A 72,089-nucleotide genomic window follows, 5' to 3' on the forward strand; every position below is an offset into this window, starting at 1 on the left:
ATGTTCTTTTTAATATATTATCTTTTACGTTCCATCTTTATACTATCTTTTTATATTATCTTTTACATTATTTTGTGTTCTTTAATCTTTCTGACATTATTTTATATGTTCTTTTAATTCGCTTTATGTGTTTTGCTTATAATCTATCTTTTGTGGCTTATAATTATTCTTTCTTATCGTTCTTATTGTTAAAGATTGCTAAGCCGCAATTGATCGACTCTATTTATCCTATTGGTTCCTTGTCAATCATTCAATAAATATTACATCATGTAGATCATTACTCTTCCTAAATGTTTATCCTTTTCGGCTAATTATTTATCCATCTACGCCAATCCACGATTAATTTGTTCGTTCTTAATATTTAATAATTACATTTGGTGGTTGAATTTTATCATCTTTTCATGCTTGATATTTGACCGTTTACAATGCCATATAAATAATCTAAAAAATAATTTTACAAATTGGACCAGTGGAAATGAAAAAATTGATAATTTAATTCAGGAAATGCAATTAAAAATATTTTATCCCTCTGATATAATTGAATGGATGCCATATGATCGAAGGGGACAAAATTATCATATACAGTGCCCACCAATAAGTCACCGGTCACCTTTAAATTCGTACAACTATTGCGCAAATATGATCATATGTAAACTTTTTTTTTTAATAATAAAACTACTTTTTATCGTATAATTAAAGTTAATCATCAAGTTGAATTACATTTACTCTAAAAATTATATGTAATTTTAATAAGAATTGGCCATTATATTCTAAATTTTATTAGAAAATTTAAGATTTCAATAGAGGTTTTTAGGTATTAATAAAAAATTAAAAAATTTGTTCATCGATACTTTAATTTTTTAATAAAATTGTTTGCTATAATTTATGGCATATTATTGTTAAAGTATCATCAAAATTAATGAAATGATTAGAAAATTGTGCACATTTAGCTGGCATTTGCTGATCATTTGTAGATCATCACCAAATTATTTACCAAATTTTAGCGTTAACTAATGCATTGAATTTGGCCAAATTTTTTTTCCAAAAATATTTGAAGTTACAGCTATTTATCTTAAATTTTTTTATCATAATAAAATTCAAGATTATAATTTACTCTTTAACTTGATAATTTATTAATAATAGATAGGTGTAAAATATGTTTGTAAAATATATGTAACTTATCAATTATTTTATTGATTTTAATAATACTTTATAATAATGTACTAAAAATCATGGTAGACGATTTTATTCAAAAAAAAAACTATGATAAAACAAATTATTTTAATGCTATGATAATACCTAAAGATTTCTGTTGAAATCTTAAATTTTCTGATAAAATTTAAAATATAATGGCCAATTCTTATTAAAATTACACATAATTTTTAGAGTAAATGTAATTCAACTTGATGACCAACTTTACTTATATGATAAAAGGCAGGTTCATTATTTAAAAAAAAGTTTACATATAACCATATTTGCGCAATAGTTATACAAATTTAAAGGTGACCGGTGACTTATTGGAGGGCACTGTACTTTATTGATAAATGTAAAATTTGACAACGATTCCTCCAGATCAAAATATATACGACCTTCATTTTTTTTATATGACATTCTTACTCTATCTTGCTCAAAAGTATACGAATCAATTTTTTTATCCGTTTTTGTCCAAACAAGAGAAAGTGCTGTTGAAATTAAGCTTTCATCGTCGTCAGGTAAATAAACTTTTTTCCCGTGAATTTTTGAATTGAGAACTGAACAGGGTGTTTTTGACATTTCTAATATATTTATTCAATATTTTAAAAGCCGATACTTTATTTTTTATTTTTAAAATGAAGAGGGAAGAAAGCAATTGGGGTACTAAAAACTGTAAAAACTGATATTTATTTAATTGATCAAATAATAACATTTGATAACACGATTGTTTTGATACGTAATTGTATATTGTGATACGTTTGATAGAATGAGTTTTGATACAATAATATATATAATTGTTAAAATAATGTATTGATTATGGCTGAATAATCTGATATATTATTATTATTTTAATTGGATTTTGGAAATAATATTCCCGTATTCTGGCGAGAAAATTTTTTTTTCACTTCGGTGGGAATATTTTACAAAAAAAAATGATCATGTGAAGATGATCTACAGTCAATCATAATTTTTGAGATTATTTGCGGATTTGCGGATTATTTGCGGATTATTTGCGAGTTTGCGGCTTATTTGCGGATTTGCAGATTATTTGCGATTGCAGATTTGCGAATAATTATTCTTCAAAATCTGCAATGTTCCGCAATATCGCAAATTGCAATTAATCCGCAATTAGGGTATTGCGGACACATCTTTATATGCAACTATTTTCTGAAACTGTGAAGCAGAATCTGTCTCATAAAGCTAAATATAATGAGGTTTTGGGTATGCAAAAAAAGCAATTGGAATGTCTCTTGAATTGGGTTGTGAAAACGAAATAAATGAGATTTTGCAAAGCTGGATAAGAAAAAAAGAAAGAGAAATTCGTGATAAGCAGCAGGGATGTACAATTGGGTTTAAAGAGAATCTTCCAAATATTAGCAGCCCTCATCAGGCGCGTACAAAAGGTGCTCCAAAGAAGCGTGTAAAGAACGCATTGGAAAACACTACTATTAAATACAATAATAATAAGAATAGACAAGATATGATGAAGTAAGTAAAAACTTATCTAATAAGTATTAATTTATTGAACTTAAGTAATCAATTAATTATTATGTAGATTGAATGTTAAAGCGCCAAACAAGCAATCTAGAAGCGAATTACAACCTGAAATTCCTATTCGTCAAACTAAATACATATGTAGTTATTGTAAAGGTAACGGACATAATGCCCGTAGTTGTGAACTTAAAAAGAAAGGTGTTAGAGCAAGAACTAAATAACCGAATGTTCTTAGTTTATGCTTACAAATATGCAACTAATTTGTAAATTTTGAAATAATTAAAGACTTAAATTTTGCATTTATTCAATTTTTTTGTTTATAATTCGATACTTTTTGCACATTATTTTGTTAAATCATTTAAGTATATTAATTCTGGCCGAAGTTATAATTCGGTGAAAATCACCGCCGGTGAGCTTTAGCAATACTCAATTATTAATAGCGAGGTTATTGGTGATAAAGCACGCAAAATCAAATTGAAGCATGTGTTGATACAAATAGAGGTCAAACCAAATATTTATCAAATAATAAAATATATGTATTTTTGACCCTTCTACTCGAAAATAAAAAAAGATTTCATAGCTTCATTATAAAATTTATGTGCTATATTAAAAAAACTGACCGCCATTACTTTTGCTGGGGTCTGTATACTCCATCTTTGCCCTAAAGCCAGTGTGAGTCAATTTAGTGCCAATTTTTGTAAAAATCTTTAAGATAGTAAATTGAAAAATCCGATTGATGGTAAAAAATTTATAATCATTTTCCATTATTTTGAGATTGTCATCTGTCCGAGTAAGAGTGTTGTTAATAATAAAAAAAGAGAGAAATTCGAATTTTTTATCCGATCGGATGGATTTTCAATCTGAGTTGAATTTCTTCTCCATTTTATAATTGAACTGGATTTTAATTTTACTATATTGCGCATTGGAGTAGAATCTGAAGATATCTCAAAAAAATTCTAGACTTTAATTAATTAAATCTATGTATAATCGTCAAAATGTGTCCATCCGTCGATCCTCGGATTGGAACTCTGACAAAAACGTGGGTGTGATCAGTGAAAATCACCACCAATAATAAAATTATAATAAATCCATAATACGTAAAAGAAAAATAGTCTAAAAATCATACAATAATTTTAAATACTATAATATGAATTCGAATGAATTATATTCATCTAAACGCAAATATTACAATTAGTGTAATTTTTTATAATTTAAAATATATTCAATCGGAAGTCCGTGTTTCCATTTTTTTTTGTCCCTTAATAAATTTATCCGAATTTTCCGTAATAGTACAAATGAAATAAATTTATCCTTCGTAATAAAATCGCTGATCAATAATAGCTTAATTTATCTTAACTATAGAGAGGTAGATTAGGATTTAGGACCCACGAGCTATATAGTATATATAGGTCAGGGGAGATCGGCACACATTTACTATTAGCTCTACGAATTTCTTCAGGGCCGGCACCATGTAATGCTGGTCGGCATTATCCACAAATGGAAGTGATCTACTTGATTTTGGCTCATTCTAAGCAAATAACCAGGACCTATGCATAGCTCTGGGTTCTGGTAGATTGTTCTTATTTTGGAAGTAAACCGTCATCATTTGCAGTTGGCGTACGTACTGCTTAACCATATATGATATCTGAAATAACTATAAATAATTCTTTTTTTTTTTAAAAAAAAAAGAAAAAATGGTTACTCAATTTTTTTCGAAATTAAGTCAAAATTATATTGAATTATTAAAAGACGATGAATATTATGATGTCACAATTGAAGTTGGTGAAGACCCTAACGTAAAAATATTTTGTGCTCATATGAATATTTTGTGTTACCGTTCTCCATATTTACGACGAATATTAAAGTCTAACAAAAAGAACAATGATAACGTTTTAACCCATATTAAATTATCAAACACATCACCGGAAATCTTTCAAATTGTATTAGAGTAAGTTAATTATCATGTTATATATAACTTTGAATATTCAAATTATAACTTTTATTTTTATAATTAGGTATATTTATGGAGGTATTCTTTCATTGGATGAAAAAGACACTTCAGACCTTCTTAAAGTTTTGGCTACTGCAGATAAACTTAGTCTTCAAGAGCTAGTTGATTATTTACAAGGATATTTAATTGAAAATAAGTCTGAACAGCTAGAACAATATTTTGAATTTGCTCAACAAATTAGCTCAAATTCTAATAATTTATTAAAACTTCAAGAATTTTGTACAAATTTAATGGTTCAGTCTCCCGAGAAAGTTCTTAAATCATTAAATTTCACTTCATTTCCTGAAAAATCTTTAATTTCACTTATTAAAAGTGATGATTTACAAATGAAAGAAATTGAAATATGGGAACATGTATTAAAATGGGGACTTGCACAAAATCCAACTCTCATTCCAGATCCTAAAACTTGGTCTGATGATGATTTTAAAACAATGAAGAATACTCTACAACATTGTTTACCCTTCGTTAGATTTTTTTGTTTATCACCAAAAGAATTTTCACAAAAAGTTCGTCCATATCAAAAACTCCTAAATCAACAACTTTATGAAGATTTATTAAACTTTTATTTAGATCCTGAAAGTGTATCATCTCATAACATTCAACTTCCTAGAAAAATTAAAATTAATGAAAACATTGAAGTTATTTGTTCACTAATCGTTAATTCTGGTATTGTTTCAACAATTTCAAGATGGATAGATAAAATAGTTATTAATGATAATAATTTTAATGAATCATATTTACCATATAAATTTGAATTATTGTTAAGAGGAAGTCGAGATGGATTTACTCCTAAAAAATTTCATGAATTGTGTGATAATAAACCTAATACTGTTACATTCATTAAAATAAAAGGAACAGAAGAAATTATTGGTGGGTATAATCCAGTAATATGGGAAACCCCCCAAACGAGTTCTTGGGGTAAAACCGAAGATAGTTTTATTTTTTCTTTTAAAAATAAGAATAATTTTAAAGATGCAATTTTGAGCAAAGTAATAAATTCTAATTATGCACTATTATTTGGTTCTATATCTGGTCCATATTTTGGTGGTGATATTAATATAAATGCTTCAAATGAATTTGTAAATTATGACACCACTGAATATTATAATAGTTTTTATGAAAAAAAGATAAGAGATATTGAAGGTAAATTTATTGTAGAAGATTACGAAGTGTTTCAAATAATAAAAAAATAAATGTATTTTAAAGGATGAATTTTATTTAAGACAAAAATATAATAAATATTGTATTGATACGCATTATATGTAACAAAGAAATAAATAAATTATTGCTATATTTACGTTACAAACTTTCAGTTATTAAATAGATTCCGTTTGAAATTATGATATTCAAATGTTCATTTATAAATCAAGTAAATTAGAATATTCGATCATAGAATTTTGAGATCGAAATATACTATGAGATTTGAATATAAATTGCAATCTTAAGATATAATGCAAAATGCTTTTGTTAATTTTTGAACTATTACTTTGATTTTTATAATAATTGAGATCCTAATAAAGTTCATAACACGTAAAAGGAAAAAATACTAGTCTAAAACGCACATACTGTATCCATTGAGATATTATACGAATTATATTAGAATTTACATCTCACATATTTTCAAATATTCGAATTTCAAGACTTTAAGTGGAAGATCTACCATAAAAAATATATCTAAATGTAACTTTGCTATGCAATGTCAAAAATTTACATATAAATTGTAAGGGAATTAACTAAACGCAAACGTTACAATCAGTGTAATTTGTTAAAATTAATGCATTAAATTGGAAGTCAGTGTTTCAGTAGTGTTTCTATCTTAAAACTGTGTTATCAATGCCAACGTTTTTTTGCCCTTAATAATTTATCAGAATATTCTGTAAATGAAATAGTTTATTTCCACTCGTTTAATTTGCATAAAAAAGTCCTTCGTAATAAATTTATCACCGATCAATAATTAATTGCAATAGCTTATGAACAATGGTCTGTCTTAATCTTATGATTGTAAGAAAAACTTATTGTTCATTAAATTCATTATAATATTATAATTCACAATATAAATATCGTCATTAGAATTTATTAATATGAAAATTAATTACTGCATATTAAAAAATTGAGAAAAATCAATTTTCAAAACTAAGAAATTTTGAATTTAATTTATATAAATTTATGATTTTACTTTAAATAAAAAGCTTTGCAATTAGTATAATTAAGAATTCATTAGATTAATTGAAGTAAGCAAGATTTGTGATAGGATGATTAAAAGCATAATTTCATAGTTAACTTTCCAAGTTAGAGGCGATATTATTATAGTAACAGGTAATACTTATAGTAATTGTTAATTTAATTATATTAAATTGATAGTTGCTCAAGTAATTAGTATGTTTATTAAATTATCCAATTTTTATCGGAATCTTGAACAAAATTTGAATTTTGTATAAGATCCCATTTAATACATGCTTCCATTCAGATTTTAATTTCTTTCGTCTGTAAATCATCTCTTTTAATTAATTTAACTAAAGATTTTTCAGTAAGTGAAATAAAATATTTTCTTTGGAGATTTAGCCTTTAAATTGGTAAAAATTATTGAATTCCTAATAAATGTTATTCTAATATTACCGATTTATAAACAATCAACTAGTTCTTGAAGATGAAGCCATCTGCGACAACCAAAACTCTAAAAATTTCTGAAATATCTTGCTTATTCAATAAAAGACTGCCACCATAAATTATAAAGATTTATTAACTGAAAAGTAATTTTAAACATTTAATCATTTTTGCATAACTTTAAGGTAAACTGAAATATCTCTGGTAGAAATTTGGTAACCTGATTTGGGCCAAAGCATCATTTTGATTAGAAGCAAAAGTTCGTCTTAAATATGGAGAACGTTAACAAGAAAATATTCATATATGTGCGCACTAATATTTTTACATTATGGTCTTTTATTACCAACATCAATAGCAATATTAATCATCCTTTAATATTTCACTATAACGTTGATTTAGTGCTGAAAACAATTTTGTTGACATAATATAAAATAATTTTTTTTTTGAAATCAAATATGTTCGTAGTTCAAATGGAAATGAATTTACAATATTTATGTGTTGATGTAGATTTAAAATACGTACTGTACATTGGATTACGTATACAGTTTGATTACTATAAAACATTTAAAATAAAAACAATGTATAATCTCTAAGAATATTTATGTCCAATAAATAAATATGGCTACGATACAATATTTTATATAGTATTAAATTATTTTTTGAAAAATTCAATAAAGGTCACTAGTATACTCGTCCGGCGATTCATTTCGGAATTACCGAATTGAAATTGTAACGAATCACTCATTCGACAAAATTTTGAGTATTATTTATTATGACACGATATCGAGCTACTAAGTTAAAAACTTTTTACTTTTATAATTACGCTTAAAACAGAAAAAAAAGAAAAATTTGGTTTATTTAATATTATCTTTGTGAAGTAACTTGCTAATTTAAATTATTGGGTGCATCGTACTAGATTATTAACATTAGGATAAGGTCTTGTATTATAATTCAGTAACAAAATATCATACAAATTACATTGAATACTAAATATTTTATTTTATTTTATTTTAATTTTTTTTTTTAAAAAAAAAAATTAGCCACATACAAATAAAATATAACCCAAAAAAAATCAAATTCAGCTCGGATTCCCAAGTTAATCTATGATTGACCCTTTAATACAGGATATTCGGGTCGAGTTAAACGTTTCGTAAACCCGACCTGATTCGTCTCGTGAGGAATCTTCGTGTTGAAATATTAATATTTACAGAGTGATATTAGTCTAACATTACTTCATAAACTGTGCATATAATTCATAATATTACAGAATTTATTAACGCTTACCCTATTTTCTAATAATACGAAATATTTCATAATCTTTAATAGCAAATTTACCATTTTTTCTTATATTTTTTTCATAATGTTTACATTGATGATAACTTTCATCATAATTTGCGAATTCATTGGAAGAATATACGACAATGTCATCTCCAAAACATGGTCCACCTAAATAGTCAAACCATACTGCACGATCACTATGATCTACATTACTAATAATTGCATCTTTAAAAAAGATATCATTATCATTGAAAGAAAAAATAAAACTATCTCTTGCGAATCCCCATTTACTAGAAGATTCCCATTTTAATGGATTATATCCACCAATAATTTCATTCGTTCCCTGTATTTTAATAAATGTTATAGTATTAGCCTTACCGTCACATAATTCATGAAATTTTCTAGGTGTAAATCCATCCTGGCTTCCTCTTAACAATAATTCAAATTCATAAGGTAAATATAAATCTCTAATATAAGCGAATTTATTATCGATAACCTTATTATCGATCCATCTTGAAATAGCTGAAACAATTCTCAAATCCACAATCTCTGAATCGATTTTGACATTTCTCGGGAGTAAGATGTTTTCATTTGGTTCATTATCGGGATCCATATAAGAATTTACTAAATCTTCATAAAGTTGATGATTTAATAGTTGTTTATATGGACGAACTTTTTGTACAAATTCTTTGGACGATAAACAATAAAATCTGATTAAAGGTAAACAATTTTGTAAAGTATTTTTCATTGTATCGAAATCATTATCTGCCCAAGTATCAGGATCTGGAATAAGAGTTGGATTTTGCGCAAGACCCCATTTTAATACATGTTCCCATACTTCAACTTCTTTCATTTGTAAATTATCCCTTTTAAGAAGTTTAATTAAAGATTGTTCAGGAAGTGAAGTAAAATCAAATGACCCAAATATTTTTTCTGGAGATTTAGCCATTAAATTTGTACAAAATTTCTGAATTCCTAATAAATTATTAGATTGAAAACTTATTCGATGAGCAAGTTCAAAATTTTGAACTATCCATTCCGATTTATTTTCAATTAAATAACTTTGTAAATAATAAACTAACTCTTGAAGACAGAGTTCATCAGCAGCAACCAATACTTTAAGGATGTCTGAAGTAACTTGCTCATTAAACGAAAGAATGCCACCATAAATATACCTAAATTATAAAAAAATTATAAAATTAAATCGAAAAGTAATTTAAACGTTTAATTTATTTCTTCATAACTTACATTAAAATAATCTCAAATGTATCTGGTGAAATATTTGGAAATTTAATATGAGACAAGGTACCATCATTCTTTTTTTTATTAGAAGCCAAAACTTTTCGAAAATATGGAGAACGATAACATAAAATATTCATGTGGGTACGGAATATTTTTACATAAGGATCTTCACCAACTTCAATCGTAGTATCGTAATATTCATCGTCTTCTAACAGTTCAATATAATTTTGACTGAGTGTCGCAAAAAAATGTGCTGCCATGATATATAAATTTTTTTTTTCTTGAAAAAGAAAAGGTATAATTTAGAAACAATGGGACAATGAATCTATTTTTATAATTGATGTAGATAGTAGATACCTTCTAAAAAGAAAAATGATGATCATTTTCAATGCGGGGCGAACGGGGACCTTATATTCACATGATCAACAATAATATTTAACGTCATAATTTGATATAATAGTCAATTAGTCATACACCCGAATAGACATGGTCTTGAGTGTCTTCCGCTGCGCTTACATAATATGATAAAAGATGTTCGTTAAAAATATCTTGGGGAGTAGGGGCTTATAATAAAAAAAGAATATTCCCCTAAAGATAACAAAGTTAAGTTTTTTAATATCAACTTTGTTTTTCTAAATATTATTTATCAAGTTATATCTATGAAATTGATTTTCAAACTTTAAAAATGACAAATAGTGTAAAAAGTAAATTGTTATTCTTACAATAACTTGATAAGCATTTTTCACATTTCCACTTTTGGCAATTGATTATGAAATAAAATCATGTGCACATAACTAATAGATCGAAATTTCGTATAATCATCTATTTTATCATAAAAAATGCGGCATGAATAATTTATAACAATACGAACACTACTTTTTTAATTTATTTTTGAAAAAAATTTGCTTTATTTCATTAAACTTTGTCATTTAAAATTTTCAAAAAAATTAATTTCAAAGCTTTATACTCGCTTTTTTTCTTACCAATATTCTACTTCAAAGAGCAAAATATATAAATGAAAACCCTCCAAGCTATTCATTGATGCTATTTTAACAACTACTATATAAATCATTTAAATGACACGCCAACTGATCATATTAGTAAATAACCCGATCCAATTTATCATCACACTACTATTATGGCACTACCAAAAAATTAATAATCCAATCCGCTCAATAAAGTTTAAAATTAATCTAACCAGTTAAATCAACGAACTTTAAATTATAATAATTTTGGCTAAAATTTTTTTAATTCTAGCCAAAATCGTAGTTCTACTAAATTTGGTTAAAATTGACCATTTTCATCGGAAAAAGTATGGTCCGAAAAAAAATTATAGAACAAAGTAATTCTACTTTTGGTTAAAGTAAATTAACTATTGGTTAGAAGATATAAATAACGTCAAAAAAATAAAAAAATAAAAAAAATATTCTAGTATGTTTCGAAAATAATCAAAATAATCTAAAATGGGAACCAAATTTAGTAAATTAAAAATCTCAAGTAGTAGAAAATTTTATAGTAGCGTTTATTGTACTCCATCACTGTCTTTATTGCCAATTTCTCGAATTTACAAGAACTTAAATTATCATTTGGTCTTGAAGAATGCTTTGTTGATTTTGAAAAGTTACAATATGTTTTTTTTCACAATTACAAGTTTTAAAAATTTGGAATGAATTTCCAAGTGATGGGTTGCAAATAAAATTCTTGGAAGATAATAGGAAAAATCTAAAAGAAATTTATAGGTGGGATTGAATGTTGTAATGATAATTCATTAAATTTAGCTATTTCTAAGTTTTGTCTAATACTTAGAAAACTTTCCACTGGAATTAAAAATAATGAATCGGAAACATTAAAAATAATTTTTAATAGTTGCAAATATTTAGGAAGTATTAAAATTTGGTGTGGAGGTAAATTTTTGAGCATTAGAAATGATTGTGAAATATTCACAAAATATTAATGAACTAATATTATATAATTTATTTGCCGTATGATTTAATTTATTTTACTTCTGGAAAAATTAGAGTCCTTTTTCGTAAATTGGACAAATTGTGTACCACAAAAATCACTTTCTTTAGTAATTGTTATATGTGATGAAGAAAATAGCTTAGATAAAAATAATGAAAATATTGAAATAATTAATAAATATACAATTAAGCATTATTAAGAAATTTGAAGTTACAGATTTTGATGATGATGAATATGTACTCGTAAAAAAATTTTTTTAATTTTATTAATAAGAATATATGTTCATATAATTGTTTAATTTGCAGTTTTTTGTTGATGTAATCTATTTGAGATATTAGCTCTTTATCAAACATGTAAATACAGGAAATAAAAATCAAATTTAAAAATTTTCCTAGCGTTGCAATAAATTTTTGTAGTTAAACGCATGGGTAATGATAAGAATCTTATTATGATGATAAAGATAGGGGTAACAATAATGAATCTGATTATGATGATGAGAATTGAGATAATATAATCAAGAGAATTATTTGCTGGAATTTAATTACGGTGATATCTTTTGAATTCAAAATAATTATGACAGATTTCAAAATACAACTTCTTAACTTGGCGAAAAGAACTATTATCAATTATAATTGTTTTTGCAAAATTAATTAATGAAAGAAATATAGAAAATTAGAAATTTTGCTGTAAAATTGATGATTAATTCAAAAGTACTATATTTACTATGTAAATTACAAAATTCAAATAATGACAGGATGAACAAGTATCCAGCATGCAGAGATGCAACCTGTTTCCTCACATAGTTATTAGCTTATTTAATAATTTATTTTCATCTTTAAATATCATTTAAATACATACTATCACTTATGATTTTAATGTATGATAATTTACTTCATCAGGAATAATCATATTTAGTGCAAAAAGTGATTTATAGCTTTATTATCATGAATTGGTTCGCATTAGAGAAAAGCTATGTACATTCACGTGTACAGGTTTGGTATATAAATAGTTTTATCTGCAAAGTTGCCATTATTTCCATAGCTACATATGCATTTTTTTATGTGATAAATGTAAATAAATAATATGATGTTAAAATTATAGCAAATAGTGAGAATTTAAGATTTACAATTTAGACGTAATTACAATATTTATTTCAACAAATAGTAATTGTAATAATAAATAAATAAAGAAAAATAAATAAATAACTTAATAAAAGCAGAACATGATTACAAAAGTTTCTATTCATAAGATTCTGTGTTAACATTGTTACTAACTTTAATACGCTTAAAAAAAAAAGAAAAAAGTAAAATAGAATAGAATAAAATGATTTAGTAAAATCTTTAGTTGCATCTTGTTTTCTTGGATTTATTGGATTACTTCTCTTGATACTGAATTGGCCAAAACAATTATTAAAAGCAATAATAGAAAACTTTAAATTGTACCTTTAAATTTCATTTATATCAAACTCATATTCTTTTGTAATATATTCTAAAGAAAAAGAACCAAGTAATTAATAAACTCCTTTACATACTGATTAAAAAAAATAACTTAATACCTTTATTGTTGATTGATTCTTCAACGAGTTTATTATCTAAGATAATAATAATTATTAAATATGTTAAAATGTAGTAATTATTGTCCAAATTTATATAAAAATAATGTTTACATACTTGGTTTCGTATTAAACGTTATTGATCTGCTTGTATAAATTGCATTTGGATGAGGTTTTTCATTAAAATCTGGTCCAAGCATTTTTAATTTTATTAATTCTAATCTTATTTCTTCAGCTTGATTAAAATATTTGGCATCCATTCCCATATTTGACCACGAATTAAAAATTTCACAAACATCCGTTGCCAAAGGTCTCTTTTTAGGATCAGGATTCCAACATTTTTTCATTAAATTAACAAAATCTTCAGGAGTGTCGTAAGTAATATTAGGTCGTTTTCCATCAATAATTTTGTAAATCAAATCAACATCATGTTCAACATCAGCAAAAGGTTTACAACCAGTTGTTAATTCCCACATAATCATGCCCATACAATAAATATCAGATGATTTAGAAAATTTGGCGCCTTTAAATATTTCTGGTGCAATATAAGGTATAACTCCATATATACTGCTATCGTGTGGAATGTCATTTGCGGGCTGTGATAATCCTAAATCTCCAATTAAATATTGATCTATTTTACATGAATCATTTTCAATTATTTCAACCAATATATTTCCACTATGAAAATCTCGATGTACGAAATCTTTTTCATGAATAGTTTGAAGTCTAAAATAAAAAATTGGTTATTAATAAAATTTTATTTAAATAATTTTAAAATCATTATTAATTAACGTAAAGTTATAAATACCCATCTGAAATTCGCCACAAAATGTGCAATTTTTTCTTCCATGTAATCTCTGCAAAATTCTTTTGTAAATAATTATGTAAATCTCCTCCATTTGCATATTTCATTATAAACATAAATTCTTTTGTTATAGGATCTTTTGCGATACCATGGCATTTAATAATATATTCAAATTTACTATCATAACATTGATAAAGTGATTTTAACTAAAATTTTATAGTTTAAGTTAGTATATTAAATGTTTTTAAAAAAAACAAATTTTGAAAATTAATTACCTCATTTAAAAAATATTTATTTGGTTCTTGAGAATTTAAAACTTTTTTTATAGCAACAACGTTTCCATTAATTAAAGCTTTATAAATAATACCAAATCCTCCTTCTGCTATTTTTTTAAAAATTTTAATTTGTGAATATGAAACCCATTTTATTTTCGGTTTTGTAGAATGATAATCAAACTCATTTTGAGAACTTTGATATTTTTGTTTCAAAGATTTAAGAAATCCTTGAGAATCTTCTAGAATTTCATTTAATTCATCACTGGTAAAAACAAGTAAATGACTTGTATAACATGCTTTTGGATGAGATTTTACAATAAGATTATTATGCTCAATTGGTGCATTTATAAATTCCATAATATTACTTTTTAATTCTTCATTAATATCTTCAATTTTCTTATTCTCAGGGCGAAAAATCCAATTTTCAATGATATTTAAAACTTCTTTAGAAGATGGCCTTTTTAATGAATCTTGATCCCAGCATTTTTTCATTAAATTTATATAACATTGTGGAGTATTTTCAATAATTTCAGGACGTTCACCTTTACAAATACTTAAAGCAAGTTGAAGATCATGTGCTTTATCATTAAATGGTGGAATTTTAGATATAAATTCCCACATAATTATAGAAAAACTATATATATCACTAGCTTGAGTATAAGGCTGACCTCTTAAAATTTCGGGTGCTATAAATGGTAAAACTCCATAGATATCATTTTCTTTTAAAAAAGATTTTGCAAGTTGATATAATCCTAAATAATCACTAATAAAAATTCCATATATATCTTCATATTTGCTACATAAAATATTACCATTATGAAAGTTATAATGAATAAGATCTTTTTCATGAATATCATTAAGACCCTTAATAATTTGATATAAATGAAATAATTTTTGTTCCCAATTTTTTGTTATTTCTATTAAACAACTTTTTAAACTATCCTTATTTGTATACTCCATTATTAATGCATAATTCAAAGTATCTGGATCTTTTGTAAATCCATATATTTTAATAATTTCACATGAATTAATAATTTTCAACTATAAAAAAAAATAATATTTAATTAATTACATAAATAAATTATAATATTAAAAAATAATAATAATATTATTATATCATACTTCATTTAAAAATTCATTTAAACTTTCATCTGAATTTTTAAGATAATCAAAATATTTAAAAATTACTTCAACACTATTATATTTAGCTTTATATATAGAACCAAATCCTCCTTTATCAAGATATTCAATATTTTCAAATTTATCATAAGGAACCCATTTTAATTTATTTTTAGAAATAAATTGATCCACAATTTCACTTCCACTATTACCAAATCTTTAAATACAAAAATGAAATTATATTAAAAATTAAATTTAAAATCAAATTTACAATTAAAAATTTAAATATTAAATAATAATAATTATACTTACTCTAAATAAATTATAAAATTTTAATATAATAAATAATTAATTAATTTAAATTTTAAATAAATAGTATATAATAACTTATAACTTACCAACTAAAATAAATTATCAAAATTTTTAAAAAAATTATATATTATAATAAATTAAATATAAAAAAGGATTATTATAATAAAAAAAATGCAATACTTACAGGCTAAATTATTTTAAATTATTTTAAATGATTTTAGTTTAAATAATTTAGTTAGTTTAAATTATATGTAAATATTATATAAATATAATAGTATTACTTACGATCTAAAATATTTGAATAATTTTTTAAATAAAGAATTTAGTTAGTTTAAATTATATGTAAATACAATAGAATTAAATAAATAACTTTTAACTTACCAACTAAAAGAAAAAAAGAAATTAAAAACAATTTTTTAAATAAAGAATTTAGTTAGTTTAAATTATATGTAAATACAATAGAATTAAATAAATAACTTATAACTTACTAACTAAAAGAAATTACAAAATAATTTTTAAATAAAGAATTTAGTTAGTTTAAATTATATGTAAATATTATATAAATATAATAGAATTACTTACATTCTAAAATATTTGAATAATTTTTTAAATAAAGAATTTAGTTAGTTTAAATTATATGTAAATACAATAGAATTAAATAAATAACTTTTAACTTGCCAACTAAAAGAAATTAAAAACAATTTTTTAAATAAAGAATTTAGTTAGTTTAAATTATATGTAAATATTATTAAATATAATAGTAGAATTACTTACAATCTAGAATATTTGGATAATTTTTTAAATAAAGAAATTAGTTAGTTTAAATTATATGTAAATATTATATAAATATAATAGAATTAAATAAATAAATAACATACTCCCTATATTATTAAGTAAATAATTAAATAAAGAATTTAGTTAGTTTAAATTATATGTATATAAATATAATAGAATTACTTACATTCTAAAATATTTGGATAATTTTTTAAATAAAGAATTTAGTTAGTTTAAATTATATGTAAATATTATATAAATATAATAAGATTACTTACGATCTAAAATATTTGAATATTTTTTTAAATAAAGAAATTAGTTAGTTTAAATTATATGTAAATATTATATAAATATAATAGAATTACTTACGATCTAAAATATTTAAATATTTTTTTAAATAAAGAAATTAGTTAGTTTAAATTATATGTAAATATTATATAAATATAATAGAATTACTTACGATCTAAAATATTTAAATATTTTTTTAAATAAAGAATTTAGTTAGTTTAAATTATATGTATATAAATATAATAGAATTACTTACGATCTAAAATATTTGGATAATTTTTTAAATAAAGAATTTAGTTAGTTTAAATTATATGTAAATACAATAGAATTAAATAAATAACTTTTAACTTGCCAACTAAAATAAATTAAAAACAATTTTTTAAATAAAGAATTTAGTTAGTTTAAATTATATGTAAATATTATTAAATATAATAGTAGAATTACTTACAATCTAAAATATTTGGATAATTTTTTAAATAAAGAATTTAGTTAGTTTAAATTATATGTAAATATTATATAAATATAATAGAATTACTTACTATCTAAAATATTTGGGTAATTTTTTAAATAAAAAAATTAGTTAGTTTAAATTAGTATATGTAAATATTATATAAATATAATAGAATTAAATAAATAAAAAGTAAATAATTAAATAAAGAATTTAGTTAGTTTAAATTATATGTAAATATTATATAAATATAATAGAATTAAATAAATAAATAACATACTCCCTATATTATTAAGTAAATAATTAAATAAAGAATTTAGTTAGTTTAAATTATATGTAAATATTATATAAATATAATAGAATTAAATAAATAAATAACATACTCCCTATATTATTAAGTAAATAATTAAATAAAGAATTTAGTTAGTAAATTATATGTAAATATTATATAAATATAATAGAATTACTTACGATCTAAAATATTTGGATAATTTTTTAAATAAAGAATTTAGTTAGTTTAAATTATATGTAAATATTATATAAATATAATAGAATTACTTACTATCTAAAATATTTGGGTAATTTTTTAAATAAAAAAATTAGTTAGTTTAAATTAGTATATGTAAATATTATATAAATATAATAGAATTAAATAAATAAAAAGTAAATAATTAAATAAAGAATTTAGTTAGTTTAAATTATATGTAAATATTATATAAATATAATAGAATTAAATAAATAAATAACATACTCCCTATATTATTAAGTAAATAATTAAATAAAGAATTTAGTTAGTTTAAATTATATGTATATAAATATAATAGAATTACTTACATTCTAAAACATTTGGATAATTTTTTAAATAAAGAATTTAGTTAGTTTAATTATATGTAAATATTATATAAATATAATAGAATTACTTACGATCTAAAATATTTGAATAATTTTTTAAATAAAGAATTTAGTTAGTTTAAATTATATGTAAATATTATATAAATATAATAGAATTACTTACGATCTAAAATATTTGGGTAATTTTTTAAATAAAAAAATTATTTAGTTTAAATTAGTATATGTAAATATTATATAAATATAATAGAATTAAATAAATAAAAAGTAAATAATTAAATAAAGAATTTAGTTAGTTTAAATTATATGTAAATATTATATAAATATAATAGAATTAAATAAATAAATAACATACTCCCTATATTATTAAGTAAATAATTAAATAAAAAATTTAGTTAGTTTAAATTATATGTAAATATTATATAAATATAATAGAATTACTTACAATCTAAAATATTTGGATAATTTTTTAAATAAAGAAATTAGTTAGTTTAAATTATATGTAAATATTATATAAATATAATAGAATTAAATAAATAAATAACATACTCCCTATATTATTAAGTAAATAATTAAATAAAGAATTTAGTTAGTTTAAATTATATGTAAATATTATATAAATATAATAGAATTACTTACAATCTAAAATATTTGGATAATTTTTTAAATAAAAAAATTAGTTAGTTTAAATTACATGTAAATATTATATAAATATAATAGAATTAAATAAATAAATAACATACTCCCTATATTATTAAGTAAATAATTAAATAAAGAATTTAGTTAGTTTAAATTATATGTAAATATTATATAAATATAATAGAATTAAATAAATAAATAACATACTCCCTATATTATTAAGTAAATAATTTAGTTAGTTTAAATTATATGTAAATATTATATAAATATAATAGAATTACTTACAATCTAAAATATTTGGATAATTTTTTAAATAAAGAAATTAGTTAGTTTAAATTATATGTAAATATTATATAAATATAATAGAATTAAATAAATAAATAACATACTCCCTATATTATTAAGTAAATAATTAAATAAAGAATTTAGTTAGTAAATTATATGTAAATATTATATAAATATAATAGAATTAAATAACATACTCCCTATATTATTAAGTAAATAATTAAATAAAGAATTTAGTTAGTTTAAATTATATGTAAATATTATATAAATATAATAAAATTAAATAAATAAATAACATACTCCCTATATTATTAAGTAAATAATTAAATAAAGAATTTAGTTAGTTTAAATTATATGTATATAAATATAATAGAATTACTTACATTCTAAAACATTTGGATAATTTTTTAAATAAAGAATTTAGTTAGTTTAATTATATGTAAATATTATATAAATACAATAGAATTAAATAAATAACATACTCCCTATATTATTAAATAAATAATTTTAATTAAAGAATTTAGTTAGTTTAAATTATATGTAAATATTATATAAATATAATAGAATTACTTACGATCTAAAATATTTGGATAATTTTTTAAATAACGAATTTAGTTAGTTTAAATTATATGTAAATATTATATAAATATAATAGAATTACTTACGATCTAAAATATTTAAATAATTTTTTAAATAAAGAATTTAGTTAGTTTAAATTATATGTAAATATCATACAATAGAGTTAAATAAATAACTTACAACTTACCAACTAAAAGAAATTACAAAATAATTTTTTGAATAATGAATTTAGTTAGTTTAAATTATATGTAAATATTATATAAATACAATAGAATTAAATAAATAACATACTCCCTATATTATTAAATAAATAATTTTAATTAAAGAATTTAGTTAGTTTAAATTATATGTAAATATTATATAAATATAATAGAATTACTTACGATCTAAAATATTTGAATAATTTTTTAAATAAAGAATTTAGTTAGTTTAAATTAAATGTAAATATTATATAAATATAATAGATTAAATAAATAACTTACACCCTGTAGCATTATTAATTAATAATAATTATAAAGTAAAGTAATTATAATCAATAATTGTATTTAAAATTAAGTATATACAGTAACTTACAATCTAATTATTTAAATAAATATTATTAGTTTAAATTATATATAAATACTTTTAAATTAATATAAAATTAAATACTTACTTTCTATAATATTAGTACCATAATTATTAAACAATTATATTAATAGTAAATTTGGTTATTTAAAATCTCAGGCAAAATACAATGAAAAAAAATTAGCTATTAACTTACCAACTATAATAATAAAATAAATTATTTGGTTATATAAAATAATAGAAATAAGTAATTTAATTATCATTCCGATTATAAGATAACCTATTACTTACGAGCTAATATAGTAAATAATTTTTAGAAATAGTTTAAAAATTTAAATTATACGCTTATAATTTACAAGCTGTTAAATAATTTTCTTACCTTTATCTTTTTCTATTTTTGAAACTAGTTTCATTATGTTGCAAATTTGGTTTGAAAAAAATTTTAGAGCAATTTCAATTTGTATTAGATATCTATACTCATATTATATGCTTTTACCTTCGTCGTTACTTTGAGCCATTACTAAATAATTTTATTGGAATTCTTCCTAAAAATAGGGTAAATACAATTAAACGCCTTTATTCGAATATATATAGTTGTTTGTGTAATATTATCTATGCAAAATGCAGATACCAATTTTCAGCCAGATATATTTAATTAGGTAACAAGAACCGTTAGAGTATCCGAAATGTTGATGACATCACTAAATTAAAAACGCAACTTTCTTGTCGATCATTAGCTACAAAAGAGTTAAAAGTCAAAACTAATATAGTAATTAGTGCTCTTTGAAAATTTTGTTGTGAAGTAAGAAGGTGGGCATATCAAAAGTCTGAGTAATTTGTGACTTTGAAGACGGCTGAGGGTGGCGGCGTGGCACAAGAAATAAATAGTTTTTAGTTTCTGTATTTTTTTTTAGTTATTAGATTTTTTTGATTTTTTATCGATACAAGCATACAGTTTAGTCTAGCATCATATCTGATATGTATTTTGGTAGTTAGCAGTTAGGTTTAGAGTTTTGTTTTGTCTTCTAGTTTAACAAAAATTCAGTAGTTAAACGAAAAATAGAACATGTATTAGGTCATGTGACGCGGTGTTTTGTTGTAAGATGTACAGTACATTCTAGTCCTCGATGATTGAAAAGAAAAAGAGATTCTATTTATTTTTTGTGAACCATTTTTTTTTAAAAAAAAATTATAATTATCTGTACTATACTCCAGAGCGAAGAGTGGAGACTATATGTGATTTATAAATCATTTATTGTCCGGAGGACTATATATGTTTGTGAACTTTAATTGCATATTGGATCACGTGGCGAAGTCTGTTTGAAATGGATTATCAAAATCGATATATAACCTTAAGCTTATATAAGGTTTGTATACTGTCCACCTCGAAGGATTTGGAAAATAGTTCGTCTGTTCGTACTAATTAAGTACTTGTTAGTTTATTTTATTTTTTAGTTATATAGATTTATATATATAGTTTCTATTTGTACATGCTTATTAGCATTTTGGTTCTTTTATTTTTTCGTTCAATTTTAACAACTTAAAATAGTGTAAATCATTCCACCTCTTACAGTATTTACAGGTGGCAGCCCTATGGGTTGAAAGAAAAATACGGATTAAAGCTTGTCATTTAATTGTTTTTTCTCGTAACGCTCTTATGTTGTTCGTAGCACAGGAGACCTCTGGTTACCAAGAAGTTCGGGTCTGTTCTAGAATAGATGATAGTAAGAAGTAGGATCAATTTCCCTTTCGAGGGTATATATCCTGATTAATTGTCTATCCAGACTTCACATAAAATAAAATAATAAATAACCTTAAGCTTATATCTATTATTAAGCCTATTTTTCTAGGAAAATTCTTTAAATAAAAGAATAATATAAAGAACAATATACTTAAAAAGGTAGAAGTATAGAATAATTATGTACCGGGCTTGGCGAAAACTACACCTAATTTTATAATTTACGAAAAAGATATATTAAATGCAAAACACATTTATGACTTACAGATGGAAATGCTATGTAAGAATTTGCTGTATCAGGCGAACGGCAATAATAAATTGAAAACATTATTTGCGATAAAAAATGTCACAAGAACAGAAAAATATTTGGACGTCAAAATGCCCAGGAGAGATAAAAATAGAAAGTAAATATCATCATAATTGGATATTAGCAGCAATTAAGATGTTAAACAAAGAAAATATAAAATTATATAACCATGAGAGCAGAAATAATAACGATAAACACAGAATAAAAGAAGGGAAAATCGATATTTTAGAATTAATAGACAAAAAGAGATTGTAGAAGACATTCTTGAAGCAGATGGAGTTAAATTGTTAAAATGGAAACACTTATGTAAGGAAAAAGGATTAAATACGAAAGGAAAGACACCGAAATGGTTTAAAGATATAGAAAAAAAGGTTTTAGAAGATGAAAATGGAAATTTAAGAAAAATAAAAAGAGAATATATAGGACAAGTAGATAAAATAAAATACATATTAATTATTTCGATGAAAATGAAAAACAAGGGAAAAATTGTATGAACGACGAACATGATTTCCCAATTTTTGGCGAAGATAAAAAAAGATCACAAAGTAAAAATCACAAAAGAATAGGAATACATTTAGAATTGGTAGGAGAGGAATATGATTTAAACAATTCATCTTATCTGAAAAAATGCGAAGGATGTAGTAGAAATATTAGTAAGAAAAAAGGAAATAAAGAATGTTTGATATATTTAGAAAATGAATACAGTAGGAAAATTGAAAGACGAAAAGATGATGGTTTAATTAAACCATATGAGACTTTAAACAATATAATTAAGAAAAATAATTGGTTAAGAAAATTTACGCAAGAAGAAAGAAGAGATGAAATTTACAACGAAAGAATAGGAAAAATAGATAGCATAATTAAAGCCGATGAAGAATTTATTATGTTAATTAAAAATAGTATTTTCGAAAATGATGAAAACTTTTCGAGAGAAAAAAGAAGATTTTTCCTAATAATTGATGCAGTCAAAACAAGATCTACAGTTAACGAAAAAGGGAAAAGAATTTATAAATACAATATTATATGGAAAATTATAAATTTTAATGAAGAAGGAAATAAAGAATCGGAAATAATTTTCTTAGCCAAACACATGTAATAACGAGAACGAATAAAATGAAAAAATTCAAAGACTAATATTCGAATTTAATAATAAAATTAGTAATAGAAGGAAGATAGATAGCGATTATAATTTAGAATTATTATTTATAGAAAATTTTTTAGAATATAATGAAATTAGGATCATAGATAGTAATGAAAAAGAATATAGATTATTAAAAGGGTTAAGGAAAGAATTGAGAAATATGTTAAAGGATAAAAATTTAATTCAAACGATAAAATATAATTTTGAAATAGTAGACGAAGGCTTACTGACGAATGAATACAATTTGATTTAGAATGATAGGATAATTACAGGAGGTTACAGGGGTTGGAAAAAAAAGTTACGAACGCAATTTGGAAAAACGAAATACTTAATAGCGAAAAGCTAAATGATTTATTTATGTACAATCACAAAAAAGAATTCGATTGGCAAACTACTTTAGAATTTGTGAGTAATAGAATTAATTTTTCACAAAGACAATGCAGCAACAAGGATACGAAAGAAAGATCCTACAGAATTAAAATTTATTGAAAGAACAATCGACCTATAAAATTTTACATAAAAGAAATGCTAATAAAATAGAAGACGACAAATGTATAAGATGTGGAAAAAATGAAATAGAAAGTTGGGAACACATCTGGATATGTGAAGTTAACGAATTCTCGATCGATGAAATTGTACAAGAACCGATATATCGTTTTGAACAACAATTAAAGAACTGTAACCAAGACGAAGATATAAATATTCTGAGGAACTACAATATCGAATTTATAAGTATATTAGAAAGTCCTTCGATAATTTTGAGAGGAAAAAGTAAAAAATGGGAATTAATTAGAGGTGTATATAACGAACATTTCAATAGTCTATCAAATAAGAAAGAAGAGAAAATGCTGATAAAAAGACTTTGGATGTTTGTTTATGACGAAATTAAAAATCGTTTATGGATACCAAGATGCGAGGAAATTAAACGATTAGAAGAAAAAGCTAATATTCAAAAATTGGATTTAAGGAAAAAAAGAGAAAGTAGAAGAAAATTCGGAGGAAGGCAAGGAAGAAAAAATAAAAAATAATAGAAAAAAAATAAAAACAGAAGAAAAATTAGAAAAAGCAAATAAAAATAAATTTAACAAAAAAATTAGTATAGTAAACGTTAGAAAGATTAACAGGTTCAATTGTGGACGGGAATAGTGTTGCAAAAACTTGGGATACATCGGTAAAAATGACAAATTATTTAGATTAGACATAATTTAGCATAGTTTTCAGTAATAGAATTTTGTTCAAATATTACTTAGTTATAGAGTTTTGAGAATTTTATTTCGAAAAGCTCTAAGTATTTTTATAATTAATTATGTAATCTGTATCAAATTTAAATAATTAATAAAATGCGTCACTATTTAAAAAAAAAAAAAAAAGAATAATTATGTACAAATATAAAAGAATATAAGAAAGAAAGGTAATATAAAAGAATGTTTGATATACTTAGAAAAGGAAGTTAAAAGAAGAACAGAGGAATCATGTATAAAGCCACACGAGACGTTAAGAAATATAATTGTTAAAAATAATTGCGTGAAAAATTATAATGAAGAAGAGGAAAGAGATAAAATTTATAATGAAAGGATAGAATTAATAGACAATTTAATTAAAATAGAAATAGATTTTATAGAAATATTAAAGTATAGTATAATATAAAGGGAAAAGAATGATAAAAAGGCGATTTTTGATTATAGATTGTATAAAAGTTAAAAGTAAAATAACGAATAATGGGAAGAGAAACTTTGAATATATAGTAATGTGGTTAATTAGAGAAAATGAATATAAAGTTGAACATAATAATGAGTTGAGATTTAGCGTGAAATATAATTCTATTAATGAAAATGAGTATAAAATTCTTATTAGAAGTTTAATTATAGGAATTTTACTTTTAGGGAAATAAGTGATATAATTCTAGGAATTAATGATAATGTCTTAAAACTATTACACGAATTTATGGGAAATTTAAGTAATAATTATTGTTTATAGAAAATTTTTTAGAAAAGAACAAGATGGAAATAATTGAATATGCTCATAATGAAATGAAAATGATAGATGAAATGAAAAAGAGATTAGGTTGATGTTAAAAGAGCGAAAAGATAAAAATGAAGAAAAGTATAATTTAGAATTAATAGACGAGGCTTTATTCAATAGTTCACTCTTCCAAATCGCCTCTGTATAATCTCCTAATATCATTTTCTTTTTCCAAAACATATTAAATTCATTAATTATTAGTGTTAAATTAGTAGATTTATTTTTTCTATAATTTTGGAACGAGTTTGATTGGAATGCAACGTTAAAATTTATAAGTAATCGCAACAATTTCTCTTTTTGGCAATGTAATCAAAATGATACAAAGGATAGATTTTACAAAATTAAAAATCTAATCAAAGAATTGCAAGTCCTTTATAAAAGAGAAGTAAATGGAACTATAGAAGATAATGTCCGAGATGTAAAAAGTTTAGTGAGGATTGAGAACATGTTTGGATTTGTGAAGCAAATGATATAGAAGTAAATGTTTTGATAAAAAATTCCGTTTACGATTACGAGTTAAAATTGCTAGAAGAAAAGAAAAATGAATAAGCTGAAATAGTAAGAGATATTAATTTTGAGTTTATTAGAACAACCAGCAAAAATACTTTGGGAAAATAAAAAAATTAATTAGAAATATTAGGATAGTAACGAATGATCGGCGAAATAACAGAAGGGAATTGGATGATAGTTAAAGTGATTTAATAATTTAGTCTAAAATAGATTATATTTATCTTTATTAGATTTAGATTGAACTTAGTTATAGAGAATATTATAATGTAAATTATTATATTTTCTAGGCGTTTAAATAATTATGTAAACAATTGTATAATTGTTCTTAATTAATAAACGCGTTACTATTTTAAAAAAAAAATTATATATAATTATATTTTCATATCAGAGTTTTAATAATTTGGCGTAATCGAAATATATTGCTCGCCACATTACTAGAGTCTCGCCCGTGGAATTACTACACCATATTATCACTTTTCATTGGTTCGTCTATTATAATCGTGGATTAATTTAATTTTTTATGCATGTCAAAAAATAAAATAATCGATATTATCCGGCCTAACCTTGTCAAACCCATTTACTTAAATCATTTTTTAAGCTTTTTAATAAATTGTTTCAAAATAAAATGTTTAGGTGAAATTATTTTTTTCATTGTACAAATGAAATTTAACAAGCAATATAACCCATATACAGTACGTAACAGTAATTCTTTCAACAAGCAATATTTATACTTATTAATTTAAAAAACGATAAATATTAAACTTTAACGAAATATATCCTATTATTTTCTATATATAACTTGAACGGTGTATTTATAAATAAAAGATCGTATGTACTAAAAACGTGAATATAAAAAGATCTTTATAATATATTCATTTTACAAGAAACTCCCACGCAGACAACATCCAATCATATTTATAATAAAGTATAATCAAGGTAAATTGATTTTTAAGTTCTAAATTTTAATTATACTTCCTTAGAACTCCCAAGTCGCTTCAGAATTGACGAATCAACTTGAAAGGTATTTAAAAAGATGGTGTGTTTTTTTAATTAAAGATGTTAATTAACTTCATTAACATTCCATTTATTTTCTTTGTAGAAAATTGGCTTTCGTGGGAACGCAGTGTAAAACGTTGACGGCTGACGACTTATAAATATAAATGTACAAGTGAAAAATAAATAATCAGTTGTAAATATATTACACGATAACAGAAAATTTTTCATAGCTCATTCAAACTAAGTTCTACAAAATTCTATTAATTGATTTATATTTATTATATCTTTTATTTATTTTTTTTTTCTACTGTATAATTAATAAATAATTAAATTGAGGCGGCCAAAACCTAAAAATTATATAAATTGTGTACTTTTGGGTTAAGCGATATAAATTATTTTATGTCATACTTAACATTTTTAAAATTAATATAATCAACAACTATTTTTTGTGGGTTACGTCGAATTTGCGTAATTTACTAATCCTTTTTTGGTAAAGATTTATTTTGAAATCATTTAATAGCTGTGATCCAGTCTCACATTCTCACGTTTAGATCTTTCCTTTTTTGATTTATCATACGATCATACGATGAATTTATTACGTAAATATTGTAAATATTGTATAATTTGATAAACGTCACATAACTATATAAAGTATAGAGTAGATCATTCCAGTACCACACAAAATACCTATCAGCTTGAATAAAATCACTCCGCAACCTTTTTCACTTTTTCCAATATTCAAAATAAAAATAAAAATGTCCAAATTAAATAGAGATATTCTTTATTTAATATTCAAAGAGTTACGTAATGATAAAAAAACTTTTTATTCTTGTCTATCAGTTAATAAAACTTGGTGTGAAATAATTATTCCAATTCTATGGAATAATCCATGGAAATATTTAAATGATGATAATAATACAAATGAGAAAATTCTATTGGATAAAATCATTTCACATTTATCAGATGAATCAAGAAATAATATAAAGAAATTAGGTATTGATTTACCAACAAACTTATATAAAAAACCTTTATTTAATTATATTAGTTTTTGTAGACATTTAAATTTAAATGCAATTAAAAGGATAATTATAAATTCTAGAAAAAAAATTATTTTAAAAGAAATTATTCATCTTTTTATTAATGAAAATACAAAATTTACACATCTTTATATACCTCAACAATTTAATCATCAAATACATCTTATTCCAGGGGCTGAAATTTGTTTCTCAGAAATTGAATTTCTTAGTTGTAATACAAGTATTAATGATAATGTTTTAATTGGTTTAATTAAAATGTGTAAACCAATTAAAGAATTGGAACTTTATATTAATATAATTAATAATAATTATAAAATTTCTGAATTAATTGAAACTCCTAAAAAATTATTTAATGTTCGATTATTAAATAATTATGCTCTTTATTTAAATCATGATGAATCATTTTGTAAAATTATTGAAAATTCTTTAATTAAACATTCAAATACTATAAAATATTTTAAGATAACTAAACAACCTATCACAGGAATTTTATCATATTTTATTAATTTAAAATGTTTAGAATTGAATGGTAATTATCATAAATTAGCATGGGATTGTTTAGAAAATGTTTCTTTACCTTTTTTACAAATTTTAAAAACCATTTATGTTTCAACTAAACCTTTAACAAGTTTAATTGAAAATACTAATGGTTATCTTAATGAAATAATTATTAATGATATACCTCATGATGATATTGATAATAAAAGAATTATTCAAGTTATTTATAAAAAATGTCCAAAACTTAAATATCTTAAATTAGAATTTAAAAATAGTAATATTTTAGAATTAAATAATTTATTAATTAATTGTCATTATTTAAATGGTTTATTTTTTATTAATTCAAAATTTGATTGGAATAATTTATTTGAAATTTTAATTAAATCTTCTCCAATTAATTTATTTAAATTTAAATTTGATACTATTTATGATAATATTGAAAAAGATTCTTTAAAATACTTTTTTAATAATTGGAAAGGTAAACATCCTTTATTATTACAATTTAATCAAAAAAATTTGGAACAATATAGTGATCTGATAGAAAAATATAAAGAAGAAGGAATAATTAAAAAATTTGATTATAATTTATGTAATGAAGATTTTAAGTGGATTTGATTTTTTTCGTTAGTATACAAGGCTTGATTTTTAGCTATTTTATTATAGTAAGGTAGTAGTAAAGGTACCAAAATTAACAAAGTAACAATTTAAGATTTATCATTGTAATAATTATTCCGTATTATTTTTTTATTTACATAATAAATTTATTTAAAGGCAATTATATCTTATTTTTTATTAGAACAGTTGTACACATACCAGATAGTGATCATTAAATTACTTGTTCGCTCGATAGTCAAAATTACATGATGCTCTTTAAAATTAATGGAGGAAAATTATTTTATTAAAATTACGCGATTACGCGATTGAAGCTGATTGTGGAAAGATCAGACATCTAAATATCTATCTTTTTGAGTTACCATCTCATCTGCCGTCCTCATACCTACCAACATGTACAGTAAATAACATCAAAATGATACTAAAACTCCTCTTCTTAATGTTTGTACGAAAATCTTTGTAAAATTTGGGTAATTTGATAATACGACCAACGTCCACCCGAGAATATAGACGATCACTTGACCAAATCAATCATTGGAGTGAGTGACAAAGTTCATCATATTACGCATGGTTCGGAAAATTTTTACAATACTGTATTATAGTCATAGTCACAAAAAGAAATATCCCTGTCCAAAAAAAAAGTATTAGATTGAACCATTTTTATCAGTAATACACCTGTGATACCCTAATAATTTCAGCCATTTTCAATGTGGTAACAAGTTTGTTAATTTATTAATTCAAAATATTATCGTCAAATCTTTACCTTTATCGTATCAAGCGCAGAAAATAAACGCTAATCAACATGGTTAATTATATTAATATGGCGCGCACAAAAACTTTAATAAATGGAATTACCACATATATATGTATATATTTTTATAACCCACATATAAAATAAAAAGCAATATTTTATTCCCTAATAATTTGGTATACTTCATAATCTTCCATAAAAAATTCACCATCATCTCTTATTCTTTTTTCATAATAATATCTCTTTTGATAATGAATTTCATCATAATTTGTAAATTCATAGGAAGCGTATATATTGATATCATCTCCAAAGCATGGGCCAGCTGTAGTACTAAACCATAATGCACAATCCGCAACTTCTATATTACTAATAATTCCATCTTTAAAAAAGATATCATTACTTTTAAGAGAAAAAATAAAACTATCTTTAGCTTCACCCCAATCATAATTAGACTCCCATTTTATAGGATTATATCCACCAATAATCTCATCCGTTCCTCTTACTTTAATAAAAGTAACAGTATTTGATTTACCATCACATAATTCATGGAATTTTTTAGGAGTTAACCCATCTCGACTTCCTCTTAATAATAATTTAAATTTATAAGGTAAATATAAATCTCTAATATAAGCGAATTTGTTATCGGTAACATTATTATCAATCCATCTTGAAATAATTGAAATAATTCTTAAATCTACAATCCTTGAATTAATTTTGATATTTCTAGGGAATAAGATGTTTTCATTTTGTCCATTATCAGGATCCATATAAGAATTTACTAAATTTTCATAAAGTTGATGTTTTAAAAGTTTCTTATATGGACGAACTTTTCGTACAAATTCTTGAGATGATAAACAATAAAATCTGATTAAAGGTAAACAATTTTGTAAAGTATTTTTCATTGTATTGAAATCATCATCTGTCCAAGTATCAGGATCTGGAATAAAAGTTGAATTTTTTGCGAGACCCCATTCTAATACATGTTCCCAAACCTCAACTTCTTTCATTTGTAAATCATCTCTTTCAATGAGCTTAATCAAAGATGTTTCAGGAAGTGAAGTAAAATCAAATGAATCGAATATTTTTTCAGGAGATTTAGCCATTAAATTTGTACAAAATTGTTGAATTACTAATAAATTAGTAGATTGAAAACTTATTCGATGAGTAAGTTCAAAATTTTGTTCTATCCATTCCGATTTATTTTCAATTAAATACCCTTGTAAATAATCAATTAATTCTTGAAGACAAAGTTCATCTGCAGCGGCTAAAATTTTAAGGATATCGGAAGTATCTTGTTCATTTAATGAAAGAAAACCACCATAAATATATCTAAATTATGAAATTCATAAATTAAATTAGAAATTTAATCATGTATTAAAATTATTTCTTTATATATCAGATATAACTTACTTTAAGATAATCTGAAATATTTCTGGTGATATATTTGGTAATCTGATATGAACTAAATTATTAGTATTATTGCTCCTGTTATTGGAAGCTATAATTCGTCGTAAATTTGGAGAACGGTAACATAAAATATTCTTGTGAGCACGGAATATTCTTACATAAGGATCTTCACCAGCTTCTATCTTAATATCGTAATATTCGTCATCTTCTAATAGTTTAATATAATTTTGACTTAATTTTGAAAAAAACTTTTTTAACATAGTATATTATTTTTTCCTTGAGAAAAAAAATTTTTATTTTCGAATAATTTAAACGGGACAATGTGCTTATTTATTAGTCCTTCGTTACACTTCTGACTAATAATTATTCGTATAGGTTTCACAAGTGTCCTGTTGTCCGTCCGGCACGTGATGATGCGCAATGATAATGTGCTTCGGACTTGATAACGGTTTCCGCTTCCTAGTTTACCTAGTTTATATTAGGCCTGTTCAATTTTGATCGTTCGAATTTTTGATCGGGGTTTTGAGTTGATGATTATTGGCTAACAGGATTGTGTAACTTGATCAGTGACTCGATTTTCATGAACTACTGTAACCTATGCGGCTACGCCCGTAGTAAACTACGTTGCCACCGCAGTCTTAACAAAAATGTAATAATATAATATAGTACTAAAAATTATAAAAGTAAAAATCAAAATAAACCCCTTTTTCCTAAGTCAAATTATCTTGCCTTTTATAATAAAATGATTTCATCAAAATAAATTCTAAGTCCTCCTAAGATTTTTCCCTTGTTCCTTTCTGATGTTTTTCAATTTTGACATTTAACCTTTTTCCTGTCATCATTAGAATTTCAAAAATATCGTTTCCCCCCTTTTCATTAATATTCAACTTTTCAAAATTTCCTTTTTTTGATCTTCATTTCTATTTCCTTATTCAGTAATTCTCTGACCCTAGTTTCCATTCTCAAATAATAGTTTTTTATCACCTGGCTACTAATTGGTATTTAGGATTTTTCCGCCAGTTATAAACTGGCGGACCAATTAGTATATCTAGGATGATAAAAAAGTTATTTACTGATCTAGTTTAGTATATAAATGGGCCATCATCCTTCGGATGATAACCCATTTATGTACTACTAGATTAGTAAATAACTAATACTTATCGTTGCGGATGCTACATTTGTAACATTCCACAATTATAATACTTTGTACACTTAAATTAAATATAATACTGCGCCCACAATTAATAAATTACTCGGTAATTTCTGGCATTACACTATTAAAAAGTAGATTTTTTTTTATCGTTTTAACAGAAAATTAAAAACGCGCTTTTGAACGAATCCAAAAAAAAAGAAAAATTTACATGAAACAAGTACAAATTAGCGGAAAAAACTACTAACTGACTCAAGAAAAATATGAAAAAAAAATTTATTAATTTTTGAATAAAAAAATTTCGATCAATACGACCTTTGATTCTGATCACATGTTGTGATCAAAAATCCGAACAATCAAAATCAAAATTGAACAAATTGAACAGGCCTATTGATATATTGTAGATTCCTTCTAAAAAAATTTACGTACATTAAAATGATTAGATTATTAGATTACGTATACTGGTGTACAGTTTGAATGTTGATCAAAACATTGTGAGCAACATACTATACTTTGCTTCGCTATAAAATTCGATATGATCATAAACTGAATATTGGATTTTATTTTTTTAAAAAAACAATTCAGAGACAATTTAATACTAAAGAATATAAAAATAAAATAAGAAATACAGTAACCATGCACTACAAATAAAATAAAAAATAATACTCTTAATTTTTCACAATTTGAAATATTTCATAATCTTCCATAGAAAATTTGCCTTCTTGATCTCTTATCTTTTTTTCATAAGAAGTATTTATACAAAAGAACTTACAAAAATTTTCATTTTCATTTAATGAACCTATTGCAAGATCACGATTAAAACATGGTCCATTTCTTGGGTGATTTGCCATTGCGCAATTAATATTTTTTACATTACTAATGATTGCGGTTTTAAAATTACTTTTAAATGAAAAAATAAAACTATCTTTAGTTTTAATCCAATTATTAGAAGTTGACCATGTTAAAGGATTATATCCACCAATGATTTCTTCCGCTCCTTCGATTTTAATAAAAGTGACAGTAATGAGTTTATCATCACATAATGTATGAAACTGTTTAGCAGTAAAACCATCTCGACTTCCTCTTAGTAATAATTTAAATTTATATGGTAAATATAATTCTCTCAAATAAGAAAATTTACGATTAACATCCACTTTATCAATCCATCTTGAAATAATTGAAACAATATTTAAACTAACAATTGTTGAATCAATTACTTCGTCAATATGAATATTTCTAGGAAGTGAAATATTATCATTTGGTATACTATCAGGATTCATGTAAGAATTTAATAAATCTTTATAAAGTTGAGAGTTTAAAAGTTTTTTATATGGATCAATATTTTGTAAAAATTCTTTAGATGATAAACTAAAGAATCTGATTAAAGGTAAACAACGTTGTAAAGTATTTTCCATCATTCTATAATCATCATCAGTCCAAGTATCAGGATCTGAAATAAGAGTTGAATTTTGCGCGAGACCCCATTCTAATACACGGTCCCAAACCTCAACTTCTTTCATTTGTAAATCATCTCTTTCAATGAGCTTAATCAAAGATGTTTCAGGAAGTGAAGTAAAATCAAATGAATCGAATATTATTTCAGGAGATTTAGCCATTAAATTTGTACAAAATTGTTGAATTTCTAATAAATTATTAGATTGAAAACTTATTCGATGAGTAAGTTCAAAATTTTGTTCTATCCATTCCGATTTATTTTCAATTAAATACCCTTGTAAATAATCAATTAATTCTTGAAGACAAAGTTCATCTGCAGCGGCTAAAATTTTAAGGATATCGGAAGTATCTTGTTCATTTAATGAAAGAATACCACCATAAATATATCTAAATTATGAAATGCATAAATTAAATTAGAAATTTAATCATTTTTTAAAATTATTTCCTCACAACCCACCTTAAGATAATTTGAAATATTTCTGGTGATATATTTGGTAATCTAATATGAACTAAATCATTAGTATTACTGCTCCTGTTATTGGAAGCTAAAATTCGTCGTAAATATGGAGAACGGTAACACAAAATATTCGTGTGAGCACGGAATATTCTTACATAAGGATCTTCACCAACTTCAATTGTAATATCGTAATAATTTTCGTCATTATCCAATAATTCTAAAAAATTTTGGCTTAATTTTGAAAAAAATTTTACTGACATTTTATAGAATTTTTCCTTTTTTTAAAAAAAAAGAGAGAAAGAGAGGTAAATTTTTAATGCGTGTTTATATATCTGGTATGTAGATCTCTAAACAAACTTTAAACCAGTTTTAATCTAGTTTGATATTTTTTATGATCATGTGATTATATTATAAATAATGTATTTTGCATGTATGAAATGCGAAATAACAATATATTGTTTTTACAGGAAAATATAATGATAATAACTCAGGAGAGGATTGTGAAACTGACACGTAGTTAGTATCACATTAACAAAGGCATAAAAATTTGAGATCTATAATTTTTTTATTAAAATAATATTTTATAAATTATTTACACAATTTAGAATAATCATAAGTGCAAACTTACTAGTATATTTATAGTTTGATCAACAACTAAAAGTATAAAAGTTTACTAATTAATAATATTAGGAATGTAAATAAATCTGAAGTTAACTGTTCAATTACAAAACTGATTTTATTTATGTAAAAAAAAAAATTTTACATGTACTCTACAATCAGTGTTGAACATAGATATGTATATATGATAAAATAAAAATAATTAACTAATATAATGTTATAAAATAATAACTTAAACTAAAAATAAAATTTGATTCATTTTATTCATTTGTATCATCTTCGATTGATAATCTGTAAGAATTGATTTTGGATTAGATAACTGAAATTCAATTATAATATTTATTAAAAATAAAAAATTATAAGACTTAATTTCTACTGTATTATTATCAATATTATCAAATTTTGGGATATTTTTTGTAAAAGGATTTAGTAACCGAGATTTATAAATAGCTTGTGTGGATGAGCCAGAGCAGTACTTTCATCAAAAGAAGTAGGATGTGATCTTCTGTATTTTTCTGCTTTCTCAATTTGTTTTTGAATTTCAAAATGTATTTGTTCTTTTTCAAACCCATATTTACTTTCAAGGCATGATTAGAATCACTTGCCGAATATAAGAACATAAATAAATTAAAAATTTCAGCTGCTTTTGGTCTATTATTCGGATTTGAATCCCAACACTGTTTCATTAAGTCAATGTAACATTTTGGTGCTTCTGGCTCATTAATTTCAGGTCTAATTCCACTGCAGATATTTAATACTAATAACTCATCATGTGCACAATTGAAAAAGGGGTTGTCTTCCAGTTGCCACAAAATACATAATCATGCCAAAACTATATATATCTGCTGCTTGAGTATAAATTTCCCCTTTTAATACTTCAGGAGCTACATAAGGCATAACTCCATAAATATTATTATGATCATTATTACTAACATCTCCACATAATCCCATAAGGACCCCGAGCAATATATAAATAGGTAACAAGAGATCGGCACAAATTTACTAATAGCTCTACGCATCTCTTCAGGGCCGGCACTATGTAATTCTGGTCAGAATTATCCAAAAAAGGAAATGATCTACATACTTTTGGGCTCATTCTACGCAAACTCTCTATTTTTACCTTTTCATGTATTGTTCGGGGTCCTATCCCATATCTGAAATATAAAATATACTACTACTATTAGTTGCACCAGCAATATTTGATAATATATTCCTGTATGAAAATCATGGTGAACCATCTTTTTTTGATGAATTTCTTTAAGACCCGTACTAATATTAAGTAGCATTGATATTTTATTGTACCAGTTAAGGTTTCTATAATTTTTGTTCATCCAATTCTTTAAATTTCCGCCCTTTGCATATTCAAGAACTATAATGTAATCCTTTGTATCTGGATTTTGAGATATTCCATATATTTTAAGTATTCCTCCATTATCAATTGAATATGATTTAACCTATTAAATATAAAAGAAATTTATTATTAAAATATATAACTAAATTAAATTTACAGAAAAATCCTGTACCTCATTAAGAAATTCACTTGTGATATGTTGGGAATTATATAAACATTTTAATGCAACTTTTTTATTCTGATTGATTTATTACATTATATTGTAATGGGCCATCTTTCCATATTGCTAAATACACTTTAGCAAATCCACCTTCACCTATTTCTTTAATATTGATAAACTGATTATATGGTATCCATTCAAATACTATATCATTATAAGTATTAATTTTTGACTGCATTTCCTGAATTAAATTATTAATTCTTTCATATTTACTGGTCCAGTTCATAGAACTTTTTCTTGATAAAGCATTTTTTTGACATGGTTTGCACCATTTATAGAAATAGAAATATCTGTAAGTCTTTTACATTTTTCACAATAATATTTATTTGGAAAAACTATAATATAATCTCTTGTATTAGGATTTTGAGATATACCATATATTCTATGTTCATTACTAGTACTATTAACCTATAAAATAAAGAAGTTTTTTATTATATTAAAGTATTTAATTTAAAAAGAAAATCTTATACCTCATTCAGAAATTCATCGGTAGTAGTATTTTGCGAATTATATAATTTTAGAATGACTTTTGTATTCTTTCTTCTTATATATTTGTTGTCACAATAATTAACATAATTATAAAACAATCGATCATCATTCCATATTGCTGAATAAATCATAGTAAATTCATCTTTTTCTAACTCTTTAATATTATTAAACTGATTATATGGTATCCATTCAACTATAATATCATTAAACCCATTAATATTTAATTGTTTTTCCTGAACTAAATTATCAATTTTTTCATTTCCGCTGGTCCAATTTTTTTCTAAATCATTAATTTGACATGATTTACACCATTTATAAGTTTTCTTTGTAAATTTCTTACCACACTTATTACAATATAAATTTCGGAGAATTAAAATATAATCTTTTGTTTCTGGATTTTGAGATATTCCGTATAAATACTTCCCATCAAAAAATTTAACCTGTAAAATATAAGAAAATTATTATTATTACACTTTACTAAATATTTATTAATAGTGAAAATATATACGTACCTCATTTAGAAATTCATTGGTAATACTTTGAGAGTTGTGTAGATATTTACAATTGGCTTTTATATTCTGTTTTCTCGTATATTCATATTTATTTGTATCATATTTTAATAGACCATTCTTCAATATTGCTGAATATATTGTAGAAAATTCATCTTTTCCTAATTCTTTGATATAATTGAACTGATTATATGTTATCCATTCAACTATAATATCATTAGAGTTATTAATTTCTAATTGCATTTCCTGAATTAAATTATCAATTTTTTCATTTCCACTGGTCCAATTTGTAAAATTATTTTTTAGATTATTTATCTGGCACGGTTTGATAATGGTGTAGTTAGCCGAAAAATTCAGCCGAAGGCGCAGTAAATTTTCGGATAACAACACCCAGCCGAAAAAAATTCATGTTGATCTAGAATATTTTATTGAATGTTTTATTGGTTCAACATCTACTATTTTCGGCTGAATATTTTCGTCTAACTACACTTTTTTTAAATAATAGTGTAGTTAGCCGAAAATATCCAACCAGAGGCGCAAGAAACGCCAATATATAATATTCCAGGAGACCAAAGCGAACCAGCAAGACAAGGAGGCAACATCAAAATGTGATGATTTTATATATATTTAATATATTTAACTTATTTAATTATAAAATATATAAAATTTTATAATCATTTATATTTTATTAAGCTATAATAAATGTTCAAACAAAATTTATTTTAATTATATTATTATTCAATTTAATCATACCACAAATGCCTTACTTTCAGTTTGTTTCTCAATCCATAATTTAATAGCATTTCTCATCAATGCATTAGCAGATAATTCAGATCTTTTAACAATTTTAGAAACAGCTGATTGTCCAAATCCAATTTGTGATTTAGCTAATTCACAAATTTCATCAGCAGCAATTTGTTGTGTAATACCTTTAAAAGAATTTTACACTTTTGAAATGCTTCAACAAATCCATTTGCTATTATTTGATCCTCTAGTGATACTTTTGTTTATTTCCATTGTTCAATGGGATCATCATCTTTAATTTTGTTTAACCTTTTTTTTTATTTGGCTGAGAGCTTTTTACATATTTTCGTGATCTAATATTTAACTGAGGCTAAACCATATAGAGCACCTAATGGACTCCATGCTCCTATACGACACATTTCCATAATCTCAGCAACAAATGGTGCAATATTTCTATATTCTATTTGCTAATATTTCTTATTATTTGCTTTTAAAAATGCTCTATCTAAATACAAATAATCTTTTTCAAAGACTTCTAAGACAAGATATTCATCAGCATATGCCATCAACTCTAATATTGTAAATAGACGAAGTTGTGTTGATAAAGAGTTTTTGTGAATAAAAAAATAGGATACTGCATTATATAAGCAATTTCCATCAGCAGTTGTATCAGCATATATATAACCATTAAATTCATCTGGTAATAATAAACATGCACCTTCATCTATAACTATACCCTCAGATATACAAACATCTACATATGAAAGATCACAAGATAAAATTTGAATTTTTTTATGCTTTTGTCCATAAGACATTATTTCACTTAAACTTGGTAATTTGGCAAGGAATTTTCTAGTTTTAATTAAAAGTTGTTTAAATAGAATCCATAATTAAGTGAAGTATTTCAGTAAATTTAGCAAATTTTATAACAAAGAAAAAAAGTTTATTAAAAAAAAAATTATCTTTGATTATATTTAAATCCATTTTATTGAATATTTTCCAAGAATTTAAAAATTATTTACAAGCAAATATTAAAATTAAACATTTTAAAGAAACAATTTTACACCAAACAATACCATTTAATAATTAACGATTCTGTATTACATAGATTAATATTATCAAGAAAAGTATATAATTATTATTATTGTAATAATTACATAATATTTACCATTAAATAATAATGGTAAATATTATAATATGAACAATCAGGATTTTCATTACCTGTTACCACTTAAATTATTGTATTGCATTTGATATTTACGGCTAACTACACTTTTTTAAAATAATAATGTAGTTAGCCGTAAATATCTAGCCGAAAATAGTAGATGTTGAACCAATAAAATATTCAAAAAATATTCAAGATCAACATGAATTTTTTTCGGCTGGGTGTTGTTAGCCGAAAATTTACTGCGCCTTCGGCTGAATTTTTCGGCTAACTACACCATTATCACGGTATGCACCATTTAGAATATGTATCTAAATATTTGCTAACACATTTATCACAATATATATCTTGAAGAATTATAATATAATCCTTATCAGGATTTTGAGATATTCCATATAGGTGATCATTCTCAAAATATGGCTTAACCTATTGAAACATAAAATTTTATTATAAAATAATTTATAAATTAAATTAAAGGCATACATAACTTATTCAGAAATTCACTGGTAATATTTTGTGAGTTATATAATTTTAAATTGACTTTTGTACTCTGATAGAAATAAATATGAATATATAAGAAAACATACTTTAATGGACCATCCTTCCATATTGCTGAATATATTGTAGCAAATTCATCTTTTCCTAACTCTTTAATATCATCGAACTGATCATATGGCATCCATTCAACTATAATATCACGATCATCAATTATTAATTGCATTTCCTGAATTGAATTATCAATTTTTTCATTTCCGCTGGTCCAATTTGTAAAATTTTTTTCAAAATCATTTATCTGGCATGATTTACACCATAAACTAAATTCATCTATAAAACATTTGCTACATTCATTACAATATTTATTTCGAAGAACTAAAATATAATCTTTTGTGTCTGAATTTTGCGATATACCATATAGATCATCACGCGCCTATCAAAACAAGAGAAATTTATTATTATTAGGATCATGCCGATCTTGATGGACCGTTATTTTTATCAGTAAAAAGGGTGGGATAAAAATATTGGTTATGTATAAAAATAACACGTTAATTAATTAAAAAACTAGGCTTTTATATAAAAACTGCTAAAATTAGGCATGATCTTGGGTGGCATGCATAATAATACAGCTATTGAATGGGAGGGTAACATATAAAATCACCCCTATAGAGTGACCAATATTTTTACCCATCCAATAACTATATTTAAAGTATTTAAATTAAATAGTATAATTCATACCTCATTTAGAAATTCATCAGTAATATTTCGGGGGTTGTGTAAACATTTTAAATTAACTCTTGTATCCTGGTTTCTTGAATATTTTCGTTATATTTTAATGGACCATCCTTCCATATTGCCGAATAAATTGTAGAACATTCATCTTTATCTAACTCTTTAATATCATTAAACTGATCATATGGTATCCATTCAGTTATATTATCAGAACTTCGAAGGATTTCTAATTGCATTTCCTGAATTAAATTGTCAATTTTTTCATTTCCACTAGTCCAATTTGTAAAATTATTTTGTAGATTATTTATCTGACATGATTTGCACCATTCAAAACGTAAATACTTTCCACATCTTTCACATTTCATTGTAATAATAATATGGTTTATACTATTTTAAAATTTTTCAACGTTTACAAGAAATGAAAATCTTGGAACGTCCAACAAGTTTCTTATCTATTGATTTGTTGGCGTAACGTCACATTTGCCACAAGTCCCATTAATTGATTAAATATTGTTGTGAATAATCATTTGGGTGACACGTGTGACGATTAATTCCATAAATGTTTATTATGTATTTTATAAAATATATTAATAAAAATAAATTCAGTTCAAAACTAGCAGTTACCCGCTGCTACCAATGAGTTTGTTTAAGAATTAAGTAGAACAATTTAGTATTATAATGTAAATCATATCGACAATTAGTAGATTGATATAAATTATATTTACAGTATTAGAATAATATAAATTAGTATATTTAGAATACAATATTAGAATTATATGAATTATATTTACAATAATGTCAATAATGTAAATGATATAAATTACAGTGCATTAGGGTAATTTAAATTATATTTACCATTAATAGGTATATGTAATATGAGAATTTAATACGTTGATATGATTAATGATTATATGGCGTTTATGCAATTATGATCTATAAAATTTATGCCTGCTCTATACTTGGTTTTTGTTCTCTACACTTGGCTTTTGATTTTTTCTGTGACGGGCTTGACTTTCATTATTTAATCTTTTTTTACGTTGTTCAGATATTTCACTTTCAAATAATTAAGCCATATGGATTTAGTATTAACAAAATATTACATATTATATTGATGGAAATTTTTGATACTTAATATATCATTTATGAAATATAAAAAAAAAATTCTCAATAATATATACAATACATGTGGTTCATCGTTCAACAATATATTTGTACAGTATATTATTTAAAAAAAAAATATTTAAAAAAATTTCTTACTGCTTTTTATTATATATTAAAAAAACCTACAATAAAAAAGAAATTAACAATTATGTCTGCAATTTATTATTGTTAAAAAAAAATTCTCAAAAAAGAGATATTATCTTAACACGTCCATTTATTATTATCTTTGGTAAAATAAATCAAATTATTCTACAGCCAAATAGGATCATGCTTTTTTCATCATGCTGATATTTTTTTATTAAGCTATAAATAAACTACCATTGCATAATTATTATTGATATTTTTGACGTTGATTAATCAATAGTTTATTGTATTTATAAGATGATCATTGGCGGCTGCAGAATAACACAGTTATTTGATAGGGGGGTTAAAATATCATCCGAACTGCTTCGCAGTTCGGTGATATTCTAACCCCCCTATCAAATAACTAATATTTAAAAAAAAATCTCTAAAAAAAATATCTAACCAAAAAAAAATTCTCGGTAAATCTAACCAAAAAAATTTAACAAAATTAACAACATGTACCGGTCAAATACATCACATGTTAAACAATTCGAAATGAGGGTAATCTAAATATCTAAATATGACATGTTACACAGATTCCGCTAATTAGAAAATCAAACAATCAAACTATCCTTAAAATTGATAGATCTGAATGATATTCTTTTTATTAAAAAAAATATTACATCTTTTTTACGTATTTTTATTATTATTATTATTCATTTGATCATAATGTAATGCTGCACATTACATTTTCTTATTTGAATTACTACTAACCAACCCATTTATCTATTTTAAGTAAGGAACTGATCAAAATGGAATATTTTTTTTCATTTTATTTTATTTTTCCATAAATTACTAATCGACCCATTTTTTTCTTCATTGCTATTTTAGAGCTTCGGAACGGAAGGTAGAAACAATGTAATTTTTTTAATTTTTTTTTTCATTTCTAATTCCCCTGTCTTTTGCTTCATTTCTATTTAGATTCGGTCTTGGAACTTCAGAACAGAAGATACTGATCGAAATGGAACAATACGGGTAGATTATAAATATTCCGTTTAATAATTATTTTTTTTTCTCCATTTCGAATATTACTAATCGACCTATTTCTTTTAGAACAGAAGATACCGATTGAAACAGAACAATACGTGTAGGTGACAAATGTTCTGTTTAACCTTTTGAATGATATCTTTAAATTCGTACTTAACGCTAGTTTTAATAACTAAAAAGTTGTGCGACCTATATGACGATCATTTATCATTGTCTTATAGGTCAATTACCTTGTGTTATTGAAAAAATTATATTGAAAAAATTATTTTTGATATATTACTAAGCATACAGTATATTATCCGAGTTGAATATATTCTCCAAACCTGACAAAACCCGACCCGATAGGAGGATTATCACAATTTCTGGACATTCTTTTTCATAGGGAGTAAATTGAGGAAAAACATAACCAATTATGAATTATCAATGCTAGACAAAATCATAATCCTAATTAATATTGGTTATAACTTATAACCAAATATTCTACTAGTTTAAAAGGATGATATTTATTATAAAAAGCAGATGAAAATGATAAAGGAATCAAGCAAACCCTATAAGAAATATGTATACGGAAAGGATACGTTTTGTATACATTTTATGTACGTTTCTATAGATTCCGTATACAAATTCCGTATATTTAATAAGCAATTCATTTTTGAACATTTTTTAAAAAAACTAATGTATACGAAATGTATACGGAAAAAATTAATCATACGGAATGTATACGGAATTTTTAAACTTAATATTTTTAGAAGATAATTTTACAAAAATTCCGTATCATAACACGAGATCACATGATTGTTTATTGTTTGTTATGATACGTTTTTTGTTTTTTTTATAAACCCTTACTTTGATGAGTTTGATCTTCCGATCTTCCTTTCTGTCTTTCCCTTCCTTCTCTTTTCTCTTGTCTTATTTTTGTTATTTTTTCTAAATTTTTCTTCTTTTTTCATCACCCCCCCTTTTAAAAAAAAATTTTTTTTTTTCGTACCTCACTTTAAAAATTTTTTTTTTCATCACTCTCCTTTTTATTCCCACTCTTCTTTTTTTTTTAAAAAAAAATTTTTCTTTCTATTTCTATTTCCTCTTTATAAAAAATTTTTTATTTTTCTAACTTTGACGTCCTCCCTTTAAAAAAAAAATTTTTTTTTAACTTTCCTAACTTCGTTACTCTCTTTTTAAAAAAATATTTTTTTTTTGATTTATTCTTTATTCCCCTTTCTTTTTTATTTATATTTATCCCTTTTTTTATTTCATAGGCCAGCAGATTTTTTTTTGTGAGAAGATTCAGTTTCTTTTTTCTTTTTTGTAGATCAGTTTGGGAGTCCTTTCCTTTTTGTAGGATTGTTTAGGATTTTTTTCTTTTTTTAGGTCAGTTCAAATTTTCTTTTTTTTTTTTTTTGTAAGTTGGGTTCAGATTCTTTTCTTTTGTAGGTTGTTTCAGTTTTGTTGCTTCAGAGTCTTGGATTTTTTTGTTGTTTTGGTTTCTTTTTCATCAGATGCTTCATAATTCTTTTCATTTATGTAGGTCAGAAATTCTGGAGTTCTCTTTCTTTTTTTGTAGGAATGCTGACCTTTGGTGACTTGGACGATTGCAGATACTATATGAAGGGGGGTTTTGTTTCCAATTAAGTTAGACGTTCTTATGTTTCTTTTTTTTTTTTTAGGTTGTTTGACTCCAAATGAACCTGAACTTATAGATAATTTTTGTTGAAATAGGTGGTTTTAATAAGGAGGGAATTTTCATAATGTATTTGTATTTTGTTTATTTTTTATTTTTTATTTAATTTAATAAAGTAAAATTAGATTTATGTAAATATAATTATAGTAAACTGTAATATAAATAGTAAATTCAGTGACCAAATCGTATAAATTTCGTGATAAAATCAGTGATCAAATCATGTAAATTCCATATGAATTCCATGCAAATTTCGTATCCAACCCATATTTTTAGTGATACGGAATTGTGCATTTTTCCGTATCCTATTATGATACGTTATTTCTAAGGAAAAAAATCGTATAAAAACTTTATAAAAAACGTATCCAATATTTTTATAGGGAAATAATAAATTATAATTATGATAACTTTGTTAACTTTCAACTTTAGAAACAGATAATCCAAGGTATGGATCAAGCTTATTAAAAAGGAAAATTTTTCTTTTAATATGAAATCCTTCAATTGGTTTAAAAACAAAATTCCTAATTAACATAGCTAATAATATTTTAATTTCAATTAAGGATACTTTAATGCCTATACAAGTTCTTGTACCAGTAAGGAAAGGCAAATAGTTTAGATTTGATACATTCTTAATTAAGGAAGGATCCAACCATCTTTTTGGATCAAATTCAGCAGCTGATGGACCCCAAATTTCGGGCAGTCTATGAAGTTCTGCAATTGAAATTTTCATTATAGTATCCTATTTTAAAACAATAAAAAAAAAAATCAAATTAATAATTTTGAATTTTTTAGCAAAAAATATATAAACGGTAAATATACCTTTGGAACATGATATCCTCCCAAAACTTCATCTTTAGTACTAAGTCGACCAGTAGTAGGAACTAAAATAAAATTACATAGTTAATAAGATGATACAAAAAAGAATTAAAAATTTAATTTATACCTGGAGAATGTAATCTCAAAGTTTCTTTAACTACGCAATTTAAATATTCCAAAGAATTAATTTCATCAAATGTAGGATTGAATTTTGATTTATCGGGAAAAGCTTGTAATAATTCTTCACGCAATAAGTCTTGCTCATGCGGATCTTGTGCAAGAGAATATAAGGCCCAACAAATTGCTGTAGCTACTGTTTCATGTCCCGCTAATAAAAATGTCATAACCTAAAATATTCAAAAAAAGTGATGAGATAATATGTTTGATGAATAAGCAATATATTAATAAGAAAATTGTGATATCGCTGGTAGGATTTGTCACATTATATTGGATCCATTCCCTGTAAAAAGTATTTTATATTTCCATGTTTTTTCCATGAATGTATCATTATCATGGAATTTATAGTCGTCTTAAATCATAAAAATTTTATCCCTCTAACACGGATATCCGTCAATGTATTATATTCACGGAATTTTTTACGAAAACCATGGAGAAATAATGGAAATAATTGGATAAAAATTTTTTATAGGGATGGCGACAAATTACAAAATTCTTTTATTTACCTGATATTTTAATTCTTTGTCAGTTATTTTCTCTTCAATGGGTAATGAATTATTGATATTAATTAAATGAGATAAGAGATCTTTTCCTTCCAATTCACCAATTTCTGCTGCTTTACATTTTTCTTCAATCAACTTCTTTGACATGTGATCAATAATTTCACATGCATTTCTAAACTTTCTGTTTATATCTATTGGAACATTTCTAATAAATGGCACATAAGCTGATAAAAAACTAATGGCAAGGCGTAAAGAAGGTTGTGAGTCATTTGTAAAAATATTGAGAGCTTCTGTTAATTCATTTGAAGACGTTAATGAATTAAATTCGTAATTAAATCCTAAAAAAAAAATTTTTTCTTTAGAAATTTTTCTTATTATAATGTGAAAACATCAACATTGAAAAAAATTATCATCTTCTCACCAAATGAGCCAAGCGCATCTAACGCAGCTTTTGAGATATATGGAGTAAGATTGAATTTAGATTCTCCTAAGTTCACTTTATCTTCGATTAAACATTTTAAGGTAAAAGCTACTCGAATAATTGTTGGAACCGTTTCCTAAAATTGAATGAACATATTAATTTAATTCAATTAACTTTATATTATACTACCTACAATGAATTATAATTACTTTGATATTATTATGAATGAAAGCCAGATTCATCATTTTTCTTTGTCTCATATGATCTTCACCTTCTGAAAATATAAGACCTTTACCGCCCATTGCAAGAGCATCAGACATCATACGAAGAGGTTTAATAAAATCATAAACATGTTTTGACGTAATGTCTTGAATTATTTTTGTATCTGAAATAAGAAGCATTGGTTGATTAAATATTCCATGATATCTAATAATATTCCCGTATTCTTGTACCCATTTAAGTTGCGTGTCCTATATAAAAAGAAAGAAATGTATAAATGAGAATTATGACTAACGATTTAATATTATTATTTATTAATTAATAACCTCTTTTGTAAAAATTGTTTTAAGATTTCCGTAAAGTAGACTTTCAGATGGTGGACCAGGAATTTTTCTCAAAGGAGTAATATAAATTGGCCAAATATATATTTTATAAGTGATCCATCCTATAACTCCTAACACAAAAAGACTAACAAAAGAAGTCAAATCAAGCATTTTGTTTTTTGTTGTAAATAAATAATTTTCGTGAGGAGAAAATTATCGCAAGATACAGTGCCCGGAAAAAAGTATAAATGACGATAATCGTTATGATAATCCCTTCTATATAGAGGTTTTTATTAATAATTAACGTTTATTATGAACTGCACCATCTCTAAAAATTTCGTGCAAGTGCGACCCTCACCCCTAAGGAATCGGTTTTCGCAAATGTGGAAAACCCGAAATTTTTCAGAATAACTTTGTAGAAAAGGTTCGATTGCTAGTGTTACCGGTGTTGACGGTAATTAAGGGACGTATTGTAGATAACTTATATCGTATAGACACACGAATACCAACGGGATTCTTACTCAATACTACCTTTCCTGGTATTTCTGGTATTGTTTGTTAAGAATCGTCAAGGTAAACAATTAATAAATACGATTAGTAATAATACATGATGGGTATAAGACAAATCTTATGTGAATATACAAAAACAACGTGTAAAATTAACTGAAATATAACGATTTTATTTAATAGAGGTAGAATTTCGGATTTACAACAAGGTGATGAAAGGGTGTTGGGAAATATATCTCAAAGATAACTAACTAGAGGGGTAACTACTCTATCATGAATTTGGCAAAGGCGTATTTATGGCTAATTTTATCTTACTGCCATCTCTTTTTCTGACATCAATGGCGGAATCTAATCTAATCGTTAATGTTTCATCACAATATTACAATAGCGATAATTTTCATTGTAAGCCACTTTTTAATAGAACACAAATGATAAATTTTGGACAATTAATACTATTAAATTAATTTCCATATAATAACTTCTAATAAAATTGTATACACATAAATAATACAAATAAAGAAAATAAATAAATATATAAATAATAATAAATTGAATAAATTGAATAAATATAATAATGATATATATGTAAATTGAATAAATATAATAATGATATATATGTAAATTGAATAAATATAATAATGATATATATGTAAATTGAATAAATATAATAATGATATATATGTAAATTGAATAAAGCGATATAATAATGATATATATGTAAATTAAATAAATATAATAATGATATATATGTAAATTTATCACATAAAATCAATATCTTTAATATAGTTAACTTCTAATAAAATTGTATACACATTAATAATACAAATAAAGAAAATAAATAAATAAATAAATAATAATAAATTGAATAAATTGAATAATGATATATATGTAAATTTATCATATAAAATCAATATCTTTAATATAGTTAACTGATATACACAACTATGTATCGGCGTAAATCGGCTCGTAACATCGGAAATCGACATGTACACAAATGTACTGAAATCTCATCGGATCACCATACAATATCGGAAATTACGTGCGCAAGAAATCGCGTGATTTCCGGAGGAAATCTCGGGAAATTTTCAATTATTCAAATAGTTTGCTTATAAAGTGAGTGATAAAACTTTGTGTAACATAAACACTTTTTTATAAGCAAAATATCTTTTTATAACTGAGAATTTCCCAAGATTTTCTCTAGAAATCGCTAATAATTGACCTTTTCCCACATAGTTATTCAGGAAAATTCCGGGTTTTCGCAAATTTTTGGAAATCTATTTCCTTAATCGCACTAATTTGAAAACGGCGATAATCAATAAAAATAATTAATTTTGTGCACGTAAGATTTTACTTAACTCCCACCCTTAAAATATGATTACCCATACTATACAGCCAGTTCAGTTTGATGATATTAGTATGAGTAGGTTATATGGAAAGGTGATCCATTACTATAATTATGACATTTCATAAGCCTGACACTTCAATAAGCTCAAAATCAAAATACCGAAATGAAAATCTTGAATTTATCAGTATTATGGGGTGTCGGGATTTTGACATTTCAGATTTAGAGTGTCGGGATAATGTACCTTCGGGATTTCGAGTTTCGGGATTTTGGACGGGATCCTATAAAATGGTTAATTTTTTTTATGACTTAATAGATCAAATCTTATTCAATTGAAAATAATATTTGGGGTAATAAAATATTCGGGATATCTCAAAATCAAGAAACAAATTATTATATTTTTGTTCTTAGAGTTGAATATTGTATAAAATGTAACCAACAATATGCAAGTATATATTATAAAGGGTGTTCAACACAATATAGTAAGAATGCAACAATTGATAATATAATACAAATGGTAATATTAAAGAAATGGATGAAGAATTGAAGATGGTTCTGCTAAAGAATACTAAACATTATGGAAGGAAGGTTCATTGCATTATGATAATAATAAAAATGAATATATAAGAATTTAGACGAAAAGGTTGCTTTAAAATTTATTTATGGTAGTTCACAAAATATTATTAATGAATTTAATGAGTTATGAAATACTTATACTGTAAGTTTAAATTAGATACTTATTAAAAATAACCTATTATATATTTCAATAGATAAAAAATAATTCAGATCGTAAAATATACGAAATTTCTCAAAATTCATATACAAAAGATTGACTATATATACGTGGTGTAACTGATGTATTATGTGAACTATGCCAAATAAATTATTTTAAAAAGAATTTTACAGATTGTGCTAATGAAAATGAAAAAATTGACAATCTACTAATTCGAAAAATACAATCAAAAATCATTTACATGATGGTATAGTATTCGAATGGATACCATATAATCAATTAAATAATATTAACAAATACTATTACTATAATTTAACCACACATTTTCTGTATTAAAAACATATCGCTGCATCAAATTTAACATAAATAGCCATATTAAATGGCAGCTATATAGATACTACATAGTCCTGATTTCGCAGGTTTCAGCAAAGTAATAGCAAAAAGTACTAATTGTATATTACAGTAAAGTATTACAATAAAATATTAAGTCTATAAACAGTGATAATATAAAATCAAAAAAAAAAATGTATCGGGATAGTAAGTTCGAGATAATGAGTGTCAAGATTCAGGTTAAGTCGGGAATATCATTTGTCAGGATTCCTGTGAACGTCGGGTATTATAACGGGATTCTGATCGTAGGGATTTTAAACGGGCTCTCCCTTTTGATTATTTTACTTTAGTTTTCGTAGCAAATTTTTTTTGAAATTTCTATAATAATTTTTTTTTTAATATTATATGATCGTTTTTCATTATAAAATTCAGAAGCTTGCACGACTAACACAAGATCGACAACAAAATCTCGGCAATCCAAAATCTTGACAATCCAAAATCCCGACAAGTCATTGTATCGACAATTTTATTTGTAAATCTAATGATGTGTGATTCTAATACAATAATTTTTTGCAATGTGTAATATTTATAATTTTGTTCTGAAATTGTCGGGATAATCAACTTGTTAGTATAATGATTTGTCAGAATTTTGATTTGTCAAGATTTTGGATTGTCGAGATTTTGTTGTCGTCTTGTGTCGGTCGTTCAGATGATTTTCGAGATTTCGTACCAAAACGTGTCGACTAGTGTCGACTTGCAAATTGCAATTCCATTATCATGGAATTAATCGTGATTTTAAATTAAAAGATGTATCATCATTACTGAAAGAGACGACATTTATAATAAGAGGAACTAAATTATCAAATTATGGAGATTATCTAATATTTTTTAAAAAAAATTTAATATGCAAAAATTTCGTATTAATTTCATCAGCCATTCCGCCATAATATATTCTAATTATAGTAAAGAAAACAACTAAATTATTGTTGATAAATCCATAAATAAAGTCTTTGTTGGCGGTCTAATCAGCTACACAAATAAATTTGGTAGCGTAAAATCACGATATTTATATTTACTGTGAAATAATTGGTTTGATACTTTTTTGATCTATCCTTCTCAGATTTACATACGTACTGTAGGTAGGATGAATTTTATTCAAAAATTTCGATGTTAGTAATCTGATGATGAATTTCTATGTAGAATCTAAAATACATACGATACATATAAGTTTATTAATAAATCGGTCATAGACGTAAATGAACATTAATTTACATATATCAAGAAAAAAAAATCGGAATAAATGAGTCGTCACTTTATTAATCTATTTATCCACGCCATGTTATCATTGACCAAAACGGGATCACTATTAATTTGCTGCGCCATGTAAGACGCAAAAAAAAACTATATTTATAATAACAAGCAAATATTTAACATAACGGGAAGCTAATAATTAATGATAAATCGCAAATTTAAATATATTATTTTTATTAAATAAATAAATTCTTTATTTCTTTGCAGAAATCTGTGATTTATTACTATGTGGTTAAGTAATCACCGTTAAATCATTATCCAATACGTGTATTATGAATGTTACAGTTTTCAAAAAATTTACTACAAAAAACTACAATGAATATGATCCATAAAAAAAAATATTAATTGTTAAAATAACTTTTAAACCCTTTCGTTCCTATATAATGAAAAATAAAATTCAATAGTTTCAAATTTGTTAGAATTTCATAATAATAATTTCAACTTCTTTTCTTTCAAAACATTAATGTTTACTATTTAATAAGATATATTTATAGTATAATGTAAGTACAGTTATAAAACATATACAATATGATAACAACAGTGAAGCCAGCTTAATTTTTTAGCATAGTAAATAAAAAAGAATTGGCAGTGTAATTAAATTTAAATTGCTGCAAAATGATATGAACATTTTCGAAGCCTATTCATTTATTTAGAATGTACATATACAGTCTAAAATAAACTTTTAAACTTTAAATAAACTTTAAGGAACTTACTTTTTTTTTGTTTCAAAAATAAATTGACAGAGTATATTTTGATTATTTTTATTTAATAATTTTTTTAACAGTTTGTTTGATAATTTTTTTTTTGATAGGCTTATTTGATAATCTCTCCGACAGATCCACCCGAAATTTTGATAGTGTATGTTTGATAATTTTTTGATCCTGTATGTCCATTTGATATTTTTGTTTGATAGAAATAGAGTCCATTTGATATTTTTTTTTTTAAAGGGTACATTTGATAATGATTTTGATAGGGTTCATTTAATAAGTCTTTAGATAAGATCTGGAATATCTGAAAGTTTGTGTGAGCAAAGAAAAAAATTCGATTAACAACGTTTTTAAAATGTGATTTTATTATTCATTGACCTATTAACTGTTAACATTCAACATTTAATAGCAAAATTTCAGTGAAAAAGTTTCCGTAATGATTTTTTATTTGTTTAAATCTCTATTTATTGTTCATTGTCCATTGTCCCATCACAATTTTATTTTTATGAAGGGTCTGTCGTACAAAATTGAACGGACTTTTTTTTTACCGAAAGAGAATTAGAGAAGATCAATGATAATTAAGAAATGATTGTCAATGGAAAATTTTTTTCCGGAATTTAAAATTTGACAATGATCAACAAATGATTGACGTAAAAAATATCTATTTTTGCAGAAAACGCTCAACAAAATGATATCATTGATGAAGCGGATATTTTAATTGTTGCAACAATATAAATACAAATGCAGTTTGCAGATCTCAACAAGGTTCTTTCCTCCTGGTTTCTGAATTTTTTTTTATTTCTATAAACGTTGAAAATTTTTTAAACCATATAATGTCATATTATAGTGAATGTGTTTACAAATGTGAAAGATGCGGTAATTATGCTCCTTCCGGATGGTGCAAATCATGTCAAATAAATGATTTAGAAAAAAATTCTACAATTAGAATGAGTGGAAACGAGCAAATTGATAATTTCATTCAAAAAGCGCAATTAGAAATTAATAATTATAATAACATAGTTGAATGGATACCATATGATCAGTTCAATAATATTAAAGAGTTAGGAAAAGATGAACTTACTACAATATACTCAGCTATATGGAAGAATGGTCCATTACAATACGATTATAATAAATGTGAATATTCAAGACAACAGAATAATAAAGTCAATTTAAAGTCATATAACTCGAAATATTATACATATGAATTTTTAAGTCAGGTATGAATTTTTCTTTTAACTTAAACATTATAAATATAGTAAACAAAAATTTTTTTATTTAATAGGTTTACGTTGCATATTCTACTGGTAACGTTCGTGAATTTGGACCTAATATATATGGAATATCTCAAAATCCTCATGCAGAAAGTTACATTATAGTTTTTCCAAATGGTTATCATTGTGATAAATGTGGTAAAAAATTTACAGTTGAAAAATGGTGTAGATCATGCCAAATTAGTGATTTAGAAAAAAAATTTACAAATTGGACCAGTGGAAATGAAAAAATTGATAATTTAATTCAGGAAAGGCAATTAAGGATTAATTTTTATACTGATTTTATAGTTGAATGGATACCATATGATCAATTTAAAAATATAGAAAAAGTTAACTTTACTGATGGAATATATTCAACTATATGGAAAGATGGTCCATTATATTATGATAATAGTAAATGTAGCTATCTAAGAAAACAGAATAAAACAGTCAATTTAAAATATTTGCATAACTCTCAAAATATCATTGATGAATTTCTAAATGAGGTATAAATTTTTATTATTTTTTCACAATCAATGGATGATTCATAATATTGAAATTAAATTTTAAAATTTCTATTTTAATAGATTAAAACATACTCAATTAGTAAAAGTTTTTGTGGGATGTCTCAAAAATTGGATACAAAAGATTATATTTTAGTTTTCCTTCAAAACGAAACTTGTGATAAGTGTGGTAGACAATTTACATATGAAAATACTAAATATTGTAAACCATGTCAAATTGATGATTCAGGAAAAATATCTACAAATCGGATTAGTGGAAATAAGGAAATTGATAATTTAATTCAAGAAATGCAATTAAATATTAATAACCATGGTACCGTAGTTGAGTGGATACCATATACTCAATTCAATATTATTAAAGAATTAGGAAAAGATAAACTTATTACAATATAATTTAGCAAGATGGAAGGATGGTCCATTAGAATACAATAATAGTGAATGGAAATATTTAAGAAAACAAAATAATATAGTCAATTTAAAGGTATATAATTCACAAAGTATTTCCAATGAATTTATAAATGAGGTATGAATTTCATTATTTGATTTAAATATTATATATATAATAAGTAATTTTTTTTTTATCTTGATAGATTAAAGCATATTTAAATGATATTTATAGTGATAATATTAAAATATATGGAATATCTCAGAATTTAAATACAAAGGATTATATTTTAGTTCTTGAAAATATATACTGTAATAAATGTTGCGAATATTCTAGATCGATGTGGTGCCAGCTATGTAACATAAATAATCTAAAAAAAAATCTTATTAAATGGACTAGTGGAAATAAAAAAATTGATAATTTAATTCAGAAAATGCAATCAAATAATGATAACCATGATTTCATAGTTGAATGGATACCTTATAATCGCTTCAGTGATATTGAAGAGTTAGGAAAAAATAAATTTGATACAATATATTCAGCAATATGGGAAGATGGTTTATTAAAATATGACAGTGATAAATATGAATATACAAGAAGGCAGAATACAAAAGTCAATTTAAAACAGTTATATAATTCACAGAATATTTCTAATAAATTTCTAAATGAGGTATGAAATCTTTATTTTTATTTTTTATTTTTATTTAACAGTAATAGTTAGCGGATACAAATTTTATAAACATATCAAAAATGAAAAAGTAAAATAAAAAAATGAACTAAACTATCAGAAGAATCTACTTCGACGGTGGGGCAATTAAACACGAAACTATTAAAGATATAACCAACTACACCTAAAAACCATTTCTTTAATTAACCCACTACCTCCCATACGCTAGCCGAAACTTGGTAAGTTGAAGCCCGCCCTGCAGAAGGTATGAAATCTTTATTAACACCCAAGTAGGATTTTAAGGCGATTTTTTACTTTAAAAGGCAAAAATTTTGGTTGATCATTTCATTTTTCACCAAAATTTTCTATTCCGTTTTTGAAAATCATCCACATGCATAGTTGCCATGGATACAAAAAAAATTGCCTTTTTCGTAAAAAACTCTCAATTTAATCTTAAGTATTAGTACAGTACTGTACATGTACATGTACAAGTACAAGAACATGTACATGTACATGTACAGAGAAAGTGAACATTCACTATGGAAACTTTTTGCACTGAGTTTAACTGTGCTGCTCAAAAAGAATGTTAACTTGACAGATCATGAATAAATCAACATTTTTTAATAATATGTCGATCATTTTATTAAAATATAAAAAAAATTAATTTTTTTAATTAAAAACATCCAGCTTGACGTTTTTGTGATTAAAAAATCAAAAAAATTAATTTTTTTTTAATTAAAAACGTCCAGCTTGACATTTTTGTAATTAAAAAAAATCAAAAATATTAATTTTTTAATTAAAAACGTCAGGCTTGACATTTTTGTGATTAAAAAATAAAAAAAAATCAATTTTAAAAACGTCAGGTTTAGCTTGGCATTAGTTCAGGTTGTAACATCAATATAACCTGAATGACTAATATTATTATTTTATTAAAAAAACGTTGCAAAAACGTTTTTTCTATAAGATTGTATTAGAAAAAAACGTTTCGTAACGTTTTTTTTGATATTTTATTAAAAAACGTTGCGAAAACGTTTTTCTATAAGGTTATATTAGAAAAAACATTTCGCAACTTTTTTTTTGAAAAACGTTGCGAAAATATTTTTTCTATAAGATTGTATTAGAAAAAAACGTTTTGCACCGTTTTTTTGATATTTTATTGAAAAATGTTGCAAAAACGTTTTTTCTATAATTTTATATTAGAAAAAACGTTTTGCAACGTTTTTCTTGATATTTTATTGAAAAACGTTGCAAAAACGTTTTTTTCTATAACACTATATTAGAAAAAAACGTTTTGCATCATTTTTTTTGATATTTCATTGAAAAACATTGCAAAAACGTTTTTTCTATAACGTTATATTAGAAAAAAAAACGTTTTGCAACGTTTTTTTTGATATTTTATTGAAAAACGTTGCAAAAACGTTTTTTCATAATGTTATATTAGAAAAACGTTGCGAAAACGTTTTTTCATAATGTTGCATTAAAAAAAACACTTCGCCAATTGATTATTAAGCAATTTGATAATAAATAATGGGTTCATTCCTGTTTTAAATTGATTTAATAAAAAAATGTGTGAACCTGTTTGCCATTAAAAAATTTAATAATAAATAACAGGTTTGCACAGTTTTTAATTGATTTAATAATTAAATGGTGCGAACCTGTTTTTTATTATCTAATCACTTAACAAGAAATGGGTCACGCCATTTCTTTATTAAACCATTGTGCATAGTACCCATTATTTGTTATCAAATTACTAATCAAAAATAATGGATTCTCACCATATTTTTTATCAAATTGCTAATAATTTAATATGTAATAATGTGAACTCTTAAAACTTCAAAAATTATTAAAATTAATTTTAACCCTCACAATTTAAGGGATAGTTAGTAAATAATTTATATTAGAAAAAAACGTTTTACAACGTTTTTTTTGTCATTCTATTGAAAAACGTTGCAAAAACGTTTTTTCTATAACATCTATATTAGAAAAAAACGTTTTGCAACGTTTTTTTTGATATTTTATTGAAAAACGTTGCAAAAACGTTTTTTCTATAACATTATATTAGAAAAAACGTTTTGCACCGTTTTTTTTTGATATTTTACTGAAAAACGTTGCGAAAACGTTTTTTCTATAATTTTATATTAGAAAAAAACGTTTTGCAACGTTTTTTTGTCATTCTATTGAAAAACGTTGCAAAAACGTTTTTTCTATAACGTTATATTAGAAAAAACGTTTTGCAACGTTTTTCTTGATATTTTATTGAAAAACGTTGCAAAAACGTTTTTTTCTATAACATTATATTAGAAAAAAACGTTTTGCAACGTTTTTTTTGATATTTCATTGAAAAACGTTGCAAAAACGTTTTTTCTATAACGTTATATTAGAAAAAAAACGTTTTGCAACGTTTTTTTTTGATATTTTATTGAAAAACGTTGCAAAAACGTTTTTTCTATAACGTTATATTAGAAAAAAAAACGTTTTGCAACGTTTTTTTGATATTTTATTGAAAAACGTTGCAAAAACGTTTTTTCTATAACGTTATATTAGAAAAAAAAACGTTTTGCAACGTTTTTTTTGATATTTTATTGAAAAACGTTGCAAAAACGTTTTTTCATAATGTTATATTAGAAAAACGTTGCGAAAACGTTTTTTCATAATGTTGCATTAAAAAAAACACTTCGCCAATTTGTTATTAAGCAATTTGATAATAAATAATGGGTTCATTCCTGTTTTAAATTGATTTAATAAAAAAATGTGTGAACCTGTTTGCCATTAAAAAATTTAATAATAAATAACAGGTTTGCACAGTTTTTAATTGATTTAATAATTAAATGGTGCGAACCTGTTTTTTATTATCTAATCACTTAACAAGAAATGGGTCATGCCATTTCTTTATTAAACCATTGTGCATACCCATTATTTGTTATCAAATTACTAATCAAAAATAATGGATTCTCACCATATTTATTATCAAATTGCTAATAATTTAATATGTAATAATGTGAACTCTTAAAACTTCAAAGATTATTAAAATTAATTTTAACCCTCACAATTTAAGGGATAGTTAGTAAATAAATTATAATGCTTAAAAGCTCACTAACTTGTACTTAATTACCCTAGTTTAATTTAAATATTAAAAATATAATGAGTAATTTTTTCTTTTAATAGGTCAAAACATATTTTAATAATAATCAAATATATGGAATATCTCAAAATACAAATACGAGAGATTATATTCTAATTCTTCAAAATATATATTGTAGTCGGTGTTGTAAACTTTATACAGGTTCAGGTAGATTTAATGAATGTATATCATGTCAAATAATTGGTTTAAAAAAAAATTTTAAATTCTGGACCAGTGGAAATAAAAAAATTAATAATTTTATTCGGAAAATGCAATCAAAAATTGATCCCCATAGAGTAGTATTTAAATGGATACCATATGATCAGTTTAATGATATTAAAGAGTTAGGAAAAGATGAATTTACTACCGTATATTCAGCAATATGGAAGGATGGTCCATTACAATACGATTATAAAGAATATGTATATTCAAGAAATAAGAATATAAAAGTCAATTTAAAATTATATAATTCACGAAATAATATCAATAATGTTTTAAATAAGGTATGAATTTTCTCTATTTAATTTAAATGTTATAAATATAATGAAGTAATATTTTTTATTTAATAGGTTACATATTTATTTGATAACAAGTATGACGAAATTATATATGGATTATCTCAATATCCTCATACAAAAAATTATGTTATAGTTTTTCCAGATGGATATCATTGTGATAAATGTGGTAAAGAATTTGAATATAAACGTTATAAATGGTGCAAACCATGTCAAATAAATAATCTAGAAAAAAATTTTACAAACTGGAGTAGTGGAAATGAAAATATTGATAATTTAATTCAGGAAATGCAATCAAAGATTAGTTCATATGAAGATATCGTATTTGAATGGATACCATATGATCAGTTTTGTAATATTAAAGAAATAGGTAAAGGTGGCTTTTCTAAAATATATTCAGCAACATGGATTAATGGTCGATTAATGTATGATATTAGTAGATGTGAATACATAAGATGCTCTATAACAATTGCTTTGAAATGTTTAAATAACTCTCAAAATATTTCAAATGAATTTCTGAATGAGGTACGAGATTTTTCTGTAAATTTTTATATAAATTAATGTACATGTAATAACGATCTTTTATATTTTGATAGGTCAAAGCGTATTCAGTTGAATTGGATATTTATAATTTCCGAAATAAAAGACTTCATACGTATGGAATATCTCAAAATCCAGATACAAAGGAATACATTATGGTACTTAAGTATGCAAAAGGTGGAGATTTTAATTGTTGGATGAAAAAAAATTATAAAAATTTAAATTGGTCAAATAAGTTGGATGTATTATCTAACATTATTATTGGACTTGAAGAGATTCATCAAAATAAGATGGTTCATCGTGATTTTCATACAGGAAATATACTGTTAAATAAATCCCATTTGAAAGATATACTTTTATTCAATGATATTATAAAACATTTCAGATATGGGATTATGTGGATATGTCAATAATATTGATCAAAATAGTATTTATGGAGTTATGCCTTATGTAGCTCCTGAAGTATTAAAAGGAAAACCTTATACTCGAGCAGCAGATATATATAGTTTTGGCATGATTATGTATTTTGTAGCCACTGGAAAACAACCCTTTGTCAATTATGCGCATGATGAGGTTTTAGTATTAAATATTTGTAATGGAAATAGACCTGAAATTAATGTACCGGAAGCACCAAAATGCTATATTGATTTAATGAAACAGTGCTGGGATTCAAATCCAAATAATCGACCAATAGCAACTAAAGTTTTAGAATTTATTGATTTTTTTATTGGCTCATATAAAAATGTTGTTAATGATGCATTAGACTTTAAAAAAGTACGACTTTCTGAAATTGAAAAACAATTCAAAGCAGCAGAAGAATACAGAAAATCACGTCTCATATTATATAATGAAAATGAACGATCAACTATTCATCCACAAGCTTTTTATACATCACGATTACTTAATCAATTTACAAAAGATCTCCCAAAAAATGATAATATTAATAATAATTCAGTAGAAGTGATTGACTTTACAAAGTGAGTACAATGAGTACAATTAAATTATTTGTTTAACAATATATGATTATATAAATTAATTATATTTTTCTTTTGTAGTTTATAATTAAAGAAGCAAGAAAGATTAAAATATGATTTTGATATAACTCGTGAATGACGTTATTTAAGGAAGCCTCTCAATATTGGATAAAAGTTTATCAGTATTAGAATAAAATTGTATTAGTTAAAAGATATATTAAGAAGTTTTATGGTCGGAACTGTGATACAAGTTAGTTATTTTAAGGTCGTGTGGATTGTAGAATACTAAGATTTTCACTGTGCAACAGTTCAGTTCACCGTGAATTACTATTATATATTTTATAATTCATTAAACATTTAATAATTTTATCAAATATTTTTTATTTATTTTATAATTTTATATATTACTATTGTTCAATATCGATTACAGATTATTTGTAAACTTTATTTTTTATATTAATAAAGCCTATTTATAATTTTCGGTCGTTTGATCAAGTTATAAATATCATGTTGGCTGTATCCTTTCTATCTAATAAACTTCATAATATGAAACATTTATATTTCACAGGTATCATAGACAACTATTTTGGTAAAAAATTAATACAAATTAAAATTGCAAGTCGCAGCTAACATTGGATATATTTGTCTTTTTTTTTTATTAACCTATTATTACTTGAAAGATTAAACGAGTAATCAAGATCTTACGGCTGGCCGCGAATTTACTGTATCTGTCACCAAATTTTGTAGCAAGCTACATCATAATGAAATAAACAATTTTAAATTCCTTATCTTTTACGATCCAATATTTTCACTGCCATTAATTATCATATTCATATATATAATATATTCGATTCGATTGACGAAACTTTTTCCACCTCATAATGGGTAATACGGCAATGGTGGCTTACAATGAACTATTCGATACAAAGATATTCAACAATATTTTTTTAAGTAATTACCATATTTGAATTCCTTCGGAATTTTTTTAAAAAAAGGTTATGCCTTACGGTGTCCAGTCCGATGATCTTCCTGAGTCCAATCATGTTAATTTTTAGCACAGTCATGTGAATTTGGGTCCGGATCATTGGACCTTGCGGTCCAGTGATTCACTTAAAATTACTTGGGTCCGATTGATTATAGAGCACGACTTTTTTTTTTTACTGTTCGCTTTATAATGAAAGTTATTATAAAAAAATTTTTTTACTATTAAATATTTAATGAGATAATAGTTTTAGTAATGATATAGTATAAATTGCTAGGACCTCTTGCTTCAATAAATTAAGATGCAATTAATTTTGTTAAAGTTTTTAATCATTTTATTGTATAAAAAATGCTTATTTAAATCTAAACTAATAATTATTAAATACAAGAGAAAAAATAAAATGTAGATCGGTCATGTAAATTTGTTCGATCTGATTGATCAAAATCACAGGACTCAGCACAGTTAATTCAGTCCGATGTTAGCGAAGTCCAATCAAAGTTTAAATTCGGTTTGCATCAAAATTCACATGACTGTGCTAAAAATTTACATGACTGGACTCAGAAAGATCATCGGACCGGACTCAGTAAAGATATACTCAAAAAAAAATATTATCATCCTATGTTACAAAAAAAAGTGAATTTTTTAAAAGCTTTTATACAAAAAAGTAGTATCAGACTAGTATCAGCTTGTTTTTTTAAATATATCAAGTTTAGAGTTTTCATATTTTGCTAACAATATCTCAGTATGAAAATTTACTATTTTGTCAAATGTTTAATATGAAACAAAATTCAGTTGATAACTCTTTGTATAGACAAACCTTGTTAAAATTTACGTACAGGGGAGCAGTATTCATTTTAATATTATAAAATTTTTGAAAATAATTACACCATAAATACTTCGTGATAACATTTATTATTAGAAACATTAAATATGAATGAATTTCTTCTTTTGTATTTCTTAGGAATTCATAATTTTATCATAAGTTCTGTCAAACAAAATTCATAAATTTAAATAATATGATAGTAATCTTTAATTCTTTGAAGCGCATTGTCAATACGAGATAATTATTTTTCTCTTCGCGTTTATGTCAAGTAATTTCCATTTTAAATAATAACTATTTTTAATTTTTTTTCTCTCCTAATTCAAAAATACATTATTTTTTTTGTTTCAAATATCGTAATTATTAAAATATCAATTCAATTTTTACAAATTAATAAGGAATTATTGGAAAATGATGAACAATTGAATTTTATGATATTATAACTAAAGTTGGTGAAGAATCTAACGTAAAAATCATTTGTTAACTTGGGTTTTTGTAATAGGTATATTTATGGCGGTATTCTTTCGTTGGATGTACAGGATACTTCAAGTGAAAGTTTTTGCTGTTGCAGATAAAGTAAGAAAATCTTGGATATATTTAATAAATTAGTTTAAAATCTGATAAACTCATTAAGACTTCGACAATTTTGTACTGATTTTATTACTAACTGAAATCACCTTTAAATCATTTGATTTTACTAAAAAATCTCTAGTTCTAGTTATTAAAATAGACGATTTACAAATGAGAGAAATTGAAATTTGGATACATGTAATAAAATGGGGAACTGCACAAAATACTTGGTTGTTTGCTGTTAATTAGATTCTTTAACTTCATCCCAAGAATTCTTACAAAAACTGGTTACTGCTGGTTCATATAAAAAACTTTTTAATGATTTACTTTATAAATAATGAACCATTATTGAAATTGATAATTAAAATCAAATTACATAAAAATTTGTTAATATAATAATTTTTTTATTAAATGCAATTTATAAAATGGTTATCTATACATATATATTATGGTTAGTATTCGGTTTAATTAAATATTTCATTGATCGCAGAGTTTGAATTTTAAATTGATTGATATATCAAAAGCTGTATAAAACAATTCCATAAAATCAATTTAAAAAATATTCTCAGAAGTAACAGGGCCTGGTATTGATTTTATAATCAATTAATCACTTTAATTCGAAAATGTACTAATAAACGTGGCTATATAATTAGAAATGTATAATCATTTTGCTAAAAAATAATTCGTAAATTTAAAGTGTTCTTTATTCATCTACTAACGCTATGATTAGACATAATTAATCTCTATGAGGAGTATTTACAAAAATCAAACTACCATTACCGATAATAGAACAACAAGTCATGATGTCACGATCTATAATTCTGACGTTTCATATCGCTTTGTTATTATTACTACCGTTGTGATGCGTAGCGTTATAATCACATGATACTCACTGTGTTCAACATGTTACACATGATCTTAAAAATTGATTGGTCATTCACGCGGCGTGAAAGAACTTTGATATGGACTCTACTGTACAGTCCTTTGCTACGCTTCCATATTTCTTTTTATTAATTCAATTTTTGTGTTGATATTGGAAATAAGCTGTGTTTAATAATATTTTGTCTTAATAATTTACCTCAATCATTTAATATACATAATAATTTGCCATGGTTGGTTCTTATGCTAAGTAATTACACGTTGATAATACTGTAATCAAAAAGCACTATAATCTATGTACAGTAAGACTTTTTTGCATATTTGAAATAAACTTTTAAATATGATACCTACTTCGAGATAGAGTGTACCTTCTTTTGGTGGATTTACATCCATAATATGAGGGAAATTAACGTCGTTAATGGCGCAAATTCTTTAAATGGTATTGTTATTGTTGAATCATATCTTTGATTATTGTATAGGTTTATATTTTGCAACATCATTTACCAAATGGCGTTATTGAATAGATTATAATTATTTAAATTCAAAATATTGAATTTATATAATGTGTTAAAAACACTTGCGTATATTGGCCAAAGATTAATATCCTGTATGTAGTGTATTTTTCCCATTTATGCGCTGCTCTACATCGCTAATATTCTATTCACTACGTTTTATTCGCTCAGATATAGCGAGTTAAACATTGCGCAGAAAAATCGGTATAAAAACAAAGGTCAATTGGCTGATCAGAAGCCGTCTTCAGGTGTCTGGATATTATGCCGGCTGATGTCTGGACCTCATGTTGGATACTTGGATAATTTTTAGACACCATATCAGATATATGTAGGATGATATTGATATTCGACATGATTTGAAAACATTTTCCTCTGCTAATCATATTACCAAATATATTAAATTTTATTTTATAGTAAATTTGCCAATTTCCTATAACTATGTTAGTGATAATTATATCAATTGATCATTGAAAGATAAAATAAAATTGAGCCAGAAAATTATTATATTTATGAAGAATTAAAAATTCACCCAGAAATTATAAACAAAATCAATTATATTTAGTAATTATGATCTAGGTATCATCATATGCATGATGCAACCATTAAAAAATATTAGTCATAATTGTGTAAAGTTTAATATTAATATATGATTATATTTTCCCTTACTATATATTATCAATATCTTATGACCCAAATTAATTAATTAAATTTTACAAAGCAATAAATTTGTCTTATACAGATTATGTCCTGATAAAACAGTTACTCAACACAAAGTGCCAAGTATAAATATTAAAAGTTCGCCTTAAAAAAACAAAATCCAAATTTTTTTAAATATTAAAAAAAAAATGTCAAAACTCTCACAAGATTGTCTTATAATTATTTTTGAAGAATTAGAATATGATGTCAAATCATTATATTCCTGTCTTTTGATAAATAAACTTTGGTGTGAAACGGTTGTACCAGTTCTTTGGAAAAATCCTTGGAAGTTTCTTAAGAATAATATCTTTACATAGAACTATAACCTCATTTTTACCACCCGAAATTAAACTTCATTTAATAAATAAGGATATCAATACTCATAAACCTTTATTCAAATATATTAGTTATCTTAAAACTTTAAAAAATACTAGTATTGTGGCTATTGCACAAAATACGCATGATAAGAATAAATTCATACGGGAATTATTTAAAATGATTTTTAATTATTCTCCTAATATTAAAAAACTTATAATATTTAGTGATTATGTTGATCAAGAACTTTGTAATATTCCAGAATTACGCAAGTGTTTTTTAAACGTTACTACATTAAAATGTTATACTTTTGTTAAACTTGATAAGTTGGCACAAATTTGTCATAATATCAGATTATCAGATATTTAAATATAAAATATTGTAATTATGATAATAATCCTGGATTAATTACTTTAATTAAAGCACAAAAGAATTTAAAATATTTCAAATGTGGTTTCAAAGCTTCATATGAAATTTCATGTAAAGGGATTGGAGAAGCTTTAACAAAGCAAGCAGATTCCATTCTTTTAATTCATTTAAGTTGCCCAATTAAATTTTGTTGTCCAATATTTACCAAATTTGTTAACTTAAAAACTTTAAAAATTAATGGAAAAATTGTGGATAAAAGTTTAATGAAGCCAAATTTACCAAATCTTGAGTATCTTGAATTATATGGTGGTTATATTTATGAAGCAGCAATATTTATTAAATCAACAAAAGGAAGTTTACGAGAAATTAGAATTAAACATGATTTTCATGAAAAAAAATGGGTTAATGTTTATTCAGTCCATTACTCAATATTGTCCAAATCTAAAATCAGTTGCTTTGTTTTATCAAGATGATCATTTGGTTATCAGGGAATTAGAAAAATTATTCTCAACATGTTCTCAATTAGAAAGATTAGTTATAGTATGTGAAGATTATTATAATGATTCTTATGATAAATTATTAGATACTGTATATTAGTAATAAATGCACCTTCAAGCTTAAATTCTTTAAAATTGGATAATTTTAAAATTAAAATGAAAAGTTTGAAAACTTTCTTTAAGAGATGGAAGGACAAACATCAAACATCAATATCTGTTTATTATATTTTATATTTTAAAGAAATTCATAAAGTTGATATAATCAATGATTGTGTTGAAGTAAAAAAATTTGATGATAATTATTGTTGTCGGTATTTTGATTGGAATTAAAAGTGTATTAGGGTAGAATTATATTAGCAATAATTATAATTATTGGTGCTATTAAAATTTAAATAAGTTCATACATAACAGTTATAACTCATTTTAAAACGTGATATTATTGATATTCATTATTGTATTTTGTGTTAATTTTTTCCTTTAGATTAAATTAGTGAAAAATTATTAAAAACATTATTAACCAATAAATTAATTACCTTATTTTGATATAACGTCTGCTGGATTATTCATACTTTTAAGAATTATTTTGGCCTTCTCTTTTCCAATTTTGATGTTTATGATCATATATCTATCCATTTTGCTCTATATACTTTACCAAATTCATTTTTTTTAGTATATTCATTAATATCATAAAATCCTTTATAAGGTATCCATTCTAATGTTTTCTTAAGAATTAAATACTCCATGTGTTGATAACTGAACGAATTTATCAATAACATTGTTGCCACTAGTCCAATTTTTTAAGGTTTGCTGAAAATGTATTGTACTACATGCATATTTTACATTTGTCACATATCATTTAAAATCATCGTATAATTCTTGGTTTCCGAATCTTGAGTTATTCCATAAAATTCATGATTTATTGTCAAGACTCAAGAAATTAGGGAGTTTTTTTTTAAACTTTAAAAGCAATACTGTGAAATTTACAAATTATTTACAAAAAGAATTTTGTATAAGTAGTTTGTTGTTACATATTTACAAAAACAATTTTGTATAAGTAGTTTGTTATTACATTGTTACGAAAAAAATTTTTTTTTTATCCTCTAGAAAAAAAAATATCACACTAATTAATATGAAAAAAAAATCACAGAAAATTAATTATAACGACCCATAAAAAAAAAATTCCCCCCAAAAAATATTATTATTATTAATAGTAAGAATCAGAAAAATGGCAATTGTCATGTCGCCATAACATTGATCTGATCACCGGTCCAAACCTAAATGGTGAAAGAATGTATTCGGAAAAAAAAATTCGGTTTGAAAGAAAAAAAAGCCAAAACGAAAGAAAAAAGAAAAAAAAAATTTGGGGTAAAGAAAAAGAAAAGGATAAAGAAAGAAATCGGTTTTAAAAAAAATAAGTACCGAAAAAAATTCTGAAAAAAAGGACAATAATAATCCGGTCCAAAAAGACCGAAAAAAAAATTCAAAAAAAATTAATAATATGATCTAAAAAAAAAGAAACATCAGGAAATATAAAAACCCATCGATTTAAGTAGTAATACAGTATATTTTTACACTTAACATTTAATTGGTCGATTATTTTGCCTTTTTCTTATGATGAAAAGAGCCACAAGTCCTACAACGTCCCTAGTTGGCTGGTGAACCGAGTCCGGTTGATCAACATCCGAAATTTTTTGACTTGTAATCATTTTAATCATCCGGACCCATGTCTTCTGCCGTTATTACATGGGATCAGAGCTAATTCCACATTGGATCCAATAGGAACCTGGAGCGAAAATTAGTATAGCCGGGTTTCGCCTGCATTACTATATAAATCTAAACTTATAGAATAATTGCTTAATCATCTAATAATTCATTATTAACGATAATGAAATTAATTAAAAATATTATTGAGGAGTGATGACTTTTTCAAAAATGAGTATAGAAATCTCAAAAGTAAACTTTTATTATAAATGTTATTTTCGCTCTGTACTTATATATAAATAAATATATATTATAAAATTTTGCGTTAACCTGAACACATTTTTCTATTTGGGAAAAAAATCTAGATACAACATAGAATTACTCAAGCATTAAAATAAATATCTTGAAATTAGCGAAAATAATGAATTGCAAAATTATGGTCAATATATATAATAATGTAAAGATACAACACTACCAACAAAGAAACAATTGCTTTTGGTCTGAAGTAACAGCTATTATTGAAGCTGTTGAATAAATAAAAAAATCACACATGAGTGATATTTTGACAAAATAATGAAGATTAATACTTTTGAATAACAATTATTTTATCGAAACTTCAAATTAAGTTAGACTCATACTTTATTTATTTAATTCACTATATCTTACATAGAGTGAGTAAGAGCATATATAAAACTGATATTACGTAATATTGCTTCACAAATTCAACTAATAAGTCGGTTCATCTTAAATGTTTAAACGAAAGGATAATTACTATTGTTAGAAAATTATTTAAAGATTCGAACGTTAGATTATTAATCCTTATTTGTTATTTTTATTATATACCCACTTTTAAAGAATTCACTTCTAAATTTTAGCCAAATTCCAGTCAATTAAAAATTTCGAAGTTATCTCGCTCAATTACGAACTGACTTTATTATGTAAAAACAAAGTTACATATAGTACTCTATAATCAGTGTTAAGCAATAAATAAATAAATATAAGTGAAAAAATAAAAATATAAATATAAATAAAATGTTAAATTACGTAATATATCTAGTTAAATTGAAATATAACTAGTAGCTAATTTCAACTTTATTTTTACTATATCATTTATATCATTCTAAATCTCATTCATTCATCACTACAATATACAAAAAATTTATTCAATTTATAATACAATTATAGAATTGTTAACAAAAATTAAAACAGTACTTACTTTGTAAAATCAATTACTTCTACTGAATTATTTCCAATATTATCATCTTTTGGAAGGTCTTTTGTAAATGGATTAAGTAATCGTGATGTATAAAAAGCTTGTGGATGAGTAGTTAATCGTTTACTTTCGTCAAATGGTGTGAGATGTGATTTTCTGTATTTTTCTGCTTCTTTGAATTGTTTTTCAATTTCATAATGTTGTTGTTCTTTTTTAACTTTCACAATTCTTTTGAAAGCAAATTTATCATACTTATATGAATAAAAAAATAGATCAATTAATTCAAGAATTTCAGCTATTTTTGGTCTATTGTCTGGATTTGAATCCCAACAATTTTTCATTAATTCACCATAACATTTTGGTATTTCTGGTTCATTTACTTCAGGTCTAACTCCGTTGCATATATTTATTGCTAAATATTGATCATGTGCACAATCAGAAAATGGCTGTTTTCCAGTTCCTACAAAATACATAGTCATACCAAAGCTATATATATCTGCTGCTTGAGTATAAAGTTTTCCTTTTAATATTTCAGGAGCTACATAAGGCATAACTCCATAAATATTATTTTGATTAATATCATTAACTTTTCCACATAATCCCATATCTGAAATATATACACTATTATCATTTAAACTATTAACATAAATAGCATTTAATAATATATTTCCTGTATGAAAATCGCGATGAACCATCTGATTTTGATGAATTTCTTTAAGACCTTTAATAATATTCCATAAAGTTGTTAATTTATATGACCAATCAAAATTTTTGTAATTTTTATTTGCCCAATGATCAAAATTTCCACCTTCTGCATAATCAAGAATCATTATATAATCTTTTGTAATTGGATTTTGTGAAATTCCATATATTTTAAGGACATTATTATTAATATAACTACCATATTTTTTAGTTGAATATCCTTTAACCTACAAATAATAAAAATTATCATCACTAATAAATAGCTGAAATAATTAAGTTGTAATAAAGAAAATTCTTACCTCATTTAAAAATTTATTTGAGATATTTTGTGAGTTATGCAAGCATTTTAAAGCAACTTTTTTATTCTGAGTTCTTATATATTCATTATAACTATTATTATAATACAATGGACCATTTGTCCATATAGCTGAATATACTTTAGCAAAGCCACCCTCGCCTACTTTTTTAATATTACTAAACTGATTGTATGGTACCCATTCAAATACTATATCATCATAAGAATTAATTTTTGACTGCATATCTTGGATTAATTTGTCAATCACTTCATTTCCACTGTATTGACATATTGGACATAACTTCATATTTACATTTATATATTTTCTACTACATTTTTCACAATATTCATCCTGAAAGATTATAAAATATTCTTTTGTACTTGGATCTTGAGATATTCCATATAATTTGCAATTTGAATAATCCTTAGCCTATTAAATATGAAAATTGCCATATTCAGTTACTATATTAAAAAATTTTAAATTTAATTTATAAGTAATTTCTTACCTCATTCAAAGCAATATCTTGTAAATTATATACTTTTTTAAAAGTAACTCTCTTATTCTTGTTTTTATTCCTTATATATTTAATCTGATTTCCATAATATGATGGTCCTTTCTTCCATACTGCAGAATAGATTTCAGTAAAGTCAGATTTGATTATTTCTTCAATATTATTGAACAGACTATATGGTATCCATTCGAATACTATGCCATCATAATCACTTTTTAATTGCATTTTTTTAATTAAATAGTCAATTTTTTCATTTTCATCAGCATGAACTGTAAAATTTTTATTAAAATAATTTATTCGGCATAGTTTACACCATCTACCATATGTATATAGTCCACATTTGTCACAATATCCAGCTTCGAGAACCATAATATAATCTTTTGTATCTGAATCTTGGGATATTCCATATACTTCACAATCTGAATAATTCTTAATCTATCAATTTTGAAAAAAATTATTGTTTAAATTCATTCATTTATAATAAAATCTAGTGGTAAATTACATACCTCATTCAGAATTTCATCAATATTATTTTGTGGATCACATAAATTTTTTAAGGTAATACTTTTATTTTGATTTAAATTTCTTACATATTTGTTTTTACCAATATAATATGATGGACCATTCTTCCATACTGCTGAATAAATTTTACTAGTAAAATCGCATTCGTCCATTTCCTTAATATTATTGAATTGATCATATGGTATCCATTCAAATACTATACCGCTATAATCATTTTTTAAATGCATTTCTCGGATTAAATTTCCAATTTTTTTATTTTTATCAATGCAGTATGTAAAATTCTTTTTAATATAATTCATCTGACACGGTTCACATTCACTGTATGTAGTAGGCAGTTCACAGTATTCACAATATTTACCTTCAAAAACCAATATATAATCACTTTTATTTTGAGAAATTCCATATATTTTACGATCTGAACGGTTTTTTATCTATTAAAACATAATAGGTTATTATTATATTATTTATTAAGTATTTAATTCAAATTTATAAAATTTCATACCCAATTATATTCACAAATGATATAGTGTAAATCAATATATTTTAATACAACCTTTACGTTCCGAATTCTTATATATTTATTTATATTAATATCACGATGATATGGACCATCCTTGCATAATGCTGAGTAAGCAGAACTACTTTTATCAATTTCTTTAATATTATAAAACTGTTCGTATGGTATCCATTCAAATTTATCATAAGAATCAAGTTCGAATCGTATTTTTTGAATTATATTATTAATTTTTTGATCCCAACTATACCGTATTTTACATGTTGAACATTTGGCATAGGATGTAAATTTTCGGCCACATTTTATACAATATACATTATCAAGAACAAGAGCATAACCATTTGTATCTGGATTTTGAGATATCCCAAATATATCACTATTATAAAATTTGACCTATTAAGGCATAAAAAAATGTTATTATATAAATGTAAGTAATTATAATAAAATTATAAAGTTCATACCTCATCTGCAATATTATGAGATTTAGAGATATATTTTAAAGCAATATTTATATTCTTTTTTCTTATGTATTTATTTTCAGTAAATTCATAACGTAATGGACCATCTTTCCATATTGCTAAACATAACCTATTCATACTATTTCCTTTAATATCATCAAACTGGGAATATGGTATCCATTCAAATATAGCATGATCAAAGGAATCGACTTTTAATTGCATTTCTCGAATTAAATTATCAATTTTTCCATTTCCACTGGTCCAGTTTTTGAAATTTTTTCTCAAATACCTTAATAGACATGGTTTGCACCATTCATAATAATGACAATTATAATTGCGACATTTTTTACATATCGCCATTATATTATTTGTGAAAGAAAGAAAAAAATGAAATGAAAAAAATGCCAAATTAGCCAACATACTATTTAAGGAAAATTGGAGCCTCTGCGGTAATAATCACATGGTTACACTTATGTACAATAGTACTAAAAATTATCTCTGTATTCAGGGGTCCTGCAGACACCTGTTTCACCAACATTA

At 24.2% G+C, this 72,089-nt stretch overlaps 14 protein-coding genes across 14 annotated transcripts; 6 read left to right on the plus strand and 8 right to left on the minus strand.

Annotated features, from left to right (window-relative positions):
* Window positions 1-2,437: 2,437 nt before the first annotated feature.
* Window positions 2,438-2,909, plus strand: OCT59_025262 (uncharacterized protein; the record flags this gene model as incomplete). Its single annotated transcript, XM_025328808.1, has 2 exons — window positions 2,438-2,682; window positions 2,750-2,909. 2 exons carry the CDS (start codon window positions 2,438-2,440, stop codon window positions 2,907-2,909), a joined length of 405 nt encoding a protein of 134 aa, XP_025165068.1.
* Window positions 2,910-4,382: 1,473 nt separating this feature from the next.
* Window positions 4,383-5,892, plus strand: OCT59_025263 (uncharacterized protein; the record flags this gene model as incomplete). The annotated part of the gene is made up of 2 exons (XM_066137284.1): window positions 4,383-4,636; window positions 4,704-5,892. The coding sequence occupies 2 exons, from the start codon at window positions 4,383-4,385 to the stop codon at window positions 5,890-5,892; spliced, it is 1,443 nt and encodes a 480-aa protein (XP_065991973.1).
* Window positions 5,893-8,588: 2,696 nt separating this feature from the next.
* Window positions 8,589-10,083, minus strand: OCT59_025264 (uncharacterized protein; the record flags this gene model as incomplete). Its single annotated transcript, XM_066137293.1, has 4 exons — window positions 8,589-9,447; window positions 9,664-9,756; window positions 9,830-9,897; window positions 9,982-10,083. 4 exons carry the CDS (start codon window positions 10,081-10,083, stop codon window positions 8,589-8,591), a joined length of 1,122 nt encoding a protein of 373 aa, XP_065991974.1.
* A 3,146-nt stretch (window positions 10,084-13,229) lies between these two features.
* OCT59_025265 (uncharacterized protein) lies at window positions 13,230-14,909 on the minus strand (the record flags this gene model as incomplete). Its single annotated transcript, XM_066137303.1, has 6 exons — window positions 13,230-13,273; window positions 13,341-13,376; window positions 13,456-13,698; window positions 13,978-14,063; window positions 14,146-14,348; window positions 14,418-14,909. The coding sequence occupies 6 exons, from the start codon at window positions 14,907-14,909 to the stop codon at window positions 13,230-13,232; spliced, it is 1,104 nt and encodes a 367-aa protein (XP_065991975.1).
* Window positions 14,910-23,817: 8,908 nt separating this feature from the next.
* OCT59_025266 (uncharacterized protein) lies at window positions 23,818-24,488 on the plus strand (the record flags this gene model as incomplete). The annotated part of the gene is made up of 2 exons (XM_025328809.2): window positions 23,818-23,869; window positions 23,953-24,488. 2 exons carry the CDS (start codon window positions 23,818-23,820, stop codon window positions 24,486-24,488), a joined length of 588 nt encoding a protein of 195 aa, XP_025165071.2.
* A 3,255-nt stretch (window positions 24,489-27,743) lies between these two features.
* On the plus strand, window positions 27,744-29,138 carry OCT59_025267 (uncharacterized protein; the record flags this gene model as incomplete). The annotated part of the gene is made up of 1 exon (XM_025332939.2): window positions 27,744-29,138. One exon carries the CDS (start codon window positions 27,744-27,746, stop codon window positions 29,136-29,138), a length of 1,395 nt encoding a protein of 464 aa, XP_025165072.1.
* A 906-nt stretch (window positions 29,139-30,044) lies between these two features.
* On the minus strand, window positions 30,045-31,553 carry OCT59_025268 (uncharacterized protein; the record flags this gene model as incomplete). The annotated part of the gene is made up of 4 exons (XM_066137321.1): window positions 30,045-30,906; window positions 31,102-31,215; window positions 31,297-31,307; window positions 31,452-31,553. The coding sequence occupies 4 exons, from the start codon at window positions 31,551-31,553 to the stop codon at window positions 30,045-30,047; spliced, it is 1,089 nt and encodes a 362-aa protein (XP_065991976.1).
* Window positions 31,554-33,111: 1,558 nt separating this feature from the next.
* OCT59_025269 (uncharacterized protein) lies at window positions 33,112-33,963 on the minus strand (the record flags this gene model as incomplete). The annotated part of the gene is made up of 1 exon (XM_066137328.1): window positions 33,112-33,963. One exon carries the CDS (start codon window positions 33,961-33,963, stop codon window positions 33,112-33,114), a length of 852 nt encoding a protein of 283 aa, XP_065991977.1.
* Window positions 33,964-38,289: 4,326 nt separating this feature from the next.
* OCT59_025270 (uncharacterized protein) lies at window positions 38,290-38,711 on the minus strand (the record flags this gene model as incomplete). The annotated part of the gene is made up of 2 exons (XM_066137332.1): window positions 38,290-38,471; window positions 38,663-38,711. 2 exons carry the CDS (start codon window positions 38,709-38,711, stop codon window positions 38,290-38,292), a joined length of 231 nt encoding a protein of 76 aa, XP_065991978.1.
* A 42-nt stretch (window positions 38,712-38,753) lies between these two features.
* On the minus strand, window positions 38,754-39,101 carry OCT59_025271 (uncharacterized protein; the record flags this gene model as incomplete). The annotated part of the gene is made up of 1 exon (XM_066137339.1): window positions 38,754-39,101. One exon carries the CDS (start codon window positions 39,099-39,101, stop codon window positions 38,754-38,756), a length of 348 nt encoding a protein of 115 aa, XP_065991979.1.
* Window positions 39,102-45,036: 5,935 nt separating this feature from the next.
* Window positions 45,037-47,254, minus strand: OCT59_025272 (uncharacterized protein; the record flags this gene model as incomplete). The annotated part of the gene is made up of 7 exons (XM_025329675.2): window positions 45,037-45,363; window positions 45,444-45,505; window positions 45,568-45,787; window positions 46,124-46,458; window positions 46,542-46,677; window positions 46,751-47,011; window positions 47,087-47,254. The coding sequence occupies 7 exons, from the start codon at window positions 47,252-47,254 to the stop codon at window positions 45,037-45,039; spliced, it is 1,509 nt and encodes a 502-aa protein (XP_025165074.1).
* An 11,647-nt stretch (window positions 47,255-58,901) lies between these two features.
* On the plus strand, window positions 58,902-60,080 carry OCT59_025273 (uncharacterized protein; the record flags this gene model as incomplete). Its single annotated transcript, XM_066137359.1, has 4 exons — window positions 58,902-59,003; window positions 59,075-59,311; window positions 59,679-59,995; window positions 60,074-60,080. The coding sequence occupies 4 exons, from the start codon at window positions 58,902-58,904 to the stop codon at window positions 60,078-60,080; spliced, it is 663 nt and encodes a 220-aa protein (XP_065991980.1).
* Window positions 60,081-64,600: 4,520 nt separating this feature from the next.
* Window positions 64,601-65,608, plus strand: OCT59_025274 (uncharacterized protein; the record flags this gene model as incomplete). The annotated part of the gene is made up of 3 exons (XM_066137365.1): window positions 64,601-64,698; window positions 64,859-65,051; window positions 65,120-65,608. The coding sequence occupies 3 exons, from the start codon at window positions 64,601-64,603 to the stop codon at window positions 65,606-65,608; spliced, it is 780 nt and encodes a 259-aa protein (XP_065991981.1).
* A 2,856-nt stretch (window positions 65,609-68,464) lies between these two features.
* OCT59_025275 (uncharacterized protein) lies at window positions 68,465-71,943 on the minus strand (the record flags this gene model as incomplete). Its single annotated transcript, XM_066137370.1, has 9 exons — window positions 71,553-71,943; window positions 71,080-71,484; window positions 70,562-71,008; window positions 70,050-70,490; window positions 69,812-69,973; window positions 69,548-69,727; window positions 69,028-69,475; window positions 68,550-68,859; window positions 68,465-68,474 (listed from the first exon to the last, which is right to left on the minus strand). The coding sequence occupies exons 1-9, from the start codon at window positions 71,907-71,909 to the stop codon at window positions 68,465-68,467; spliced, it is 2,760 nt and encodes a 919-aa protein (XP_065991982.1). The 5' UTR covers window positions 71,910-71,943.
* Window positions 71,944-72,089: the final 146 nt, after the last annotated feature.

This window comes from Rhizophagus irregularis, chromosome 5, assembly GCF_026210795.1.
Source record: "Rhizophagus irregularis chromosome 5, complete sequence".
Classification (NCBI taxonomy): domain Eukaryota; kingdom Fungi; phylum Glomeromycota; class Glomeromycetes; order Glomerales; family Glomeraceae; genus Rhizophagus; species Rhizophagus irregularis.